Below are 72089 nucleotides of genomic sequence, written 5' to 3' on the forward strand. Positions count from 1 at the left end.
AAAGGTAAACTTCAGCTCAAGAGAATCTGACTCCGCAAGGGGACAAAAAGTCATAATATGGAGCAGGGAGGAAGGAACACCAGGGATACCGGTTACTGGGCATATAATAGGTGACCAACCAAAGCGTGAATTGGGGAATATTCCCAAGACACTCATCATCCAAAAGAGGGCTAAAAGCAAAACTCGATTATAGGATGGACATTCGATTCCAATAAAAGGGGATACAAATCTTACTCGACTGGGGAAGAACAAAAGGCTTCGACCAGAGAGTGCATGAGATATATTATCTATTACCGTCAAAACGTAGATAATATACTCGCATGAAAGATTATCCACAACCAGTTACTGGGTTAATAAAGGATAAGTCGACCGAACAAAGAGGTCATCGGGACACCGAAACTAAGTATATAATGATGGTCGATCCAGGGGAGAAATAACCATCACCCACAAGGGTAAATGAGAGATGACTCACTGGGGATAAATTGCTTGATCAAAGCAATTATCCAAGAGATATATCACTGGTTACTGGGTGATATACTCAAAAGGTGAAGGAATATCAATACTGAATATTGGATAAAGATAACCGCCAAGGAGGGGATTACATCTACCGGATACTGGGTAGAAAACCACGGAAAAGTAACCGTCATCGATTAGGATGAACAAAAGGTTAACTTTGCAAAGGGATGAAATAGGGTTTACAACTACCGGTATAAAGGTAGAAAACCACAGACTCTGCCGGGGCAAAGATGGATAACTACTGGTTACTGAGCAACTATTCATCTATACCACAGGGGAGTGCAGGAAACAGACGCAAGAAGTCAATCTAGGATCAAACTAGATAGGCGCAATGAAACAAAGCTTGTCCCATATGAGGATATAACTCAATGGGGAATTCCATCCCAATATATGTGTTGGGAGGAAACAGAAACAACCATTATCCACGAGGATATAACTCGATGGGAAATATGGAAGGAAGGATAAACACTTTCTGCTTAAGGGGCTGACTCTTTATGGAGGGATCAGACACAGACATCTGCTTGGGGAAATGTATTACCCACTAGCCGGGGATAACAAACAAAGATATATGGCAAAGAATGCAACATGAATATCTGAATGTTTGAAAATTATATGCATACATGCGTGGTTTATGTATGATGAATGCTGACAAACAGACATTTTTAACACAAACAAGTCCAACGATAGAGGAACAAATATCCGGTATTACATCTCAAGAGAGAAAACCAGGCTCAGTGGAAGAAATCCAATCTGATGAGGGGCAAGAGATACCAGGAAACAAAGATCTCTGCAGGGGAATGAGCATCAGTCATTTCAACTGGGGGCAAAGTCGTTGCACGGATGAACTCTAACATAGAAGCAGCTCTACCGGGGAAGTTATCTAAAAAAAGAGGATGGATCTCTGGAAGATAGGAACCATAAACCAGAAGCTTCCGAGGGTCATCAAATATTGTCCTCCCAATGAGACCATATCTGTTGAGGAGGGAGAGATGAACTACTCTGCTGAAGGATGGAGAGATGAATATTCTTACCAAACTCTCTGCTCGAGAAAAAAGAAACACAACAGGCTCCGGAGGAAGAGGACGCAAGCATGCCAGGAATATGAACAAACGCCTTACCCTGTCGAGAATCTTACCATCCTTGGGAGAGCACTGCAGGCATTCCTAGTATCCCTATGTCATTGTGAATGTTCACTTTGTTTAAAAACAAATTATGAAAAATTTGATTATTTAAAACAATGATATTTTTCAATTAAAACATGCAAAACATTTGTTGAATAGAAACATTTGTAGATCTTTTCAAGACAATCAAAATGGACTTAAAATTTGCATCATTTGGATTTTTGATGAAGAAGTTATGGGCACTTGAAGTTGTACTTTTTTGCCTTTCAATGCATTTGGTGTAAGGTGACCTATAATGTTTTGCATTATCACATGTATTTATTTTGAGATTTTGAAAATTTGTTCAACATAGCATTTGAATTAGACACAATAAGCTTTCCAATACATTTGATCCCACCTCAAAATCATAAAAAATGAATGAGTTATGTTCTTGGGAAATTGACCCAAAATTAGGGTTTCAATCAAAATGACCTATAATGTCTTGGAATGGGAGATGACCTTCCAAGCTTCAAATCAATTTTTGATGAACATGAAAGTTTTTCCTATTGTCCTTAAGAACATGTTTGCTCTTGGGGTCATCTCCATTTGACCAACACACAAAAAGTTAGGTCTCATTGCATTTCAAAATAGTGAGATGAATTGACTGATCAACTTCTCAAGTCCACAACTCTTATCTTGATGAATTGATGAATTGATGATTGAGGACACTCAAATAAGCTCAAATATGCATGAAATGATGAATTAGAGAACTTCCCTTGATTGTATTTGACCATGAGCTGAGGTTGCATCATGAGGAAGGCACACTTGGTACACAGATGTATTAGGGTTTCCTTGGAACACAAACCTCAAACCCTTTGACTTGCTTTGATCAAAATGATGAATTGAGATACTAGGGAGGCATATTTGATGGATGAGAGCTTTGGGAACCATTGTCATGCTTGCCTTCATCTTCTCTTGGCCATATCATTGCACAAAGATCACCTAGAAGCTTTTTGACCTTGTGATTGCTCAAGCTACAAACAACAAATGTTAGTGACATATTTTTGTGCTTTTGGTTAGTAAACAAAATGAGAAAAGCAATGATATACAATTCAAGCATGCTTGGTGATCTCAAATCACTCACAAGAGGTCCCACCCAAAGGTAAGGGGAACCAAGATGCTCATGATCCTTAAGGCTATGCAAATGAAATGTTATGATGCCATGAGGGATCTTAGGCTCAAATTTGGGGTCTTACAGATGCCCCTATTTAAGGTCATTCTAGCCGGAGAAGTGAAGGTTAAAATTTTCGTCTCGACGAGGTAGAATGGGCTTAAATAATAACAAAGAGACGAATTTTGGTCCCTAAGAGACCTCATGATGCAGATGTATGTATGCAAATGGTAACACTTGTGGGGATATGTGTCCACAAAGAAAGAAACAGAACAGGAACAACTGAAAATCCACTAGAGTAACACATCCATAATGGGATAGAGATTCTAGGGACTTTATTGGGGAGTAAAGGGATAAAAATGCGTGAGCAGGTCACGACTTGAAACTTGCTGAGAGACACGAAGGAAATCCATGAAATAAAGCCATGGAAAGACTCGAGCTGACTCAAAGATGCATGTATTGGGGAATATGCCAATACAGCAAAAACCTATCCGTGACGGATACTTCAGATAAAAATCCGATCTCAGGCTGAGGGAACCCACTAAGGGACCTCGCTGGGGAAACAACCAAACAAAATTCCTCTGGGGAAGCAATGGGATGAGGTATTACCGGTTACTGGGTAATAAGCTCAAAGAGACATGTGATCCGAACACCGGTATAAGGGTGAGAGAACAACATGTTCTGGGAGAATGAATATCTAAGACCGGTATAAAGGTGAAAGATATCAAACATCCGAAAATCATCTGAGGAATACCTAAAAAGGTAAACTTCAGCTCAAGAGAATCTGACTCCGCAAGGGGACAAAAAGTCATAATATGGAGCAGGGAGGAAGGAACACCAGGGATACCGGTTACTGGGCATATAATAGGTGACCAACCAAAGCGTGAATTGGGGAATATTCCCAAGACACTCATCATCCAAAAGAGGGCTAAAAGCAAAACTCGATTATAGGATGGACATTCGATTCCAATAAAAGGGGATACAAATCTTACTCGACTGGGGAAGAACAAAAGGCTTCGACCAGAGAGTGCATGAGATATATTATCTATTACCGTCAAAACGTAGATAATATACTCGCATGGAAGATTATCCACAACCAGTTACTGGGTTAATAAAGGATAAGTCGACCGAACAAAGAGGTCATCGGGACACCGAAACTAAGTATATAATGATGGTCGATCCAGGGGAGAAATAACCATCACCCACAAGGGTAAATGAGAGATGACTCACTGGGGATAAATTGCTTGATCAAAGCAATTATCCAAGAGATATATCACTGGTTACTGGGTGATATACTCAAAAGGTGAAGGAATATCAATACTGAATATTGGATAAAGATAACCGCCAAGGAGGGGATTACATCTACCGGATACTGGGTAGAAAACCACGGAAAAGTAACCGTCATCGATTAGGATGAACAAAAGGTTAACTTTGCAAAGGGATGAAATAGGGTTTACAACTACCGGTATAAAGGTAGAAAACCACAGACTCTGCCGGGGCAAAGATGGATAACTACTGGTTACTGAGCAACTATTCATCTATACCACAGGGGAGTGCAGGAAACAGACGCAAGAAGTCAATCTAGGATCAAACTAGATAGGCGCAATGAAACAAAGCTTGTCCCATATGAGGATATAACTCAATGGGGAATTCCATCCCAATATATGTGTTGGGAGGAAACAGAAACAACCATTATCCACGAGGATATAACTCGATGGGAAATATGGAAGGAAGGATAAACACTTTCTGCTTAAGGGGCTGACTCTTTATGGAGGGATCAGACACAGACATCTGCTTGGGGAAATGTATTACCCACTAGCCGGGGATAACAAACAAAGATATATGGCAAAGAATGCAACATGAATATCTGAATGTTTGAAAATTATATGCATACATGCGTGGTTTATGTATGATGAATGCTGACAAACAGACATTTTTAACACAAACAAGTCCAACGATAGAGGAACAAATATCCGGTATTACATCTCAAGAGAGAAAACCAGGCTCAGTGGAAGAAATCCAATCTGATGAGGGGCAAGAGATACCAGGAAACAAAGATCTCTGCAGGGGAATGAGCATCAGTCATTTCAACTGGGGGCAAAGTCGTTGCACGGATGAACTCTAACATAGAAGCAGCTCTACCGGGGAAGTTATCTAAAAAAAGAGGATGGATCTCTGGAAGATAGGAACCATAAACCAGAAGCTTCCGAGGGTCATCAAATATTGTCCTCCCAATGAGACCATATCTGTTGAGGAGGGAGAGATGAACTACTCTGCTGAAGGATGGAGAGATGAATATTCTTACCAAACTCTCTGCTCGAGAAAAAAGAAACACAACAGGCTCCGGAGGAAGAGGACGCAAGCATGCCAGGAATATGAACAAACGCCTTACCCTGTCGAGAATCTTACCATCCTTGGGAGAGCACTGCAGGCATTCCTAGTATCCCTATGTCATTGTGAATGTTCACTTTGTTTAAAAACAAATTATGAAAAATTTGATTATTTAAAACAATGATATTTTTCAATTAAAACATGCAAAACATTTGTTGAATAGAAACATTTGTAGATCTTTTCAAGACAATCAAAATGGACTTAAAATTTGCATCATTTGGATTTTTGATGAAGAAGTTATGGGCACTTGAAGTTGTACTTTTTTGCCTTTCAATGCATTTGGTGTAAGGTGACCTATAATGTTTTGCATTATCACATGTATTTATTTTGAGATTTTGAAAATTTGTTCAACATAGCATTTGAATTAGACACAATAAGCTTTCCAATACATTTGATCCCACCTCAAAATCATAAAAAATGAATGAGTTATGTTCTTGGGAAATTGACCCAAAATTAGGGTTTCAATCAAAATGACCTATAATGTCTTGGAATGGGAGATGACCTTCCAAGCTTCAAATCAATTTTTGATGAACATGAAAGTTTTTCCTATTGTCCTTAAGAACATGTTTGCTCTTGGGGTCATCTCCATTTGACCAACACACAAAAAGTTAGGTCTCATTGCATTTCAAAATAGTGAGATGAATTGACTGATCAACTTCTCAAGTCCACAACTCTTATCTTGATGAATTGATGAATTGATGATTGAGGACACTCAAATAAGCTCAAATATGCATGAAATGATGAATTAGAGAACTTCCCTTGATTGTATTTGACCATGAGCTGAGGTTGCATCATGAGGAAGGCACACTTGGTACACAGATGTATTAGGGTTTCCTTGGAACACAAACCTCAAACCCTTTGACTTGCTTTGATCAAAATGATGAATTGAGATACTAGGGAGGCATATTTGATGGATGAGAGCTTTGGGAACCATTGTCATGCTTGCCTTCATCTTCTCTTGGCCATATCATTGCACAAAGGATCACCTAGAAGCTTTTTGACCTTGTGATTGCTCAAGCTACAAACAACAAATGTTAGTGACATATTTTTGTGCTTTTGGTTAGTAAACAAAATGAGAAAAGCAATGATATACAATTCAAGCATGCTTGGTGATCTCAAATCACTCACAAGAGGTCCCACCCAAAGGTAAGGGGAACCAAGATGCTCATGATCCTTAAGGCTATGCAAATGAAATGTTATGATGCCATGAGGGATCTTAGGCTCAAATTTGGGGTCTTACAGGTGCCCCTATTTAAGGTCATTCTAGCCGGAGAAGTGAAGGTTAAAATTTTCGTCTCGACGAGGTAGAATGGGCTTAAATAATAACAAAGAGACGAATTTTGGTCCCTAAGAGACCTCATGATGCAGATGTATGTATGCAAATGGTAACACTTGTGGGGATATGTGTCCATAAAGAAAGAAACAGAACAGGAACAACTGAAAATCCACTAGAGTAACACATCCATAAATGGGATAGAGATTCTAGGGACTTTATTGGGGAGTAAAGGGATAAAAATGCGTGAGCAGGTCACGACTTGAAACTTGCTGAGAGACACGAAGGAAATCCATGAAATAAAGCCATGGAAAGACTCGAGCTAACTCAAAGATGCATGTATTGGGGAATATGCCAATACAGCAAAAACCTATCCGTGACGGATACTTCAGATAAAAATCCGATCTCAGGCTGAGGGAACCCACTAAGGGACCTCGCTGGGGAAACAACCAAACAAAATTCCTCTGGGGAAGCAATGGGATGAGGTATTACCGGTTACTGGGTAATAAGCTCAAAGAGACATGTGATCCGAACACCGGTATAAGGGTGAGAGAACAACATGTTCTGGGAGAATGAATATCTAAGACCGGTATAAAGGTGAAAGATATCAAACATCCGAAAATCATCTGAGGAATACCTAAAAAGGTAAACTACAGCTCAAGAGAATCTGACTCCGCAAGGGGACAAAAAGTCATAATATGGAGCAGGGAGGAAGGAACACCAGGGATACCGGTTACTGGGCATATAATAGGTGACCAACCAAAGCGTGAATTGGGGAATATTCCCAAGACACTCATCATCCAAAAGAGGGCTAAAAGCAAAACTCGATTATAGGATGGACATTCGATTCCAATAAAAGGGGATACAAATCTTACTCGACTGGGGAAGAACAAAAGGCTTCGACCAGAGAGTGCATGAGATATATTATCTATTACCGTCAAAACGTAGATAATATACTCGCATGGAAGATTATCCACAACCAGTTACTGGGTTAATAAAGGATAAGTCGACCGAACAAAGAGGTCATCGGGACACCGAAACTAAGTATATAATGATGGTCGATCCAGGGGAGAAATAACCATCACCCACAAGGGTAAATGAGAGATGACTCACTGGGGATAAATTGCTTGATCAAAGCAATTATCCAAGAGATATATCACTGGTTACTGGGTGATATACTCAAAAGGTGAAGGAATATCAATACTGAATATTGGATAAAGATAACCGCCAAGGAGGGGATTACATCTACCGGATACTGGGTAGAAAACCACGGAAAAGTAACCGTCATCGATTAGGATGAACAAAAGGTTAACTTTGCAAAGGGATGAAATAGGGTTTACAACTACCGGTATAAAGGTAGAAAACCACAGACTCTGCCGGGGCAAAGATGGATAACTACTGGTTACTGAGCAACTATTCATCTATACCACAGGGGAGTGCAGGAAACAGACGCAAGAAGTCAATCTAGGATCAAACTAGATAGGCGCAATGAAACAAAGCTTGTCCCATATGAGGATATAACTCAATGGGGAATTCCATCCCAATATATGTGTTGGGAGGAAACAGAAACAACCATTATCCACGAGGATATAACTCGATGGGAAATATGGAAGGAAGGATAAACACTTTCTGCTTAAGGGGCTGACTCTTTATGGAGGGATCAGACACAGACATCTGCTTGGGGAAATGTATTACCCACTAGCCGGGGATAACAAACAAAGATATATGGCAAAGAATGCAACATGAATATCTGAATGTTTGAAAATTATATGCATACATGCGTGGTTTATGTATGATGAATGCTGACAAACAGACATTTTTAACACAAACAAGTCCAACGATAGAGGAACAAATATCCGGTATTACATCTCAAGAGAGAAAACCAGGCTCAGTGGAAGAAATCCAATCTGATGAGGGGCAAGAGATACCAGGAAACAAAGATCTCTGCAGGGGAATGAGCATCAGTCATTTCAACTGGGGGCAAAGTCGTTGCACGGATGAACTCTAACATAGAAGCAGCTCTACCGGGGAAGTTATCTAAAAAAAGAGGATGGATCTCTGGAAGATAGGAACCATAAACCAGAAGCTTCCGAGGGTCATCAAATATTGTCCTCCCAATGAGACCATATCTGTTGAGGAGGGAGAGATGAACTACTCTGCTGAAGGATGGAGAGATGAATATTCTTACCAAACTCTCTGCTCGAGAAAAAAGAAACACAACAGGCTCCGGAGGAAGAGGACGCAAGCATGCCAGGAATATGAACAAACGCCTTACCCTGTCGAGAATCTTACCATCCTTGGGAGAGCACTGCAGGCATTCCTAGTATCCCTATGTCATTGTGAATGTTCACTTTGTTTAAAAACAAATTATGAAAAATTTGATTATTTAAAACAATGATATTTTTCAATTAAAACATGCAAAACATTTGTTGAATAGAAACATTTGTAGATCTTTTCAAGACAATCAAAATGGACTTAAAATTTGCATCATTTGGATTTTTGATGAAGAAGTTATGGGCACTTGAAGTTGTACTTTTTTGCCTTTCAATGCATTTGGTGTAAGGTGACCTATAATGTTTTGCATTATCACATGTATTTATTTTGAGATTTTGAAAATTTGTTCAACATAGCATTTGAATTAGACACAATAAGCTTTCCAATACATTTGATCCCACCTCAAAATCATAAAAAATGAATGAGTTATGTTCTTGGGAAATTGACCTAAAATTAGGGTTTCAATCAAAATGACCTATAATGTCTTGGAATGGGAGATGACCTTCCAAGCTTCAAATCAATTTTTGATGAACATGAAAGTTTTTCCTATTGTCCTTAAGAACATGTTTGCTCTTGGGGTCATCTCCATTTGACCAACACACAAAAAGTTAGGTCTCATTGCATTTCAAAATAGTGAGATGAATTGACTGATCAACTTCTCAAGTCCACAACTCTTATCTTGATGAATTGATGAATTGATGATTGAGGACACTCAAATAAGCTCAAATATGCATGAAATGATGAATTAGAGAACTTCCCTTGATTGTATTTGACCATGAGCTGAGGTTGCATCATGAGGAAGGCACACTTGGTACACAGATGTATTAGGGTTTCCTTGGAACACAAACCTCAAACCCTTTGACTTGCTTTGATCAAAATGATGAATTGAGATACTAGGTAGGCATATTTGATGGATGAGAGCTTTGGGAACCATTGTCATGCTTGCCTTCATCTTCTCTTGGCCATATCATTGCACAAAGGATCACCTAGAAGCTTTTTGACCTTGTGATTGCTCAAGCTACAAACAACAAATGTTAGTGACATATTTTTGTGCTTTTGGTTAGTAAACAAAATGAGAAAAGCAATGATATACAATTCAAGCATGCTTGGTGATCTCAAATCACTCACAAGAGGTCCCACCCAAAGGTAAGGGGAACCAAGATGCTCATGATCCTTAAGGCTATGCAAATGAAATGTTATGATGCCATGAGGGATCTTAGGCTCAAATTTGGGGTCTTACAGGTGCCCCTATTTAAGGTCATTCTAGCCGGAGAAGTGAAGGTTAAAATTTTCGTCTCGACGAGGTAGAATGGGCTTAAATAATGACAAAGAGACGAATTTTGGTCCCTAAGAGACCTCATGATGCAGATGTATGTATGCAAATGGTAACACTTGTGGGGATATGTGTCCACAAAGAAAGAAACAGAACAGGAACAACTGAAAATCCACTAGAGTAACACATCCATAAATGGGATAGAGATTCTAGGGACTTTACTGGGGAGTAAAGGGATAAAAATGCGTGAGCAGGTCACGACTTGAAACTTGCTGAGAGACACGAAGGAAATCCATGAAATAAAGCCATGGAAAGACTCGAGCTAACTCAAAGATGCATGTATTGGGGAATATGCCAATACAGCAAAAACCTATCCGTGACGGATACTTCAGATAAAAATCCGATCTCGGGCTGAGGGAACCCACTAAGGGACCTCGCTGGGGAAACAACCAAACAAAATTCCTCTGGGGAAGCAATGGGATGAGGTATTACCGGTTACTGGGTAATAAGCTCAAAGAGACATGTGATCCGAACACCGGTATAAGGGTGAGAGAACAACATGTTCTGGGAGAATGAATATCTAAGACCGGTATAAAGGTGAAAGATATCAAACATCCGAAAATCATCTGAGGAATACCTAAAAAGGTAAACTACAGCTCAAGAGAATCTGACTCCGCAAGGGGACAAAAAGTCATAATATGGAGCAGGGAGGAAGGAACACCAGGGATACCGGTTACTGGGCATATAATAGGTGACCAACCAAAGCGTGAATTGGGGAATATTCCCAAGACACTCATCATCCAAAAGAGGGCTAAAAGCAAAACTCGATTATAGGATGGACATTCGATTCCAATAAAAGGGGATACAAATCTTACTCGACTGGGGAAGAACAAAAGGCTTCGACCAGAGAGTGCATGAGATATATTATCTATTACCGTCAAAACGTAGATAATATACTCGCATGGAAGATTATCCACAACCAGTTACTGGGTTAATAAAGGATAAGTCGACCGAACAAAGCGGTCATCGGGACACCGAAACTAAGTATATAATGATGGTCGATCCAGGGGAGAAATAATCATCACCCACAAGGGTAAATGAGAGATGACTCACTGGGGATAAATTGCTTGATCAAAGCAATTATCCAAGAGATATATCACTGGTTACTGGGTGATATACTCAAAAGGTGAAGGAATATCAATACTGAATATTGGATAAAGATAACCGCCAAGGAGGGGATTACATCTACCGGTTACTGGGTAGAAAACCACGGAAAAGTAACCGTCATCGATTAGGATGAACAAAAGGTTAACTTTGCAAAGGGATGAAATAGGGTTTACAACTACCGGTATAAAGGTAGAAAACCACAGACTCTGCCGGGGCAAAGATGGATAACTACTGGTTACTGAGCAACTATTCATCTATACCACAGGGGAGTGCAGGAAACAGACGCAAGAAGTCAATCTAGGATCAAACTAGATAGGCGCAATGAAACAAAGCTTGTCCCATATGAGGATATAACTCAATGGGGAATTCCATCCCAATATATGTGTTGGGAGGAAACAGAAACAACCATTATCCACGAGGATATAACTCGATGGGAAATATGGAAGGAAGGATAAACACTTTCTGCTTAAGGGGCTGACTCTTTATGGAGGGATCAGACACAGACATCTGCTTGGGGAAATGTATTACCCACTAGCTGGGGATAACAAACAAAGATATATGGCAAAGAATGCAACATGAATATCTGAATGTTTGAAAATTATATGCATACATGCGTGGTTTATGTATGATGAATGCTGACAAACAGACATTTTTAACACAAACAAGTCCAACGATAGAGGAACAAATATCCGGTATTACATCTCAAGAGAGAAAACCAGGCTCAGTGGAAGAAATCCAATCTGATGAGGGGCAAGAGATACCAGGAAACAAAGATCTCTGCAGGGGAATGAGCATCAGTCATTTCAACTGGGGGCAAAGTCGTTGCACGGATGAACTCTGACATAGAAGCAGCTCTACCGGGGAAGTTATCAAAAAAAAGAGGATGGATCTCTGGAAGGTAGCAACCATAAACCAGAAGCTTCCGAGGGTCATCAAATATTGTCCTACCAATGAGACCATATCTGTTGAGGAGGGAGAGATGAACTACTCTGCTGAAGGATGGAGAGATGAATATTCTTACCAAACACTCTACTCGAGAAAAAAGAAACACAACAGGCTCCGGAGGAAGAGGACGCAAGCATGCCAGGAATATGAACAAACGCCTTACCCTGTCGAGAATCTTACCATCCTTGGGAGAGCACTGCAGGCATTCCTAGTATCCCTATGTCATTGTGAATGTTCACTTTGTTTAAAAACAAATTATGAAAAATTTGATTATTTAAAACAATGATATTTTTCAATTAAAACATGCAAAACATTTGTTGAATAGAAACATTTGTAGATCTTTTCAAGACAATCAAAATGGACTTAAACTTTGCATCATTTGGATTTTTGATGAAGAAGTTATGGGCACTTGAAGTTGTACTTTTTTGCCTTTCAATGCATTTGGTGTAAGGTGACCTATAATGTTTTGCATTATCACATGTATTTATTTTGAGATTTTGAAAATTTGTTCAACATAGCATTTGAATTAGACATAATAAGCTTTCCAATACATTTGATCCCACCTCAAAATCATAAAAAATGAATGAGTTATGTTCTTGGGAAGTTGACCCAAAATTAGGGTTTCAATCAAAATGACCTATAATGTCTTGGAATGGGAGATGACCTTCCAAGCTTCAAATCAATTTTTGATGAACATGAAAGTTTTTCCTATTGTCCTTAAGAACATGTTGCTCTTGGGGTCATCTCCATTTGACCAACACACAAAAAGTTAGGTCTCATTGCATTTCAAAATAGTGAGATGAATTGACTGATCAACTTCTCAAGTCCATAACTCTTATCTTGATGGATTGATGAATTGATGATTGAAGACACTCAAATAAGCTCAAATATGCATGTATGATGAATTAGAGAACTTCCCTTTGATTGTATTTGACCATGAGCTGAGGTTGCATCATGAGGAAGGCACACTTGGTACACAGATGAATTAGGGTTTCCTTGGAACACAAACCTCAAACCCTTTGACTTGCTTTGATCAAAATGATGAATTTGGATACTAGGGAGGCATATTTGATGGATGAGAGCTTTGGGAACCATTGTCATGCTTGCCTTCATCTTCTCTTGGCCATATCATTGCACAAAGGATCACCTAGAAGCTTTTTGACCTTGTGATTGCTCAAGCTACAAACAACAAATGTTAGTGACATATTTTTGTGCTTTTGGTTAGTAAACAAAATGAGAAAAGCAATGATATACAATTCAAGCATGCTTGGTGATCTCAAATCACTCACAAGAGGTCCCACCCAAAGGTAAGGGGAACCAAGATGCTCATGATCCTTAAGGCTATGCAAATGAAATGTTATGATGCCATGAGGGATCTTAGGCTCAAATTTGGGGTCTTACAGATGCCCCTATTTAAGGTCATTCTAGTCGGAGAAGTGAAGGTTAAAATTTTCGTCTCGACGAGGTAGAATGGGCTTAAATAATAACAAAGAGACGAATTTTGGTCCCTAAGAGACCTCATGATGCAAATGTATGTATGCAAATGGTAACACTTGTGGGGATATGTGTCCACAAAGAAAGAAACAGAACAGGAACAACTGAAAATCCACTAGAGTAACACATCCATAATGGGATAGAGATTCTAGGGACTTTATTGGGGAGTAAAGGGATAAAAATGCGTGAGCAGGTCACGACTTGAAACTTGCTGAGAGACACGAAGGAAATCCATGAAATAAAGCCATGGAAAGACTCGAGCTGACTCAAAGATGCATGTATTGGGGAATATGCCAATACAACAAAAACCTATCCCTGACGGATACTTCGGATAAAAATCCGGTCTCAGACTGAAGGAACCCACTAAGGGACCTCGCTGGGGAAACAACCAAACAAAATTCCTCTGGGGAAGCAACGGGATGAGGTATTACCGGTTACTGGTTAATAAGCTCAAAGAGACATGTGATCCGAACACCGGTATAAGGGTGAGAGAACAACATGTTCTGAGAGAATGAATATCTAAGACCGGTATAAAGGTGAAAGATATCAAACATCCGAAAATCATCTGAGGAAGACCTAAAAAGGTAAACTTCAGCTTAGGAGAATCTGACTCCGCAAGGGGACAAAAAGTCATAATAGGGAGCAGGGAGGAAGGAACACCAGGGATACCGGTTATTGGGCATATAATAGGTGACCAACGAAAGCGTGAATTGGGGAATATTCCCAAGACACTCATCATCCAAAAGAGGGCTAAAAGCAAAACTCGATTATAGGATGGACATTCGATTCCAATAAAAGGGGATACAAATCTTACTCGACTGGGGAAGAACAAAAGGCTTCGACCAGAGAGTGCATGAGATATATTATCTATTACCGTCAAAACATAGATAATATACTCGCATGGAAGATTATCCACAACCAGTTACTGGGTTAATAAAGGATAAGTCGACCGAACAAAGAGGTCATCGGGATACCGAAACTAAGTATATAATGATGGTCGATCCAGGGGAGAAATAATCATCACCCACAAGGGTAAATGAGAGATGACTCAATGGGGATAAATTGCTTGATCAAAGCAATTATCCGAGATATATCACCGGTTACTGGGTGATATACTCAAAAGGTGAAGGAATATCAATACTGAATATTGGATAAAGATAACCGCCAAGGAGGGGATTACATCTACCGGATACTGGGTAGAAAACCACGGAAAAGTAACCGTCATCGATTAGGATGAACAAAAGGTTTACTTTGCAAAGGGATGAAATAGGGTTTACAACTACCGGTATAAAGGTAGAAAACCACAGACTCTGCCGGGGCAAAGATGGATAACTACTGGTTACTGAGCAACTATTCATCTATACCACAGGGGAGTGCAGGAAACCGACGCAAGAAGCCAATCTAAGATCAAACTAGATAGGCGCAATGAAACAAAGCTTGTCCCATATGAGGATATAACTCAATGGGGAATTCCATCCCAATATATGTGTTGGAAGGAAACAGAAACAACCATTATCCACGAGGATATAACTCGATGGGGAATATGGAAGGAAGGATAAACACTTTCTGCTTAAGGGGCTGACTCTTTATGGAGGGATCAGACACAATCATCTGCTTAAGGAAATGTATTACCCACTAGCAGGGGATAATAAACAAAGATATATGGCAAAGAATGCAACATGAATATCTGAATGTTTGAAAATTATATGCATACATGCGTGGTTTATGTATGATGAATGCTGACAAACAGACATTTTTAACAAAAACAAGTCCAACGATAGAGGAACAAATATCCGGTACTACATCTCAAGAGAGATAACCAGGCTCAGTGGAAGATATCCAATCTGATGAGGGGCAAGAGATACCAGGAAACAAAGATCTCTGTAGGGGAATGAGCATCAGTCATTTCAACTGGGGGCAAAGTCGTTGCACGGATGAACTCTGACATAGAAGCAGCTCTACCGGGGAAGTTATCAAAAAAAAGAGGATGGATCTCTGGGAGGTAGCAACCATAAACCAGAAGCTTCCAAGGGTCATCAAATATTGTCCTACCAATGAGACCATATCTGCTGAGGAGGGAGAGATGAACTAGTCTGCTGAAGGATGGAGAGATGAATATTCTTACCAAACACTCTGCTCGAGAAAAAAGAAACACAACAGGCTCCGGAGGAAGAGGACGCAAGCATGCCAGGAATATGAACAAACGCCTTACCCTGTCGAGAATCTTACCATCCTTGGGAGAGCACTGCAGGCATTCCTAGTATCCCTATGTCATTGTGAATGTTCACTTTGTTTAAAAACAAATTATGAAAAATTTGATTATTTAAAACAATGATATTTTTTCAATTAAAACATCAAAACATTTTTTGAATAGAAACATTTGTATATATTTTCAAGACAATCAAAATGGACTTAAATTTTGCATCATTTGGATTTTGATGAAGAAGTTATGGGCACTTGAAGTTGGACTTTTTTGCCTTTCAATGCATTTGGTCCAAGGTGACCTATAATGTTTTGCATTATCACATGTATTTATTTTGAGATTTTGAAATTTTGTTCAACATAGAATTTGAATTAGACACAATAAGCTTTCCAATACATTTGATCCCACCTCAAAATCATAAAAAATGAATGAGTTATGTTCTTGGGAAGTTGACCCAAAATTAGGGTTTCAATCAAAATGACCTATAATGTCTTGGAATGGGAGATGACCTTCCAAACTTCAAATCAATTTTTGATGAACATGAAAGTTTTTCATATTGTCCTTAAGAACATGTTTGCTCTTGGGGTAATCTCCATTTGACCAACACACAAAAAGTTAGGTGTCATTGCATTTCAAAATAGTGAGATGAATTGACTGATCAACTTCTCAAGTACACAACTCTTATCTTTATGAATTGATGATTGAGGACACTCAAATAAGCTCAAATATGCATGAAATGATGAATTAGAGAACTTAACTTTATTGTATTTTACCATGGGCTGAGGTTGCATCATGAGCAAGGCACACTTGGTACACAGATGAATTAGGGTTTCCTTGGAACACAAACCTCAAACACTTTGACTTGCTTTGATCAAAATGATGAATTGAGATACTAGGGAGGCATATTTGATGGATGAGAGCTTTGGGAACCATTGCCATGCTTGCCTTCATCTTCTCTTGGCCATATCATTGCCCAAAGGATCACCTAGAAGGTTTTTGACCTTGTGATTGCTCAAGCTACAAACAACAAATGTTAGTGACATATTTTTGTGCTTTTGGTTAGTAAATAAAATGAGAAAAGCAATGATATACAATTCAAGCATGCTTGGTGATCTCAAATCACTCACAAGAGGTCCCACCCAAAGGTAAGGGGAACCAAGATGCTCATGATCCTTAAGGCTATGCAAATGAAATGTTATGATGCCATGAGGGATCTTAGGGTCAAAATTGGGGTCTTACACTCTCCAACAAGGCTCATTTCAAATTCAGACTGCATTTGTTTAACAAAATGTTCGACCATCTGATCTGACATCCCACCAAACACAATATCATCCACCTATATTTGAGCCATCATGGGTTTTCCTCCTTCATTCTTAACAAATAGGGTCTTGTCAATGCCTCCTTTCCTGTATCCATTGTTAATGAGAAATATTGTGAGTCAATTATACCAATCCCTAGGAGCTTGTTTCAAACCATAGAGGGTTTTCCTCAGCTTATACACATGTTTTGGAAGATTTGGATCTGTAAATACTTTTGGTTGTTCAATATACACTTCCTCATTTAAGTAACCATTCAAGAAGGCACTTTTTACATCCATTTGGAACAGTTTAAACTTCAGAATACATGCCACTCCAAGCAATAGTCTAATGGACTCAAGGTGAGCTACAGGAGCAAATGTTTCATCAAAGTCAACTCCTTCAACTTGAGTCTATCCTTGTGATACTAATCTTGCCTTATTTTTAGTAACTACCCCTTGTTCATCAGATTTATTCATGTAAACCCACTTTGTTCCAATAACATTTATTCCTTCAGGTCTTGGAACCAGTTCCCATACTTCATTCCTCTTGAATTGGCCTAACTCTTCCTGCATGGCATTGATCTAGAATTCATCAGTCAAGGCTTCCTTGACATTCCTAGGCTCAATCTTGGACACAAAATAGCCATGTGAGATCACTTCCCTTGATCTAGTTGTGACCCCTTTATTTGGGTCAGGAGATCTTTAGGATGATCCTTCTGAATTCTGATAGAGGGTCCCTTATTAATTTTGTCAGCTTCAAGTTTAGCTTGAGTGAGTTCACTCTCATTACTTTTGTCTAGGAAATCAGCTGGGGGGTCATTTAGGGATGTCTCAACATCGTCTGTGACATCAGTATGTTGATCATCAACCACAACATTGATAGATTTCATCATTACTTTTGTTCTGGAATTAAAGACTCTAAATGCTCTGCTGTTTGTTGAGTAGCCCAGAAGTATTCCTTCATCACTCTTGGGATCCATCTTCCTTCTTTGTTCACGATCAGTCAAGATATAGCATTTACTACCAAACACATGGAAGTATTTGACTGTAGGTCTTCTCCCTTTCCATACTTCATATAAAGTAGTAGGAGTCCCTTTCTTCAAGGTTACTCTGTTGTGAACATAGCAGGCTGTGTTCATAGCTTCAGCCCAGAAGTGGTAGGGCAATTTCTTAGCATGAATCATAGCTCTGGCTGATTCTTGGAGAGTTCTATTTTTCCTTTCTACCACACCATTTTGTTGAGGAGTAATGGGAGATGAGAACTCATGACTAATTCCTTCTGATGCACAGAATCCAGCAAATTTGTTGTTCTCAAATTCTTTCCCCTGATCACTTCTGATTCTGATAACCTGACTTTCTTTTTCTCTTTGAAGTCTTAGACAAAGATATTTGAAGACTTCAAATACATCAGATTTTTCTCTTATAAAATTGACCCAGGTGTATCTCGAGAAGTCATCCACCACCACATAAGCATACTTTTCCCACCAAGACTTTCCACCTGCATGGATCCCATCAAGTCCATGTGGAGAAGTTCCAGCACTCTGGAAGTGGTGTCATGTCTAAGCTTCTGATGTGACATCTTTGTCTGTTTTCCAATCTGACATTCCCCACAAACTCTTCCTTCATCAATCTTCAAGTTTGGAATTCCTCTAATAGCTTCAACAAATATAATCCTCTTCATTCCTTTAAGATGCAGATGGCCCAATTTTTGATGCCATATCTTCACTTCTTCTTCTTTGGCTAGAGTACACATTGATGAATAACCAGTTTCTTGAGAACTCCACATATAGTAGTTGTCCTTAGACCTGACTCCTTTCATGATCACTTCATTTTCTTTATTAGTAATCAAACATTCAGTTTTTGTGAAGTTTACAGTTAGACCTTGGTCACATAGTTGACTGATGCTTATTAGGTTTGCAGACAGTCCTTTAAGAAGTAGGACATTGTCAAGGTTGGGGACTCCAGGACAGTTTAGCTTTCCAATCCCCTTGATTTCACCCTTTGCTCCATCACCAAAGGTTACATAGCTGGTAGCATGAGGATGAAGGTCAGTTAGCAGGTTTTTGTTTCCAGTCATGTGTCTGGAGCATTCACTGTCAAAATACCAGTCTTCTTTGGGTGAAACTCTGAAGGAAGTGTGAGCTATCAGGTTAGTAACACCAGTCCTAGGAACCCATTGCTTTCTGTTGACAGGGATGTGATGTTTGGGTCTAGGTTGATGATGAGAAGGGCTAGGATAGCCATACAACTTATAGCATAATGGATTTATATGGACAAATTTTCCACAGTAATGACATCTCCATCTTTGGTGTTTTCCTTTATGTTGTCTTTCCTTATGATGTTGTGACATATGATGTGACATCTTTGGTTTGCTACCAGTGTGACTACACTCAGGTTTGGATTCATTGAACCCAAGGCCAGACTTGTCTCCTGCCATTTTTCTAGTCTGGAGAATTTTGTCTAAGGTGTCAGATCCATTGTTCAGCATTCTGACATACTTTGTCATCTCATCCAGTTTAGAGTTCAAGAACACTGCTTCAGTTTCCAACTTAGAGATGGTTTCCAAGTGTTCTGCCTTCTCATTCTCCAGTTGTGTTATCACTTTCTTCTGACTTTCCACTTGTTGACACACTTTTTCACTTCTGTGACACAGCTTTCTGTAGGTAGTGGCTAACTCATCAAAGGTTACTTCATCTTCACTTGAGTCTTCATCAGAACCCCATCTTCCAGTCAAGGCAGTCACAAGATTTGCAGACTCTCCTTCAGTTTCACTTTCATCAGACCAAGTAGCAGCAAGACTCTTCTTCTGTTTCTTGAGGTAGGTCCCACATTCAGCTCTAATGTGTCCATACCCATCACATTCATGGCACTGAACTCCTTTTCCTTCTTTGGACTTTTCATCAAATCTTGTTCTTCTTCCAGCATCATTGGACCTACTGATGTCAGATGAGATGTTCTTGACATTAGACTTAGACCTTACATCCATCTTTTTCAGAAGTTTGTTAAATTGTCTTCCCAGCAATACTACATCATTTGCCAGATCTTCATCAGTATCTTGACCACTTTCTTCCTCTTTCTCTTCAGTGTTTGACATGAAGGTTATGCTTTTGAATTTCTTTTCAGATCCATCACACATTCCCAACTCAAATTTTTGGAGGGATCCAATTAGCTCATTCACTCTCATATTGAAAATTTCTTGAGACTCTTCTATGGTTGTCACTTTCATGGCAAATATCTTAGGAAGTGACCTGAGTATTTTCCTCACTAGTTTTTCATCTGACATCTTCTCACCCTGGGCTCCTGAGGCATTAGCAATTTCAAGGATATTCATGTGAAAGTCATGAATGTTTTCATCTTCTTTCATCCTTAAATTTTCAAACTTGGTAGTGAGCAGCTACAATCTAGACATCTTCACTCTAGAGGTGCCTTCATGAATGGTTTTGAGAATATTCCAAGCATCTTTAGCCACCTCAAAGTTGTTCACCAATCTGAAAATGTTCTTGTCAACCCCATTGAATATAGCATTCAATGCTTTAGAGTTTCCAAGGGCTAGATCATCCTCCTCCTTGGTCCATTGTTCCTCAGCCTTCTTCTCAATTGTAGCTTTTCCTTCCTTAGTAATAACTGGATGTTCCCAGCCTGTTAAAATAGTCTTCCAAGCCTTATTATCCAAAGATTTCAGGAAGGTTACCATTCAAGGTTTCTAGTAGTCATAGTTGGATCCATCCAGAATAGGTGGTCTGTGAACAGATCCTCCGTCTCTATCCATAGTACCAGAAAGTACCATCCCTAGATCTCACCCAGAACTAGAGCAGGATGCCTGCTCTAATACCAATTGAAATTCTGGTATCAGATATGAGATGTCGAAGGTAATGTCACGACACTAATATCTGAATAATATAAACAGGATAAAAGATAAAGAACAATAAAGCAAGTGACACAAGCAATTGTTAACCCAGTTCGGTGCAAACTCACCTACGTCTGGGGGCTACCAAGCCAGGAAGAAAATCCACTAAACCGAATTAGTTCAAAGACTCTCAGTAAACAACTTCAAGTTACAGTCTTTTCACCTAATCTCTACCTGTGTGACTTCTACCTAAGAAATCTTAGATATGAGATTCTACTCACTCCCTCTCAATCACAGCAGTGATATAAAACAAGAATTATAATGAAAAGAAGACACTCTTCAAGAACACATACTTGATCTTGCTTAAAAGCTTCAATCAAGTAAACACACACTCATGCTTCAAAGCTTAGAGTGGACAAATTACAACTAAAAAATAAGTCCAATTCAATCATCTATGGATGAATGAATGGCTCACAATACACACGACCACACAAGACTAAACCCCTTATTCTCTCTCAATATTTCGTTCGTTATTTCTTGTGTATAAAACCAGGTTTTCCATGCCCTATTTATAGAATCGTTTGGCTGGGCTTGGACATCATAAAACCCTAAAACTATTTTCCATTCATATCTTCTCATGACAGCTGATTATATCTCGTTGGAAAATAAGTCAATCTGGTTGTAATTACTGATTGAATGACGCGTTCAATCATCTCTTCAATCATACATAGATTAGCATAAAAAATGCAATCACACAATACATAACATTCAGACTGAATGTTCTGTATACATATGTCATGACATCGGGTCTGACATCTCAGTAAAATCCTGCATATTCATATTTTAAACACCCTGCAGGTACATGTTATCTTATGTCAAGCCAACAGTTGTGACAACTTGTGAACACTCTAGGTTTTACCAAAATTGCTGCCAACACATAGAATCAACAGAAGATATAATAAAAGATCAAGAAGAAAAGAGTGTTGAACCCCATCCGTAAAAAGCTGAGGAGAAGCCGAATCACATATCTGGAAAAAAAGAAGAGGATCATTCGATTAATAAAAATGATCTTCCTTTGGAATGGAAATCTTCTAAGGATCATCCCATCGATAATATTCTATGAGATATCTCAAATGGAGTTACCACACGGTCAAAGATAAGTAACTTTTGTTATCATTTCACTTTCGTCTCTCAAATTGAGCCTAAAAACTCTAAAGATGCATTACTCGATGAACATTGGTTTTTAGCAATGCAAGAGGAACTTAATCAGTTTAAAAGAAATGAGGTGTGGGATCTTGTCCCCACTCCGCGAGACCATCGAGTAATCGGCACTAAATGGGTGTTTAGGAACAAGTTAGACAAAAACGGAGTTATAACTCGCAACAAGGCTCGCCTTGTTGCTCAAGGGTATAACCAAGAGTAAGGCATTGACTATGATGAAACGTATGCTCCAGTTGCCCGACTTGAGGCTATACGCCTTTTGCTTGCCTATGCTTGTTCTCAAAATTTCAAATTATTTCAAATGGATGTTAAGAGTGCTTTAATGAAGAGGTCTATGTATCTCAACCTCCAAGTTTTGAAAACTTTGAGCATCCTAACTATGTGTATAAGCTTAAACGTGCTTTGTACGATCTCAAACAAGCCCTTAGGGCATGGTATGAGCGTCTTAGCAAATTTCTACTAGAATAAGGATTCTCAAGAGGGAAGGTTGATACAACCCTTTTTATTAAGCGTCAAGGAAAACACTCTATTTTAGTTCAAGTCTATGTAGATGATATTATTTTTGGATCTACTAACATAAATTTGGTCAAGGAATTCTCTAAGTTGATGCAGGGAGAATTTGATATGAGCATGATGGGGGAGCTAAATTACTTCCTCAGACTTCAAATCAAGCAACTTGAAGAAGGAACTTTTGTGAGCCAAATGAAGTATTGTAATAAGCTACTCAAGCGCTTCGATATGGAAAACTCCAAAGTAATCATCACTCCAATGCCTATTGCTGTTAATATGGATCGGGATGAAAATGGTAAGATATTAGATATAAAAAGGTATAGAGGTATGATCGGATCTCTCCTCTATCTTACCGCATCTCAACCAGACATTATGTTTAGTGTATGTCTGTGTTCTAGGTATCAATCATGTCCCAAAGAATCACATTTAAAGATCGTCAAACGCATACTTAGATATCTCTGTGGTACTTCGAAGTATGGGCTTTGGTTTTCTAAGGGAAGTGATTGCTCTTTGGTTGGCACTCCGATTTCGACTTTTCCGGTTTCATATCGGATAGGAAAAGCACTAGTGACATTTGTCATTTTTATTCAAATTCCTTAGTGAGTTGGAATAGCAAAAAGCAAGTTTTAGTTGCTTTGTCAACAACCGAGGCGGAATACGTTGTTGCGGGTAATTGTTGCGCTCAAATTTTGTGGCTCAAGCAACAATTACTCGACTTCAATGTTCAACTTGAACGTATTCCCATTTTTTGTGACAACACAAGCGCCATCTATTTAACCAAAAATCCTATACTACATTCACGCACTAAACATATTGAAATTCAACATCACTTCCTTAGGGATCATGTTGAGAAAGGTGATGTTGTCTTCGAGCATGTTGATAGCAAAAATCAACTTCCCGATATTTTCACAAAACCACTTGTGGTAGAGCCTTTCTTCCACAACCGTAGGGAACTTAGTGTTCTAAGATATCTCAGATCGCGTTTAAATATATATATTATACCTGTCTATTCCTTGATTTATAAGTGCGGGCTATGTGAGGGCACTCGTCGTCTATCACCATTGGAGGTAATATCGTTCCTATCCATTTGACCTATATTGATCAACTATGTATGTATACACTTGTTCTATGTAATTATTGATGTTCATTTTCTGGTTTGATCTAAATGTGATCCATTTCTATGCTTAAATTATGCTTGAACTTTCTTATGTATCATATTTAACATGCATTAATCGTTAGGAGCATTTTTGAATCACATGTCTTCTAACAACTAACATGGTTCCCAACTGGTCGACCTATGAGTCGACTCATCACTGAGAACTCAATCCCCGTATTTCCTTCGGGTCCCAACTGGTCGACCCATGAGTCAACTCATCAATGAGAACCCAATCCTTGTATTTCCTTTGGGTCCCAACAGGTCGACCCATGTGTCGACTCATCGCTACCCAAAGTCTATTCTTTAGGGATTTCAAACATTAATGTGTCGACTCATTATACGTGTGAGTCGACTCTTCTCTGCCCATTGTAGAGGTTGCATTAAATTCGGGTCCCACTAGGTCGACCCATGCGTCGACTCTTCGATGCCAGAAACTGCTCATCCGAGTCTTAATTAGGTTGACTCATTTTTCAAGAAATTTTTTCTACATAATCAATTCATTTGTTCATTTGGTCTTCTCCCTCTCTCTCACTCTCTTCCACACAAAAACCCTAAAATATCCTTACAAACAATACTCAAATGGCGTCAAGAGCATCTGGAAAAAGAACAGCAAGAGGATCCTCCTCTCACACTAGAACTACACCATCTCGATTAAATATTCCGGTAACTACTTCATCCGTACTCTCTGATGATCTTGCTGAAACCTTTGAAACAAAGTTTAAAAACAGAACAGTAATAAAGTAGTACGTATACTTACCGTTAGTGGTTAGGCGCATGGACATTCCAGAAATTGTTGAACGGGTAAATTTTCAAGGAATTGATTTGTTCTTAAACTATACCACTGAGTATAATGAGGATTTAGTCAAACTGTTTTATACTGGCGTTGATGGAAAGTTCGAGGGTTTTAAGTTTGCATGCAATATTGATAATAAGGTTATTGAAGTGAATGATGACGTTTGGAAGTCTCTGTTTGAGATCTCTCCACTATCGTCTCCTAATGATCTCAAGATTACCGACATTGTGTTTGCTCCATACTATGAGTTTAGGAATGCCTTAAACTCAATGTTGAAGAGACGGTTTTCTGCAAATATTATTACGAGCAATCTATTCCCCATCTATGTGACAACGGGTCTTTTGAAGCCTCTTGACAGGATCTTACACTGGCTCGTGACGCATATTTTACGTCCTAAACAAGGAGGTTACTCCAGAATGGACAAGGCCGAAGTACACCTAGTTTATGTGCTGAAACACAATCTGAAAGTAAATTGGTTGCACTACGTTGCAAGTCGGATCTTTACTCTAAAGGAGTCATGTCGAGGCACTGCTCTCTGATACCCTTCATTTATTCAAATTATCCTAAACAAAGCTAAAGTTTCAGTTCAAGGAATTCCATATAAATCTGTGACTACAAATCAAGAGTTTTGTCAGAAAACATTAAGTTTGATGGGCTACACTTGGGATCGTACAACGTGATTATACAAGACCCGTAAACCAGTTCTAGGTTCTAATAATCGGCATTTGGAAGACGGTGATGATGATGAGGAGGAGGAGGAGGAAGAGGATGAAGATGATGAAGACGAGGAAGAAAATAATGATGACAACTCTCAACCTATGGAGCATGATCAACAAGTCATTGACCATGGTGATTGGCTAGGTACTACTCCTAGACAACATCCATCCGATAACCTAGGATAGGGAGAATGGCAACACACCATCTGGACCAGCAACCGTTCATCCTATATGCCTACACCCTTTTCTCAACCTGAAAATTCTGAAGTGATAGAAATATTGAGAAACATGCAAATACATCAGCAAAATTTTGCTACACTTCAAAGGAGAGATTCACGGCCTTGCGGGATCAGCTTCAGATTCAAGGTGACAACTTTGCATCTTTTGCTTCCCTCCAAGAGGAACGGTATTCGGACCTAAGGAGTCAAATCTAAACCCACAGTGATAACTTCAATTCATTTACCTCCACCATCATGCAAAGGATTGATAGCACTCATCGCGCTCTCAAAGGATCCGTCAATACGCTTAACCGGAACGTCATTGACTTAACCAACCTATATGAAGAAGAGAGACCTTCGCGTCCACCTTACGGCTATAGAGGCAGAAATGACCCATCACGAGGGAGACGACCTTAGATGATTGTTTAAATTCAATGCATTTCCATTTCCATATGTTTTCATGTTATTGTACTTACTTATTTGTCTTAAAGTTTATGTTGAATAATTATGGCAATCTTATTTACTTATTTTCTTTTGCGCCGTGTAATATTTATGCATATACTTCTTCCATTGACTTTATGTTATGTGCATGGTTGTTGATGTCTATATGTTGCAAAGTTGTTGACTAAGTGCTTATGAATATCTTTATTTTCATGTTGACCGTTTCATTGTTTCTTTTTGATGTTGTCAAAGGGGGAGAAGCAATGGAAGCAATGGAAACACAATAGCTGATCAGGGGGAGGATGTCTGTCTAAGTACGCGATTATGTCTATCACAGTACGCGATTGTGCCACGGTTTTCCATCATCAAAAAGTGGGAGTATGTGAGGGCAAATATGCCTAGTTCTTATTTTAATGATGTCAAACCTTTCTAGTCGCCCATAACGTGTACTTTGGACGGTGTCATCATATCATAGAATGCATTCATCCTCTAACATGTTCAAAATATAAGTTCAACGTGTCCAGACATATAGGAGCCGTTAATACCCTAGGTTCATAAGAGATTGGTTTAAATTGATCAAAATACATCTCAAAACTCATTTTTTAGAGTTTAAGAACTATGAGTCGACTCATGACACGGAGTGTAATTCTCGGGTATGAACAGGTCGAGTCACAGGTCGACTCAATCCTAGGAAAACTGAATGAGTCGAATCATCCACATGTTGCGTCGACTCATTACCTATTTCCATTTGAACCATGTAGCCACGGGTCTGAACAGGTCAAGTCGTAGGTCGACTCAACCCTGGAAAAACTTTGTTTGAGTCAACTCATCCCCTGTTTGAGTCGACTCATCGCCTATTTTACTTGAATAATTTTGCCTCGGGTCCATGCAGGTCGAGTGACCTGTATGAACAGGTCGAGTGGTAGCTGCTTGGACTCAATTTTCTGTTGTGTAATTTTGCAAAATAATTATGTTATGTCTTTTATTTGGTCCATGCATCATATAAATATTCTAGAGTCTCTTCTTCAACATCTAACAAGAAAAGTGAAAGATATACATCAAAGTGCTCTTCATCTTCATTCTCCATTGCATTTCTCAACAAATACACATAACAATTTTTGTTGATCATTGTGCATTGTTGTGGTGATAACGTCCAAATAGGATTGTGTAATCTTAGTTTTGGTTGAGGCTTTGTGTGGGTTTTTCTTGAATAAAACCATTGGGGTTTTGTCCTCCAAGAATTGGGGGGTTTTGCACTAACCTTTGCTTCACAGATTCAGCCGAGTGAAAAGTTTGAAGAACAGTGGGTTCGGTCAAACAAGTAACGGTAACCGGAGGATTATGAAGAAAGCTTAGGGTTCAAGCGACTTGCGATCGAAATCAGTCGAGCTAAAGTCTTGGAGAACGTGGAGTTCTTGCAATAAGGTAGTTGTAACCGAAGGTTTGTTCGAAGCGCTTGAAGGACTTGGTTCAACTCGAATTAAGGGGAGAGAAGCGAATAGGATCTGCAACAACACTAGGGGTTGATTGGTGGTGATCATTTGTTCTCTTGTATCAACTTTGCAACTTAATAATAAAGATATCTCAATTCTAGATTTAGAATTGAGGGCAAACGCACCCTAAGCGAGGACGGTAGGGGAACTGCCTAAACAAATTCGGTGTTGTTCTCTCTTTCTCTTAACTCTTTAAATTCTGAATTAATTATGTTTTGTGTGAAATTAATAGTAAAATCAATCTTGCTTGATTGTTGTGCATAGTAGTTGTTCGATAAATTAGTGCAATCACTTAGATTGCAACTGAGTAAAATTATGCACATTCAATTTGAGTGAAATTGATACTTGGTGTGGAGTGCTCACCAAGTGTTCGATAAAATTAATCTCTAACAAATCTATTAATATTTTACTTGCTCTCTTATTGTGTTAACGCATTATTAGAGGTAACGATATCAAGGATTGTGGTAGTTAATTGATTGATTTAGATAGTGGTTGATTATCTCTATTGTAGTTATTCCATTCGGTTTCATGCATATCCGATCTTTCCATTAACGAATCGTTTAGACGATTATAATCTAGGGTGCTTCTGCAACCGTTGAAAACATTTTTAAAAAAGCGCTAAATTTCAAAAATTGATCTATTCAACCCCCCTTCTAGATCGGTACTATCGTCTAACAGATTTTTCTCGCGCAAAGGGCGGAGGGGGCTTGCAAGTATAGGATGAAGTAATTTTTTCTCTGCAAAAGGCAGAGGAGACTTGCAAAATACAATCAAGGGAGACATATGTTTTTCTCATGCAAAAGACGGAGAATACTTACAAAAGGTAAGCGAAGGTAGAAATATATTTTCCTATGCAAAAGGCAGAGGATACTTACAAAAGGTAAGCAAAAAGAAGTAAACTATAGAATTTTCCCATGCAAAAGGAAAGGGGTACTTACAAGAGGTAAGTGTAAACAAAAGAATCTGTCGTGCAAAAGACAAGGGGAGCTTCCAAAAGGCCAGTAGGTTGGAAATAGAATGTATCGTTCAAAAGGTCTAGGGAACTTGCAAAAGGCAAGCATAAAGCAAAAGGGTCTTCCCACGTAAAAAGGCAAAGGGAACTTACAAAAGGTAAGCATAAATGACATAATTTTTCTCCATGCAAAAGGCAATGTGTACTTACAAAAGGTAAGCGGGTTGGAAACATAATTCCTCGTGCAAAAGACCGAGGAAATTTACAAAAGGCAAGCGTAAAACAAAGGGATCTTCCCATGCAAAAGGCAGTGGGTACTTACAAAAGGTAAGCAGAAAGATAAATTTCTCATGAAAAAGGCAAGGGGGACTTGCAAAAGACAAGTGTAAAGGAGATGATAATCCTTATGCAAAAGACATAGGGAACTTGCAAAAGGCAAGAGAACGACATGATATCTCTCAGGCCGAGGAGGAGATGTAGTTTCTGAAGTGTGGTGATCACTTGGACTGCCAAACACATATCGGGTGTCCAAAAAATCGGGAAGGGAGTAAGTCATACGTCTAGTCTCTTATTTTGTACTCAAAACGCAAAGTTCTTAACAAAGATAATTTTCTCGTTCAAAAGGCAGTGAGGACTTACAAAAGGTAAGTGAAGAGACATGATTTCGTGCAAAAGGCAGCGAAAGAACTTACAAAAGGTAAGTAAAAACAACAGGATTTCCCTATGCAGAAGGCAAGGGAGGACTTGCAAAAGGCATAGGAACTGACGTATCCCTCGTGAAAAAGGCCGATGGGACTTACAAAAGATAAATGCAAAGGGGAGACGATTCTCTTGTGCAAAAGGCAATGAGAATTTACAAAAGGCAAGACGCTTGGTATATAAATTTCTTATGCAAAAGGCATAGAATACTGACAAAAGGCAATAATATTTGCAAAAGGCAAATAAAGAAAAAATGCTTTGGGAGAATCCATTTGGGATGTGAAATGGCAAGCAAACTCGGTGGGGATGAAATGAGGTAAGATATTGTGAATTCCCAGAGATTTTCTTAAAAAGATTTACGACGAGCAAACACGATGGTAAATAGGTAGATACTTGTAACGCGGAAATAGTGCCAATACAAGATATATAATCTTTTTAAGAGAGAGATCATCTTCAACTCAGCGGTTAGTAAAAATGTATGTTGGGGGAGAAATGGTTTACATCAGTACGATGACTGGACTATCATTAATTCAGGATTGGAAAGCAAACATCAATACAGACAAGTATTAGAGGGTAGGAAAGATAAGGTCGACACAAACGAACGTTGAAAATCAATACAAACGAGTATTGAAAGATGAGATCTACATAGACAAATGGGGCATGTACATATAGCGCAACTTCCCTTGGTCCTGATGTAGTTGAAATTTTTCAAAATGGTTGTTAACTACTTCACCAAGTGAACTGAAGCTCAAACCTTAGCAAATATATTGGCCACTAATATCCATTAGTTATTTAAGAATGTCCTAACTTGGTACAGGATCTCGCAATGTATGGTCACTGACAATGAAGCTCAATTCACCGACAAGAATTTGAGAAAACACTTCAAAGATTTGGAGATTAAGCACTACTACTACACATCATTGAGACACCCTTAAATCAATGGTCAAGTAGAAGCTGCCAATATAGTCATGTTGAGAGGATTGAGAAGAAGACTAGAGGGTCCAAGAAAAACTGGACAGAAAAGCTTCCAAACATCCTATGAAAATCTTGGATCTTCAATATTCAAGAAATATTGAGTGTTTGTATTTTCAACCATATATAAATTAAAATATGGTGTTCAAAAAATAATCTAAAAACACCTAATCTGAGGTTCCAAGAATCCAAAGAACAACATACTCAACAAAAATCTTCAATAGAAAAAAAGAAATATATGTAAAACTAACAATAGGTGTGAGAGATCAAGTATATAGAACCTTTCATAAATGACTAAGTTTGTTGTGCAAGGTATCGTAAGAAATAAATGTTGTACAACTTTCAAGAAAGATTGTATATTCTTGAGAAATCTTTAGAGCAACATCACGTTTAAAGTAAAGTGTAGTTGCTTTAGTCAAGGGAGCATCGTGTGGATTATTCAAAACCTTTTTTGAAGGTTTTCTTTAGTTGCGGTCTATGAAGCTCCGACACACCATTCATACAGCGTGTCACCGTGTCGGACACGTGTCGGACACCGACACACATACGACACGTATCAGACACGTTTTTGAAGTGTCCAACAGAAGAAAAAAATCAAATTGCTATGGACACGGATACGACACTTTATTTCAAATAAAGGAGACGTCACAATTCAGAAAATTCCAGAATTTTTTAAAAAAATAGAAACTCAGCTTAAAAATTTTAAAAATTTAAATAAAAAAAAAGTTTTTTAGCTTTCATATTTCACTTCTTTACTATAAAAATAACACAATTATGACTCCTTGTTTTTTTTTATATTTCAATGTTTTTGTCTCCACAATTTTTTTATCTTCTCCGATTATTTTCCTCTTTGCACACCATTGCTTCGGTTTTCACAAGGTATATATGAATATCAATTATCATGTTCAAAATTTGTTTGAAAGTGTTGAAAGAATTTTTGATTATTTTTTATCTTAAATAAACATAAATTTTGCTTCTCATTTTAAATTTTTTATAAATTTTGTCTATAAATTGTATTATTATATTAATATATAAAATATATTTAACTGTGTCTGTGTCCTATGATTTTTACATTATCGGGGTCCTCGTGTCCGTGTCCGTGCTTCATAGGTTGCAGAAATCTCAACGAAGTCACTGCAGGAGTAGATTGGAGAACCGTGTCAATAGACTAAGGCAATACAATAGCAGGTCGCAAGCAAACATAACCATGATTACGATTGAATAGCAACAAATCACAACAGCCTTGGGCCATGGCAAAACAATAAGTTATATGGTGTCACTAAAAAACAAAAGGGGGACGGGTTTCTACAATTATGCACACTGCCGAGAAACAAAATTTAACAGAAAAGAAAAACTGGTCTTGAAAAAAAGACCCAAAGAAATTCAAGATGTTAAAGGATGAATTGAAAGAGGACACTCATGTTGAACAATGTAAAGGCTTCCCAAGAAACTCAAACAGCTTATGGACAAACAATATATCAAAAGATGCAAGACTACATGAGCAACAACATTTTTCCTTTAAAGATATTAATGTTGCTACATTCTCATACTTCAAACTTGAAGTCTCTAACTCTGACTATATCATAAAGATAAATTCCAAATACATTGCAAATAAACTTGGGAATACATAAAAACTAGAATAGTATACCATAGTAATTGGTACCGTTACAATTGGATGCAGTCAAGTCAACGGAAGGGGCGAAAGAAGCTGATAAATTCGGAAATTTTCAGGTTTCCAATTTGTCAATGATGGTCTCAGTATGTTCATGGCTTTTGTTTTGGTCTTTGCCATACGCAGCAATTAATAAAGCCTCTGCCCTTCCTACAAGACAATTTTTAAAAAAATCAGAGCATATAAAATCTCTGTAGTAATTAACAAGAATCAATCAGCATATATATTCAAAAGTAGAAGGTTTATTTAGAAGATAAACTACAAATACAACACATGGATGCTTGAAGCTTGATAAGCCATTAACCATGACTCTTCTGAAGATAGCATGTTGATCATAGTCATAATTAGAATTATCATCTTTAGATTAATACTTTTCTTATTTTGAGATATTCTTTCACTCTCTTTGACACATCAACTAGGTGATAGTATTTTATTCCAGGTACACCATTGTCACGTAGTATTGTGTTAAAAATATGTTACTAGTAACGTATATAATTAATTAAAATTGATATTGTATTGATTATGTTGCTTTATTGTGTACATCTCACACACCAGTGTGTGCCTCAGTTCTATGTCATCCTACATCCAATCACTACTGTGCCACCATCATCTGGTGTGCTTCTCTCCGACAAATCCCTCCACAAAATCTTCTCTATGTTCGCATGCACTCTCATGTGCGGCCAGTCTCCCGGCGCGTGAAACTGTAAGATAATGAAAATCGTGTCCTTCTCATTGATCTGAATAGAATATATATACATCAATATGTAATATTTGGTCAACTATCTAATTATGATACAACATAATTATAGAAAATTAATTATGACTAATTATAACAAAATATTATATTCTATCATACCCCCGCAGTCGAAGCGGGAGGTTCACGGACGCTTAGACTAGTCCGAAAATCATCAAAGAGAATGAAGAAGTCCTTTGGTAAAGATCTTTGCGATCTGATGTCTTGAGTGAACATGAAGAACGCGAGTCTGACCACGAGCTACCTTTTCCCGAAAAAATGAATGTCCATCTCAATATGCTTAGTGCGTTGATACTGCACAGGATTACCAGATAGATAGATGGCACTAACATTGTCAGAATACACCAAAGTGGCCTGAGGAATAGTAAAATGGAGTTCCAGGAGAAGATCGTGAATCCAACACGATTCGGAGACAACATTGGCAACCCCCTTATTATCGGCTTCAACACTGGAACGGGAGAGAGTTTGTTGCTTTTTGGAAGACCAAGAAATAAGGTTGTCACCTAGAAAAACACAATAACCAGATGTAGAACGTCTAGTGTCAGGACATCCACCCCAATCAGCTTCAGTGTAGGAGATAAGTTTTGTAATGGGAGATGGAGATAAGTGTAGTCTAAAATGTAAGGTGTCCTAAATATAGCGCAAAATGCGCTTAAGAGCAAGCATGTGTTTCGTGCGAGGGGCATGCATGTGAAGACAAACTTGTTGAACATCATATGATAAGGTCGAGTGAAGGTGAGATACTGTAGGGGCCCTGCAAGACTCCGATACAATGAGGGATCCTCATAAGAAGTGTCGGAGAAGGTGCTGAGTTTTTGCTTGGTGTCAACAGGAGTGGCTGATGGTTTACAGGACGCCATGCCAGCACGTTCAATGATCTTTGATGCATAAGTGTTTTGACTGAGAAATATGTCATCAGGATGACGAGATACTGCAATACCTAGAAAGTAACTCAAATGGCCCAAATCCTTCATTGCAAACTCAGATGCTAAGAGTGATATAATTGATTGGCGGAAGACCTGAGTGGAGGTGATGAGGATGATGTCGTCTACATACAGCAGAATGTAGGCCATGTGTAAACCTTGTCGATATATGAAGAGGGAGTGGTCTGATGTGCTATGGCGAAAGCCAATGGTGGCGACATAGTCAGCAAAACGTTGGTATCATGTCCTAGGCGCTTGCTTGAGACCATACAATGACTTCTTCAACCGACATACATAATCTGGATGACGGAGGTAGCGGAAACCCAATGGCTGATGCATGTAAACAGTCTCATAAAGATCACCATGTAAAAAGGCATTCTGGACATCCAGTTGATGAATGGGCCAGGATTTGGAGAGAGCAATGGTAAGCATTGTTCGAATGGTAGCGGGTTTCACCACGGGGCTAAAAGTCTCATCACAATCCACACCTGCAACCTGTGACCTGCCATCACCTACAAGACGAGCCTACAACGCTCAAAGGAGCCATCAGAATTTTTCTTATGCCTAAAAATCCACATACATCGAATAAGATTAGCATCATAAGGACGAGGAACTAAATCCCACGTCTTATTTCGAATAAGAGCATCAAATTCAGATTGCATTGCGGATTTTCAATTCGGGTCTGATAAGGCTAGTTTGGGGTTTTTAGGTATGGGTGAGATGGTGTGGTCAGAGTGAGAGATTGATAAGTTAAATATCGTGAGGGGTTTGACAATGCCTTTCATACTTCGGGTGGTGATGGTTCGTGTAGGTGGAGGTGGATGCGGTTGAATTGATGGTGGTGATGGAGAGTTTATTGTAATGGGTGTGTTGATCGAAGAGGTAGGAGATGATGATTGTTGGTTTATTGAGGGTAGTGGTTGGTCAATTGGGATTGTGGGTGTTGGTTGGTTATGTGCAACAGGTGGTGAAATTTGATTTTGCCACTGATGTATAAGGTAGGGGTGAAGGTCATCATCTAGGAATTGATAAGAGTGAGGTGAACGGGGTGTATCTTGGTGAAGGAAAATTGAGTTTCATCAAAGATAACATGCCTCGAAATTATTAATTTTCTATTAGACAAATCAAAACACTTATAACCTCTATGATTCGGCGGATAACCCAAGAAGACACACGGAGTAGAGCGGGGTTGTAACTTATGAATGGTAGATGACGGGAATAATGGATAACATAGACAACCAAAGACTCTGAGATGTGTGTAGGTGGGATCACGACGATACATGAGTTGTGTTGGTGACTGATTTTGAAGTGTTTTACAGAGAATAATATTTAACAGATAAGTTGCCATGTGGAGAGCATGATATCAAAACGATGGGGAAACAGAAGAATGAGCTAACATAGTGCGTATCATATTATTAATGGTTCTTATTTTGCGTTCCGCTTTCCCATTTTGTGAGGACGTGTAAGGACAAAAGAAACGAAAAACTAGACCGTGATCAGTGCAATATTTTTGAAAAAGCTCATTATTATATTCACCGCCATTGTCACATTGAAATGTTTCGACTTTTTGCAAAAATTGAGTTTGAATGAGTTGAATAAGTGACTTGAACGTTTCAAACACATGAGATTTTCTGCTAATAGGAAAAGTCCACAAGAAGTTTGTAAAATCATCTAAGAATAAGACATAATATTTATGACCAGTAGAACTTAAAATTGGAGATGTCCATAAATCACTATGTAAAATGTCAAAATGCATCAAAGTCGTAGTTTGAGACTCAAAAAATGGCAATTTAACTTGTTTGCCTAAAACACAATAGTCACAAACGACAGAAGAATTAAAAGGTTCACAACATATGAACCTATTTTTGTGAAGGGAATTCAAAACAGACATGCCAGGATGACCAAGACGATTATGCCAAAGACTGGATGTGAGACCGGCAAAACTGGGAGGAGTGGTAACTGGATAAAGATCTCCACGACTGTCACATCTAAGAAGGGTGATCCCCGTCTGAAAATCAGAGACAGTAAAACCAAAAGGATCAAAGGAAACATAGACATTGTTGTCAGTGGTGAGTCGTCTCACAGAAATTAAATTTTCAATCATTTTCAGGGCATGCAGGACATGGTTAAGGTGAAGTGGTTGGTGAGATGTGGTTATTTGTGTGTTCGGTGCCGTGAATTGGAATTCTATGGTCACTGCCTACAATGACTTTTTGATTTGAATTACTTATTGAAAAATAAGACGAGAGATTACCTTGTGATGCGGCTGTGTGAGATGTTGCGCCCGTGTCCATGTACCACTGATTGTCAGGAGTGTGGAGTGACATGGTATGCATTGCGGTCTCAATGTCTGTCGGTATCTGAAATGAGGTAGAGGTTGCATACACCTGAGGACGTTGTCTTAGAATGTTTGGCTGCTTAGGAGGACCGGCAGGGCGTGTCCACTGAGAGGTGGGATACGGACACAGTGGCATAGCCCATGGTGGTGGAGTCCAACCCTATGGTTGCCAGGTTGGGTACTGCTGTTGCTGTTGCCAAGGAGGAGCGGATCAAGGTGAGGGAGCGTTGGGAGCTCCAGACTAAGGTGCACTGCGGTTACCACGTCCCCCTCCGCGACCCTGGTTGCCACGGGAGCGAGAACAGTTGTCGGGGCGGCGGTTGCCACCCTGAGAGGTGTCTTCAGTAGATTTCGGCTGAGTGGTGTGCATAGGAGCATGAGAGCCTGTGTTTGCCATCTTAGTCATACCGGCTTCTTCCAAAGTAAGCATGAAACGAGCCTGATAAAATACCGGAAGAGGGTTGCTCTGGCGAATCAAAGTAGCAACACTACGGTAAGCTTCTGGGAGACCAGAGATCAGCTGAAGGACCAGACGATGATTGTTGACAGGGGAGCCGACATTTCTCAATTTATCAGAAAGCATCTTAAGACGCGGACAGTAAGCTGAGACATTGGAAAAATCCTCCATACGAGTGTTAGAAAACTCTGGCTCAAGAGTGACAGCTCGAGCATTTTGGTTGTCCTGAAAATTATCTTCCAAGCGATTTCATGCTTCCATTGCATTGGAGTTGGGTTCTAGAATAGTGGTCAGCAAATCAGTAGAAATAGTGGATTAAATCCACTGAAGAACGGCGGCATCAAGAGTGGATCATTGTTCATGGTTGGCGTCGGTAATGACAGGTGGCTCTTTTCCGATAGATGGAACGATGTGATGCAGGACTCGATGTGAGCGAGCATGGATGCGGAAAAGCTCGGCCCAGGTGCCATATTGATCTTTTTCCATCTCAAGAATAATAGGAATGTGGTTCCTAATATTGGAGACGGCAAGAGCGGGATGAAACTCCGATTTGGAACCTCGAAACGTGGTGTTCTTGGGCTGGCCGGAATCACCAGTATCGGCGGATTTGTGGGTATCGGCGGATTTATGGGTATCGGCGTCACTGTGTTCTGAATGGTCTGATTCAGACATGGTTGCAGGTGTGACGGCTGCGGCGCGAACAGAGCCGAAAGGCAAGAGAATAGGGTGTTTTTCGTGTTCGACGGCGGCGGTACAGAGTACGGTAGTCCTGTTGCGGCGGCAGACTTCAAGGAGGGAGAAGAAGCATGTGGCGGCGGACTATAATGAGGGAGAAGAAGAAACGCGTTTCTGCGTTTGTTTGTTTTTTTCTTTTTTTTTTAGAGAGAGGGATCGGTTAGGATTGATACCATGTAAGATAATGGAAATTGTGTCCTTCTCATTGATCTGAATAGAGTATATATACATCAATGTGTAACATTTGATCAACTATCTAATTATGATACAACATAATTATAGGAAGCTAATTATGACTAATTATAACAAAATATTCTATTCTATCAAAAACCCATGCATTCTTCCACCAGATCTAATTTTTCAGCATTTTTCGGAGCTCACCGTCTTTTCCACCACCAGGCGCACCTGTTTGCACATTTTTCACCTACCAACACTCGTGTGATAACTCCGACTTTAATTTTGCCATGTTTACTAAAATTCTGCTCATCAAATGTGAAAAGTTGACTGCGACAGCCAACTACAGCATTTGGGCCGCTTCCGCCAAGCTTTGATTTCAAGGTCAAAGGTGAGAATACAACTTGACCAAACAATCCAAGGATATTGCCACCGTTCACCGCATAAAATGGAAACAAGTTGACGCATTCTTATGTTTAAGAATACCAAGGATATTGCCACCGTTCACGGCTCCCTGGTTTTCCAATATGCCCAATCTCCAGCACAATACCAAGCTTTCACCACTCAATGATGTTTCAGAAAAGGCCAAGAAAGTCTACTCCAATAATGTCCACTATGTCTATAGTGTGACAGTGTCATTCTTAGTCTCAACTCTCTAGAGCTGGAGAATATGGACAGGCAGGCTTATCTCGGTAAGCTTTATCATTAAATGGTTGATTTTCAATCCCTAACGCCTTTGACTAGTGACTCGATAGCGCCATGCCGAACAACTCAGAAGTTTTTCATGATAATGGCACTTGTCGAACTGCCACCACGAGAGCTTGATTTTGTACGTAACTAGATCTTATGGGGATCCATTATTACGGTTAGCAAACAACAACTCTGTCTTCTCATCATAAAATGTTCAACATCCATTTCTCCATACAATAGAGGACTCTTACTCACACTTTATATCATCTCAAAATTGTGGTTGAGTCTAACTCAACCTTATAAAACAGACTTGTAAGGTGGGAGTTATCTCTATTAATAAAGCATATGTTCATGTTATATATTATATGTTGTGGGACTCTTAGAAGTGAATAAGAGATACACGTTAGTTTCTATAATCTGGCGTATCCTAATATTTTAAATGAATACATTTTCATGTTAAATCAAACTCATTTGATGAAATATCAATAAGTTTTTCAATTTTAGAAAAAATTATTGATTTGATATGTTTTTTTTTTAATTTAACAATCGAAAAATAAAATCAATGTCTAGGAAGTCATTAATGATTAAGTATAGAAGCGTTATTTCTTAAGCAAGTGGAGTATGGGTTATTCCAACATAAAATTTTGGATGAAGTGGGAATTTTCTTGTAGCCATAACTGGAAGAGACTCTGATCAAGGGTAAAATCATTGAAAATTACATGGCAGATTTTATAATGGATTAAAAGCTAAATATAAATTATAGGATTTGAGCAAGTTCCATAAGCATTCCCCTTGAAATAGGCTTTGAAGATAGTTTATGTTCATCAAGCGGCAGATTAGTTGAATAATGGACTAAGCAATAGAAATATGTACCATGATCTTTTTTCCTGCTTAACAGGGAACTCAGTGATGGAAATAATGTGGATGCAAGTTTCCTGCTATCATCCTGCAGTATAATAAAAAATCAAAAACAGCTGTAGCTAGCAAATGAAATGAGTATCCTTGGTGAACAATGTCATTTAGTGAATGGAAACTGCATATGATAATTTGATAACACACACATTAATCTGTAGTGTCAGGACCAAACCAACCTTTGCAGTCTTGCTTCCAGAGAGTTCAAACTTAGCTTTCCAAGTAAAAGATGGCACTGGAACAACAGTAAATCCTGAGGAAACTAAGATCCCAATCCACAGCCCGTACCCAAATCCTCCACTCCACCAGCCCTTGAATGCAAAAGATGGGGAAAATATTAGGTTTGAGCTAAAATCATACTTTGATACATGTTTTTCTAAATGTTAATTGGAGTTAATTAAAATATTATTTAAAAAAGAAACTGAAAATATAAAGTAGCACATTGAACGTTCGTAACAAAAATATGTTTAGTCCCTCTAAACATAGCATGTTTTAATATCAGTTGGTCACTTAAAAAAATTCTCCTTTTGATCCTTCATTTTTTTATTGTCTGGACTGCCGTTAGTTGCCGTCTCTCAGATGATGATGTGGATAACAGAAGGCCATATAAGCACGGTCGCATGTTAAAAAAAAATGGGTGGCACGTCACCTCCTCATCCCTTTCGTCTTCTTCGCTTCCTTTCCCTAACCTAACAATCTTTCCCTCTCCTTTCTGTTAGGTTCTCTAAAAAAATACTGAGAATAATATAAAGAATAGAATGAGGAATAATAAGAAGAGGCTGCTCTATTGAATGATTGGAAGAGATTTACAGAGATCAAGGAATCTACTGCCACAGAGCTAAGCTCCTATGGAGTGCTTAGTAGCTCTCCATTCTCATGATTAAACAATGATTCTCCAAAAGTGTCCTCTTATGATCCATTCCTAATCCTTTATGCAAACAGCCTAACAGAATTGGTTAAGACCAATTCTCTCTCTACTGCCACCTCATATCCACTCACGTGATATTTGATGCTCTTTTCCTTCTAGAATAAACCAGCCAAGCCTTGGCTCCACTAGGCCCACTGTGATTTGACACTTCCACCCCTGGCCCATCTTCATTCATATGGTTCCTAACAACACTCCCTCCTAGAACAGCTACCTTGTCCTCAAGGTTGAATTCTGGAAATTGGCTCTTGATGGTCAAGATATCCTCCCAAGTAGCTTCATCCACTGTTCTGTCAGCCCATTGAATTAAAACTTGATGTACCTTTTGTCCCTCTGGACCACTCATATGCGTTGCTAAGACATCTTCAGGTATGAATTGATCAGCACAGTCCCCTTCTATTCCCTGAGGTAGTTCACTCTCCACTTGGTACTCTCCAATGGCCTTTTTTAACAGTGATACATGGAACACCGGATGTACCCTTGATCCTTCGGGTAACCACCGCCCCTATTCTTTCCACAATTTGAAACGGCCCATAATACCTTGCAGCCAGCTTAGCATTAATACGAGACACCACAGACTTCTGTCTATGCGGACGAAGCTTTAAGAACACCCACTCCCCTACTCGAAAGCTACGATCTGTTCTTTTCTCATCAGCATAGTGCTTCATACGGTCTTGAGATCTTTGTAAATGAACTTTGAGTTGTCTGATAGCTTCATCGCGTTCTTCTAACTCCTTCTGCACTGCCTCTACCCGTGTTTCTCCCTGCAACAATCTGGTAATCATTGGAGGTTTTCGCCCATACACCAGCTCAAAAGGTGTGCTCCCTGCTGACGCATGGAATGTGGTGTTAAACCAGAATTCCGCCCACGGTATCCATAACACCCAAGACTTTGGCTGGTCAGCAATGAAACATCTCAGATATGTTTCTAGACATCAATTCACAACTTCGGTTTGTCCGTCAGTTTCCGGATGATATGCTGAACTCATTTTCAGCGTTGTTCCTTGCAACCGAAACAATTCAGTCCAAAAATTACTGACAAACACAGGGTCACGATCACTGACAATTGTTGTAGGTAAGCCATGAAGTCTTATCACTTCGCGTGCAAATGCTTCAGCCACTGTCCTCGCATTACACGGTCTTTTTAGAGGGATGAAATGACAGTACTTAGAGAGTCTGTCCACTACCACAAATATTGCTTCAAATCCTCTTGACTTGGGCAGTCCTGTAATAAAATCCATCGAAACTTCTTCCCACACTGCTGTAGGAATCGGTAATGGCTGCAGTAGGCCTCCGAGAGAAATGGCTAAATACTTCTGCCTTTGACACACATCGCATGCTTTTACATATTCTTGCACCTTTTCCTTCATCCCTATCCAATACACATTTGCGGCCAATCGTCTATAAGTGCGGTAAAATCCGGAGTGACCTCCTACTGGAGTACTATGAAACTCTGCTAACATTTTAGGAATCAAACTGGATTGTGCTGACAGAACTAACCGATCCTCATACAATAGCGCCTCCTGTTTATACTTGAATCCAGGCCTTGCATTTGGATTCTCTTCCAATTCCTCTATGATCTTGAGTAACACCTTATCACTGTGGACTTCCTCTTGAATCACATTACCTTCGTCCCAAACTGGATATGAAACTGCCGCCATCAATTCTCCATTCTCAGGTAAACGCGAAAGTGCATCTACTCCTCTATTTTCCACCCCCGGCTTATACACGATATCAAACTGGTAACCAAGTAATTTGGTAGCCCAATTTTGCTGGTCAGGTGTTGTAATTTTCTGCTGCCAAAGTTGTTTCAAACTCTTTTGATCCGTTGTAACTGTGAAATATCGCCCCATTAAATATGGCCGCCAGTGTTGAACCGCTAATGCCACCGCCATTAATTCTCTTTCATATGCAGATTTGGCCAGATTCTTTCCTCCTAGGGCTTTACTAAAGAACGCAATGGGTCTCTTCTCTTGCATCAAGATGGCGCCTAACCCCACACCAGACGCGTCACACTCCACCACAAACTCTTTTTCAAAATCTGGTAATGCAAGAACTGGGGCTGTTGTTAGCTTCTGTTTCAAAGTTTCAAAAGCCTTTTGAGCTTGAGGACCCCATTTGAAACCATCTTTCTTTGTTAAATCAGTCAGGGGCTTTGCAATTTTTCCATAGTCTCTAATAAACTTCCGATAATAACCTGTGAGGCCTAAGAATCCTCTCACTCCCTTAACACTTTTCGGTATTGGCCATGTAATCACACTTTCCACCTTCATGGGATCTACAACTACACCAGTCCCACTAATTAAATGACCTAAGTACTCAACTGTATTCTGGCCAAATTAACACTTTTTCCGATTAGCAACTAACTTGTGCCTCCTCAAAATCTGCAGCACTTCTGTTACGTCTCGAATATGTCTCTGCCACGTCTGACTATAAATGAGTATGTCGTCAAAGAAAACCAAAACAAACTTCCGTAATAACGGCCGAAATACTTCATTCATCAAGGATTGAAAGGTAGAGGGCGCGCGTTCATCAGTCTGAACGGCATTACAAGGTATTCGTAATGCCCTTCATGCGTACGGAAGGCAGTCTTTTGAACATCTTCAGGTTTCACCCTCACTTGGTGATACCCGGATTTCAAATCAAACTTAGTGAAATATTAGGCACCATGCAATTCGTCAAGCAGCTCATCGATCACTGGAATTGGGAATTTATCTGGTACTGTCACTTTATTAATGGCACGGTAGTCGACACACATCCGCCACGACCCATCCTTCTTCTTCACCAATATTACTGGGCTAGAAAACACACCGCTACTCTGCTGAATAATTCCTGCCTCCAACATCTCTTTGACTTGCTTCTCTATTTCATTTTTTTGATGATGGGGGTACCTATAGGGCCTCACACTCACTGGGCCTTGACCTGGCAGTAAGTTAATGAAGTGGTCACGTGAGCGTCGTGGTGGCAGCCCCTTGGGCTCATGAAACACATCATCAAATTGCTTCAACCTTTCTTTCATTTTTGGGTGATTTGTCTCTTGTAAAACCTGGGTTTCTGTGTTGTTCAAAGTGGCATCTAAGGACCACCACTTCCTTCCATATCCCTTACTAGCTTTACCTACTATACTCTGTAGTGCTGAAATGGCTTCAGGTGTTCCTTCTATGCCCTTTAACATCACCCATTTTCCCTCATGCCGAAATTCCATTGTTTGCTTCTTCCAATTAATTATCATATCCCCCAACGATTTCAGCCACGCCATGCCTAACACTACATCAACTCCTTCTAAATCAAACAGATAAGCTTCGATTTCACTAGTCACCTCCCCTGTTTTGAATAAGACATGATTACACTTTCCTCGCGTGGTGGTTTGAAACCCATCACCCAACTTGATTCTGAAATCTGGAGTAGTTTCGACGCTCCAACCCAGTTTTTGCACTAACGGCTTCGCAATGAAATTGTGTGTCGCTCCACTGTCAATCAGAGCCACCACCGGAACACCATTAATGGTTGCTCGCAACTTGAGCGTTTGTAGACGTTTACGTCTCGGAACCTCCATCTCATATAAGTTCATCACACTCATCTCCCCATCTCGCTCTTCTTCAGATTCGTCCACCTCTACTGCCAACAATTTGGCCTCCTCCTCTCCTCCATCTTCATCATCCAAAATCATGACACGTAGTTGTTTGTCTGGACACTGATGGAAGGGGTGAAAGGGACCCCCACATTTATAACAAAGACCTTTTTGTTTTCTATTCATGAGCTCTTGATAGGATAAGTGAGTAAAGCCTTTGTCACGTGCACCCCCTTTTTTTCTCTCTCCAGTTACTGGCTTGTCATCACGTGGTGGGTTATTGGGCCCTTTAGGCCCATTTCCATAATTTAACCCACTGTTCTGGCCTCCTTTCACAAAAACCCAATATGTTCCTCCATTTCGCCCCGGGTTAGCCTTGTTTGAACCGCTTGGTTTCAGGTTTTGGATCCAACCTGATCCACCACTCGTTTCCCTTTCCACTGCTCTCGTGACGTGGAACAACTTCGTTCTCGCTATCGGCCCCATAGCTATGAAACTCCGTACCCTACCTCTGATCTCACCTCTTAATTCGTGCAGAAAATACCCTAAAAATTGTTTGTCAGGTAACCTCGGAATTTGAGAAGTCAGACGTTCAAATTCCTGAATATATTCTTCCACCGTTCCTCTCTGACGAATTTCAGTGAGCTTTTCATAAACATCACCCTCTCCTAAACCTCCGTACCTTTCCATCAACTCTGATCAAAGCTCCTCCCATGTCAGATCTGGGTTTTCTTCCAACAGAGAGTTAAAGAAGTGAATTGTTGGTCCTTCCATGCTCAATTGTGCCAGCCCCACCTTCACGGTAGCACTCGTGTCTTGAACACGAAAATAGACCTCTGCTCTAGAGATCCATCCGGCCGGATCGTCGCCGGAGAACGCTGGTAGCTCCACCTTCTTAACCGACCTTCTAAATTCATCCAAAGCTTCACCTTTCAACTTTGTGGTTGTCGTAACCTTTTTCGATGACGCATCATCTTCAGCTTCAACCACCTTCTTTTCCAGAACCTTCTCCATCATCTGTATCAACGCTCTTTGATTCTCCCTCGCTGTTTGTTGAACCTCAGCGATGGAATCAGAGAAAGCAACCTTCATCAACGATAACTCTTGCTACAGATCTGCAATCTTCGCCTCCATGTTTGCTACGGTTTTCTTCTTAGACATCAACCAAGCTTTCCTTCACTGGCCTCCTCTACGGATCTGGTAGGTCGGACCACTGTTAGGTTCTCTAAAAAATACTGAGAATAATATAAAGAATAGAATGAGGAATAATAAGAAGAGGCTGCTTTATTGAATGATTGGAAGAGATTTACAGAGATCAAGGAATCTACTGCCACAGAGTTGAGCTCCTATGGAGTGCTTAGTAGCTCTCCATTCTCATGATTACACAATGATTCTCCAAAAGTGTCCTCTTGTGATCTATTCCTAATCCTTTATGCAAACAGCCTAACAGAATTGGTTAAGACCAATTCTCTCTCTACTGCCACCTCATATCCACTCACGTGATATTTGATGCTCTTCTCCTTCTAGAATAAACCAGCCAAGCCTTGGCTCCACTAGGCCCACTGTGATTTGACACTTCCACCCCTGACCCATCTTCATTCATATGGTCCCAAACACTTTCCCTTCTCCCTCCCATCCACTTCACGGTCACACACAACACTAGCTACTTTTCATCAAAAACACCATCACCATAACCATAACAACCACTTGACACTGCAAACCATTTCCTCCTTCAACCACTATCTCCAACTAGTAGTGGGGAATCTCCAACAAGTAAAACCAATCATGGTGGTAAGATTCAACATCAAAGGCTCAAAGTCCAGACTAAGAAAATAAAGGGGGTTTAAGAGGAGGGAAAATATACAGGAACTAAACCAAAAACAATGTATACTTAAGAGGAACGAAAAACACATCTTAGTCAACGTTCACCTTTGCCAATTTCCGCACTCCAATTTCAATCATAAATAGCACATAAATTGGGCATAAAATTGATTAAGCACCAATAATAAGCAGTAATAAATATAGTATTTCACAAACTAATTTGAGTGAGCATACTAACCTGCTTCCCGTCTTTTGGAAAAGGGATTGACTGCTCTATATATGCAGTGGTTCCTAATCAAATCAAGAATCAGTTTGCAAATATCCAACCACAAACAGTATCAACCTTCAACACGAAAAAGCCAGAATGATTTAAAAAGTACTAGTGTAGAAAAACTTAGACCAATACACAGTCCATTAACATTTTGCACAGAAACACACGAATTAGATTACTAATCTTTCTATCTACCCAACCTATAATGTAAATGGCACTATCAATCTAACTTTTAAAATGTAAGTAACAAATATTAACTAGATCTTATCAAATCAAGTCAGTATGAATGTCTCGCCTCTCAACATATTATAGTCACGGTATTAATACATGGTAATATCGCAATCACATTCTTAACATATCATAGTAGTCTTGACTAGAAAGAAAAAAATGAAAGACTATAAGTAAAGAACTTTAGAATACCAGGTGGAGCATCAAAACTACGGACCAATTGAACGATAGAATTGGCATTTAATCGTCTCCGTGTTCTTTTACCAACAAGTAATTGCACATGAGGAGAATCAAATACCTGCATATGTTGGGCTGATATACTCACATCTTTTGTCAATATATGGAGACAAAATTCTGAACAAAATCTAACCATTTGACCCAAAAAACAAAAAGGAAAGAAATTTATCCCAAAGAAGTGTGGTACCTGAGCGGAACAAACAGAATCATGGATTTTCAGCAACGCAACAGCGCCAGAAACATCTGGGTCGATTCCAAGGAACCATCTGGAGCTCTCAAGTTTGTCTTCATTCAAAAGATGGGTATTTCCTGGAGTAGAGTAAGAGATTGAAGCCAGCCAGTTCTCCTTGAGTTGGTCATTGGAAGAAGCCAAAGACCTACGCTTTCTGACAGGAACTATGGTTTCAGGGTTCTTCAGATTCTGGGTTTGGGAAAGAGAAGAGGCGCAGAAGGATCTGATATCAATAGTGGGTTTGAGTTTGGAAGAAAATTTGTTCATGAAATGCAATTGGGTTTGGTGAAATTCTGGCGTTAATTGCATTTTCAGGGACTCCAGGGTTATTATTTTATTATATGTTGATGGAAAAAGGAAGATGGGTGTTTAGAGAAAGATAAAGGAGGGAAGAAAATTGATGAAAACCAAATCAAATTCAATTTATTTCGTCTCTTCAATTCTTGGTTTTCTTAATAGGTAAATTAAACATTTTTACTATACTTAAATTTATGCATAAAATATTATAGTATGAAAAACTCGAAAGAAGCACACTTTTAGTCTCAAGTTTTCATCAATACACCAATTTAAGAGGGTTTTGTATATTATCTTAGTGGTTGAGATCTTGATGCTCGAAGCTTCTCTTGTGACTGAAATTGATATTATTTTTAAGTGTAATAAATTGTTATTTAAAGGGACAAGATGTGGTAGAGATGGTTTGAAAATCCAACATAAATTAGATCTATCGTGGGGAGAAGATTTAGTTGTGGCAAAAGATGTATTATATGCAATCACTATGGTTGTTAACTTATGACTTGAAGGAAGATGATCAACGAGTTTAGAGAGTTTGTAACTTTTGCACCTTTGACATCATTGTTAAGGTCTGATGGTGGATTACACCCTATGGTCGTAGGTGTCTGGTATTTGTGGTTTCTATGAAAGGAGTTGGTAAAGATGTGGTGCCACAGTATCAAAATGACTTCCAAATTGGATTGGGATATCGGGTGGTGCAGGGGCCATTTTGCATAGTGCAAACGGGATGTTGAGCAAGCAATATGGAGATTGTTATTTGGATATGCTCACAATAGATTTCTTAAATGTTTTTAAAAAGTTAGATCGTTCGGCATTACTGCTCAAGTTGACAGTGTGATGCACATCTATTTCTTTATGGGTTGAGTTTCTTTATGGCCAGGTAGTGAGGTTGTACCACGATGGATGGGCATATTATGTTAGTCACTGGAGTGCAACAAGGATACCTCTTAAGACCACTCCTTTTTGTTCTTGTGTTAAACTCTCATATTCATAAGATCATAGATAGCTACATGTTTCTCCTTCATGTCTAATATTTTAATGATGAGATCATCATAATGGATTCATAAGAGGTTGTTAAAGCCCTTAAATCATTCGGGAGAAAGGTCTGGGATTGGGTTTTGAATTAAATATTCATAAGAATGAGATAGTTTGGCATTCGTGTGATGTTGTTAGTAAAATTTGTAGGAGAGTTGTTCCCTTCAGACATTATGAGATTGGTCTTGGGTATGAAATTACTTGGAGGGCCTGTTAGTTGAGATGGATTTTTTATGGAAGGGTTTTCCATGAAGAGCGTTATCAGGGTTGTTAAATTAATGCATCTTCTCCCATAGTTAATGGATCCATAAAGTGAGCTTTTCTTCTCCGATCATGCATGGGTGTCACAAAAATATTTTTACCTAAGAATGTATCAATTGATTCACATAGAGGGGTAGCTATTTGGTTTGATAAATAGTTGTGTATGTGGTTGAAGACATCGTGGTTGGTAAAGGTTCTTTCTTCGAGGACCTTTAACGGATGGTGGCTTTTTTACTTGTTAGAGTTGGGAGATTGGGTTTATACTTGACAATTAAGGTTGACACGTACACTTTTGTGGTAGAGTTCAATATTGGGTGTTGTAAGACCATAGATTGAGAGATAGTGGGATATATAGTATAGATTTTAATTTTGACATAGCTTTTAGCTTCTAATTTTACTTAAATAATGTAGTCCTCCCCCCCCCCCTAAATCCAACATGTTTTTGTGAATGCCTTTTTAAATAAAAGTGTTCAAAACATGGAACTAAAGTTTACATGAGCACAAGACAGAAATCAATTTTTAGGTATTTGCAAGAAGCACATGCCAAGGATTTTCTCCTACATATTCATGTTAATTGGTTAGATAGATATATGTCATTGGTAAAGTATTGTACTACCTTAGATATCGGCTTATGATTCCTTTATTTCCTATTCATGAGGTTTATAATGTTTGTCATAAGGTGTGCTTGGATACTTTTAGGGAGCATGCAACTTATTGTAGGGAGCTTACAGGCTTCAAATACCAGCATGATCTTGTTAGTGATGTCCTTTTTTATTTATTTTGATAGACAAAAAAATCTATGAAGAAATAGTAGGATAATAAATTTGAAAGTTAGGCTAGGTTGGCGCCCCTCAACAAATATAGAGAGGATGCGAATGGGTTTAAGACTCATAACTAAGGGCTAAGAAGGGTTGCCAATGCACCTTTTATATTGGGCATACCATTCAAGAAAATTACCATAACAAAAATTGATGTTTATGCAAGGACACCCTTAATTGATGTTGGGAGTAACATTGTTTAATTTAATCTCTTTGATGTTGTGAAACACCCCATGAAAGAAAATTATCTATTTGCAATTGAGTTAGTTGTTAATTTACTTGATGATGAACTCACGCGTGAGTTTACTGCAGGTTATCCTTCATTGTCTAACTATACTGACACTAATACTTGTGATGATTACATTCATATTCGATTAGCTTTCCTTCATTGTTATTCTTCATGAAAGTTGTAGCTCTTTCTCTTAGCTTTCCAACGACTGGTAGCACGCCTCGATCCGATACTCCTAGCTCCAGTTATGAATTTATTCGTGCAGGCTGCTAATGCTGAAAATAAACTGCGAAAAACAAATAAGTGTAAAAATAAGATAAATTATAAAAACACATTAAAAGGGAAAAATAACCAAATTAAAACATGGAAATGCATAAGTATAAATATAGAAGAATGTGTATCAAAATGCACTGATCAAATTCCCCCACACTTGAACTTTTGCACTCCGATCAAAACTTAAAATAAAACAAAGAAAACACAAACACATCATTAGTTACTCATCCTAGGCTACAAGTCTTCTTCGGTTAAGTTTGCATCGATAGGTACTAATCTTGCACACTAAGGATATCGTAGGAACACTAATCCATAATTGTGCAGTCATAAACCTCCTGAATACACAAATCAACTCGAATCATGTTATTATGTTAAAGCCTAACTTACCCATCCTTCATCCAGGCGCAATCACATTAAGCCTGTTATCTCCACACACCCATAGCAAGGTGACCGGTTAGTGACTCTGATCCTTTTTGCACAGGATTCTAGTACTTACGTGGCATAACCCTTTGCTTACTCAGTTGTAGTTGCGGGTGATCAGACCGTAATCCGCCCTACCAAGTTCAGCACCAGAAACCGCTGAACCAACTGACAACGAGTCTTATTTTCAACAAAAAAAATGGAAGGTTCTACATCCGTTGGGTTAAGTGACCGGGTGAGGGTCACCAAACTTAGAAGGTGCATTCCCTTTTCTTTTCTTTTTTTCTTTTTTGGAACACTCACTTATATCCATCGGCTTCCCTGCGTAGAGTGTGCGTGAGATGGTGCTGACTGCTGAAATAAACTACTCAAGAGCTGTCAGAGAATGAGAATTTAAGGCTAAAACATAATAAGAATTCGAATCAATTTCCATATGCAGGAGACTTACGGTGTTAAGACGATACCGATCTTGTGAATTTTTCCCAAGTCTCCGCAAACTAATCTCAAATTAGTCAGTCTATAGCCTAAAACTTTCAAGAAGATGCATTTTTTTATTTTTTTATGACTGAAAACAAACAAAACACTAACAAAAACAAGGAAGACAAACGAAACAAACGATTTCCCTCCCCCACACATAAAATAAGCATTGCCCTCAATGAAAAGACATTACTAATAAAGTAGAGAGAAGGAAAGAAAGACTCCCTGATCAAGTTGCAGGGTAGTTAGGTGCTTCCAAACAAAGTTCCTCTATGCTGACATCTTCAGTCATTGAACTTTCATGGAATAGCTTCAAGCGCTGCCCATTGACTTTGAAAGTCTTGTTAGTACCTGCACTTTTTATTTCTACTGCACCATAAGGGAAAACATTAGTAATAACAAAAGGGTCAATCCATTTGGATCGAAGTTTCCCAGCCATAAGCTTAAGGCGGGAGTTAAACAATAAAACCTGTTGGCCCACAGAAAATTCCTTCCTAGAAATCATTTTATCATGGAAGTGCTTAGGTTTCTCTTTATAAATCCCAGAGCTTTCATAAGCCTCTAGTCTAAGCTCTTCCAGCTGTTGTAATTGGAGTTTTCTTTCAATACCTGCTTGTTGCATCTCCAAATTACAACATTTCACCACCCAATAAGCACGGTGTTCTATCTCAACAGGAAGATGACATGCCTTACCAAAAACAAGTCGATAAGGAGACATCCCAATGGGTGTCTTGAAAGCTATTCTTTGGGCCCAAAGTGCGTCTTCTAGACGACGGCTTCAGTCCTTCCTGTTTGGCTGCACCATTTTCTCTAAAACCTGTTTGATCTCCCTGTTTGAGATCTCAGCTTGCCCATTAGTTTGTGGGTGATATGCGGTAGAGACTCTGTGCACAACTCCATACTTCCGGAGCAAAACTTCCATGGCGTGGTTACAGAAATGAGTGCATATGGTAGCTCGCGGTATTCCAAACCTGCAAAAGATATTAGACCTGACAAAATCTGCAACAACCCTAAAATCATTAGTCCTAGTGGGGATAGCTTCCACCCACTTTGAAACATAATCAACAGCAGGCAAAATGTAAAGGAAACCAAATGATACAGGAAAGGGACCCATGCAGTCGATTCCCCATACATCAAATACCTCACAGAAAAGCATAGGCTGTTGAGGCATTTCACTCTTGCGAGTGATGTTTGTACCTGCTATCTGGCACTCTTTACAAGTGCGGTAAGTCTCATAAGCATCCTTAAAAACAGTTGGCCAATAGAAACCTGAATCAATGACTTTTCTTGCAGTCCTTTACGGACCAAAGTGTCTGCCGACTTAAGATGCATGAGAAAATTTCAAAATGGATTCAATCTCATAGTCGGGGACACATCTCCTAATTACCTGATCACTACCAAACTTCCAAAGATATGGATCATCCCAAACATAATATTTGGCATCACTCTTGACTTTGTGAATCTGTGATCTAGATGCACTTGTAGGAAAAACACCAACAACAAGAAAATTAACAATGTCAGCAAACCAAGGTGTAATCCCATGCAAAAGAAAAAGCTACTCATCAGGAAAGTCATCCTGAATAGGAAAAGGATCTGCATCTCTCTCTATCCTGCTCAAGTGGTCAACCATTAAGTTCTCAGCTCCACTTTTGTCTTTAATCTCTACATTAAATTCTTGGAGCAACAACATCCACCGAATCAATCTCGGTTTTGCATCTGGCTTCTTCAACAAGTACTTTAATGCTGCATGTTCAGTAAAAACAACAACCTTGGAACCTAGCAAATATGATCTGAATTTATCAAGAGCAAAAATAATAGCTAGCAGTTCTTTTTCAGTGGTAATGTAATTTGACTGTGCAGAATCTAAAGTTCTAGAAGCATAGTAAATAACATGGGTAGCCCTGTCAACCCTTTGTGCAAGGACAGCCCCAACAACATAATTAGACGCATCACACATAATCTCAAAAGGGAGGGTCTAGTCCGGTGGCTGGATTATGGGAGCGGAGGTCAATGATTTCTTCAAGAATTCAAACACTTGTTTGCATTTGTCATCAAAGTTGAAAGTGACATCATTCTTCAACAAGTTTGACAGCGAAAGATCTATCTTGATGAAACGCCTATAAAAACCTGCATGACCAAGAAAAGAACGAATCTCGCGAACGCAAGAAGGGTAAGGCAGTGTAGAAATCACATTTATTTTAGCAGGGTCAATAGAAATTCCTTTTTCTGAAATTATGTGACCCAATACAATTCCCTGATCAACCATAAAGTGGCATTTTTCATAATTTAAAATGAGACCAGTTTCGATGCATATTTCTAAAATCAAGCTTAAACTTCTCAAGCATGCATCAAAAGAGGAACCATAGACAGTGAAATCGTCCATAAAGACTTCCATGCAATTTTCAATGAAATCAGAAAAAAAAATGCTAATCATGCATCGCTAGAAAGTGCCAGGAGCAAAAGTACCGAAGGGACAAGTAAAAGTGGTCTTCTCTTGATCTTCTGGTGCAATATGAATCTGAAAGTAACCTGAAAAACCATCAAGAAAATAGTAATGTGATTTACCAGCAAGTCGTTCAAGCATTTGGTCAATGAACGGTAAAGGAAAGTGATCCTTTCTCGTAGCCTGGTTCAATCTCCTGTAATCAATACAAACTATCCAGCTGTTCTGAACTCTAGTGGGAACAAGTTCATTCTTTTCCATTTTTACCACTGTGAGTCCTGATTGCTTAGGTACAACCTGCACCGGGCTTACCCATTTACTGTCAGAGATAGGATAAATGACACCTGCTTGCAAGATTTTGATTACCTCCTTCTTCACAACATCAAGAATGAAAGGATTAAGCCTCCTTTGGGGTTGCCTTAATGTTTTTGCTTCGTCCTCAAGTAATATCCTGTGCATGCACATCGACGGACTAATACCTGGGAGGTCGGCTAATGTCCACCCGATTGCCTTCTTGTGCTTCTTTAAAACCTGCAAAAGCTTATCTTCCTGGTCGAAATCAAGGTTAGAAGAAATAATAACAGGGAGTTTTTCATTAGTCTCCAAATAAGCGTATTTCAGGTTTTTAGGGAGATGTTTCAGCTCTAAAGATGGGGGTTGCTCGATGGATGGAATGCTTGGGGAAGCCGGGATGTCAAGAGCATCAACTGCAAAAACAACTTCATCGGCAACAACTTCACCTATAGGAAATGTATCAGGCTACAAGGCAGCATCAATCTCAGCACACACAACATAAAGGTTAGTGTCAGTACAATCAACACATGAGTAAATATCATTGAAACCAGATAAAGATGGAAAATTAAGTGAAAATAAACCAGAACAAGTGTCCTCAACCAACTCAGATATCAATTTCATATGAAAAATGGAATGCTCTTCCAAGGGGTGTTTCATGGCATTGAAAATGTTAAATTTTGCGACAATGTCACCAAATTCCATGGACATGGTTCCGTCGTCAACATCAATTTTTGTCTTTGCCGTTTTCATGAACGGTCTGCCTAAAATGATGGGAGCTCTGCTTGTCTTAGTCTCTCCTTCCATGTCTAGAATGTAAAAATCTGCAGGAAAAATTAAATCATTAACTTGGACAAGGACATCTTCCACTACGCCAGTCAGGCGTGCATTGCTCATGTTCGTCAGTTGGACGATCAAACTTGTATGCTGCAAAGGACCAAGATTAAGGTTATTATAAATAGAAGTAGTCATAACATTTATGCCCTCTCCCAAATCAAGCATGCAATTCTCGAATTTACTATCCCTGATGGTACAAGGGACATTAAAAGTTCCCGGATCCTTCTGCTTTTGTGGCAAGAGCTGAGTGATGGCTGAAACATTTTTCTCGCCTGTAACTTTTTCAGATGAAGGCTTGGGCTGAATAAAAGCAGAAATATTTCTTCCCAAGTTAACTCTCTCACTTCCTTTAATCCTCCTCTTGTTTGTACACAAATCCTTCAGAAACTTTGCATACTTAGGAACCTGTTTAATTACATCAAGCAGAATATTTACCGCAACTTTTCTAAAAACATCCAATATCTCTCTTTCCTTGTCTCCCTCCTCAATTCTTTTATTTTTCAGAACTCTATGTGGGAAGGGGACTGGTGGCACATACTCCTTTTCTTTAATTTTTTCAGATGAAACAAGTTCAGATGGAGTAGGTTCAGGTTCAGATGTTACCTCAATAATTTTTTTTTATTTTTTTCAGGGGTTGTTTCTATAACCTTTCCAGATCTTAACGAAATTGCACTCACATTAGCATTAGAATCCTTTGGATTGATAACTGTTTGGGCTGGAAGCTGGTTCGACCCTTGGGCTTGCATGTTATTTATTTGAGTAGCAAGTTGGCCCCTTTGCGTGTTCAAGGTCTGAATGCTAGAATCGGTCCTTTGTTGGAATTGGAGATTGTTGGCGGCCATTTGTTTGACAAGATCTTCTAAGGATGGTCCGGAAGGTGCAGGGGCAACCACTTGAGGTGGGTTCTGTTGTAGGTTTCCATATTGAAGGTTGGGATGGTTCCTCCAATTGGGATGGTATTTGTTGGTGGACAGGTCATGAGTATTATTGTACCTATTTTGATTGTAAAGGTTGGCTGCATAAGCTTGAGGAAGCTCAGTAATGGACTCGTCTCTCAGAATAGGACAAGTATCGGTCGGGTGCTCATGAGAAGTACAAATACCACACACTGTTGTTGTTTGAGGTTTTGCTACTTCCAGCTGTTTGACTAAGGAAGTGAGCTCGTCAATTCTGGTCTCTAAAGCTTTGTTGGAAGAAACCTGAATTTGATTCACGCCTTTGCTTTGCACAGAATTGTCTCTAGTAGTGAACTGTTGGGAACTAAGGAACATATTTTCGATAAGGGCTTTGGCAGCAGCTGGAGTCTTATCAACAAGTGCTCCACCACTGGCAGCATCAAGAATGTTCATATCCATCGATATCAAACCCTCATAAAAGTACTGGATGAGTAGTTGCTCGATGATCTGGTGCTGAGGGCAGCTGGATACCAAGTGTTTGAATCTCTACCAATACTCGGTCAATGACTCATTACTCTATTTAATACCATAAATCTCCTTTCTTATCGAGGCAGCTCTGGAGGCAGGAAAATATGTCTCTAAGAACACTTTTTTCAGGGCATTCCAGCTTGCAATTGAATTTGGCTCGAGATAATATATTCAATCCTTTGCTGCACCCTGCAATGAAAAAGGAAAAGCTCAAAGTTTGATGTGATCTTCAGTGATCCCTTCAGGCTTCAACGGTGTAGAACACACCACCTGGAATTCTTTCAAATGTTTGTGCGGATCCTCACCTACAAGACCATTAAACTTGGACAACAAGTGTATTAAACCCGATTTTAATTCAAAAGGAACAACAACAACATCATATTCAATACACAAGCCATTATAATTCACATCAGGTGCATCCAATTTCCTTAAGGTTCTATTGTTAGCCATTTCGAAAACAAGTTCAGAATCAGAAGCAAACAAGTTATGCAAATAGTCGGACTCAGAATCAGACTCAATTGTGGGTGATGAACTAACATGGACTGCTCTACGTTGTGTATGCAAAGTTCTCTCTACTTCAGGATCAAAAGCAACAAGTTCAGAACAGCGAGACCTAGTGGCCAGGACTAACGCGCAGCAATGCAACAACAATATTCAAAATGCCGACAATGTCCCTAAAAGTCAAAAACAAACACAAAGAAGGGAATTGGTCAAAATAAATTCAGAAAAATAAAGTGACATCGAATTTAATCTAATGACTTAAAAATATGATTTTGAGAATTTTTTCGATTTTTTTCGACTCTATGAAAACAATAAAAAAATCATAAAAAATAGAAAAAAGAGGAATTTGGGAAGACTGTCGGAACAAATTTTCAATCGGACGCAATTTTCCCCAAAACTGATTTTTTTCACTTTTTGGACTCTAAAACGCGAGTTGGGCAAAACCGTGAGGAAACTAGGACCTAGACGCATACACACTAAACCTATGACTCTAAAAACGATTAATATAATCAAGAGTCCCCGACAACAGCGCCAATTTGATCCGCTGTCGCGCGCGGGTCAAAACGAGTGTTTTTCAAAAACGTAGTACGACGACAATTTTAACTCGGATATCGTTCTCTCAAGGATTCTTGATTATTACTATCCAAAGGTAAATCGAATTAGGGGGGTTGTTTGGTTTGGTGTTCGATTAAGAAAAAGTGATTATTAAAAGCAATTCTTGAAATAAGTTGTTATGAAATAAGTGATTATGAAATAGTTCAATCTACCGATTCAGTTCCTACTATCATCGATTAATATAATTTTAATACCCTAAGCGGATTGTCTATTCCTATTTGGATACAAACTCAATGACAAGCGCGGTGAAGTTTGTGAGATGTATGATCCTATTGTCCGAATTAAGCAAACGGGATAAGTTTTCATGGATTAAGCAAACATGATTGATCACACATAAAAACTAATTAAGCAAATGTGACGTGCCTATGTTAGGATCATACAATCAACCAAAATTGAATCAATATATTTCATGCAATCGAATTAAGCATACAAGTACACAAAATATCATTGAAAGAAATTACACTAAAATTAACATTATAATAATCTCAAGTTTTGGAACCTGAATTACGGCAGATTGAATCAGAGGGATTAGTTCTACATGGAATTCGTAAAAGCTTTCAAATTTTCGTGAATAATGATCCCCTCTACTATTTTTGGCTGCTTAGGTTATAGGAAAAGTAGAATAAACCTAATTTGGTCAAAACATAACCCAAGCCCAAACTAAATAACCTAACACAAAATATAAATCTAGTGCTGAAGGCTTCAACGGATTTTTCAACCATTCTACAGTCCGAATTAGCTTCTGACTTCTTCACGAAAACCGTAGCTCTTTCTCTTAGCTTTCCAACGACTGGTAGCACGCCTCGATCCGATACTCCTAGCTCCAGTTATGAATTTATTCGTACATACTGCTAATGCTGAAAATAAACTGCGAAAAACAAATAAGTGTAAAAATAAGATAAATTATAAAAACACATTAAAAGGGAAAAATAACCAAACTAAAACATGGAAATGCATAAGTATAAATATAGAAGAATATGCATCAAAATGCATTGATCACATGTCAGTCCATTCGACCAGGTTTTTGTAACGTTGTTTGTTTCCTAGTATGTGACATGTGTGTGAAACACAGTCGATACTTGCATGTTTTCTTTACCACTTTTTAGAAGGAGAAGGATTGAAACAAGTGGGGGAGAAGCTTATGTTTCTCTACTTTGCTACAAGCGTGAAGAGTTGGTTTAGTAAGTTGTTGATTGCAAGAATTCAGGTGATATTGAAGCTGTGTGGTTTTTCTGAAACCGAAGTGGATGTGTATTCGAGATTCTTGCCTACCGGTCAAGTTGAGATGTCCTTGAGGGAGAACGATCAAGTATTATTGATGTTTGCTTCTCGGAGAATGGAGAACAAATGTGACGGCTAGTGAAGTATGAGTGATATATGATTTCTAATATTTTTCTTGAAGATATTTATGACTTGCCTCTATAGTATGAACCTGAGTTCGACAAAGGTGAAAGGTTGTCTATTATGCTAAGCAAGTGGATGAGTCTGTGAAAGAGGGTGCACAAGTGTTTATGATGTTGGTTTCTTTGGAGGCAAATGGGAATACTGTAATTAGTGATCTACCTATAATATCTCACGTAAATTTTAATGGTGGTAGAATCTTCTAAAGTAGATGAAGTACTACAGTGGGAAGCTCTTAAGTCAGTTACTAATGATCAGAAGTTTCCTTGGACTTGATGGTTATTACCGAAGATTCATCAAGGGTTTTTCAAAGTTATCTCTACCTTTGACTCATTCAACTCGAAAGGGTCAGGCTTTTGTATGGGAAATCCAGTGCAATGGGAGTTTTTGAGAACCGAAGAAAAGGTATACGATGGTGCCAGTTCTAATATTACTAGATGCAGAAGAACCTTTTATGGTGTATTGTGATGCGTCTAAGATGGGTCTAGGTGGTGTACTTATGCAGGATGGAAAGGTAGTAGCTTATGTTTTGTGAGAACATAAGGTCATGAGAAGAATTATCATACCCATGAGTTAGAGTTGGCAGTAGTGGTGTTGTGTTAAAGGGTGGAAACACTATTTGTATGGCTCCCGATTTGAGGTATTCAATGATCATAAGAGCTTAAGATATTTGTTTGATTATAAGGAACTGAATATGCGTTATAGGAGGTGGTTAGAATTCTTAAAAGACTATGACTTTGGTTTGAATTACCATCCTGGTAAAGTCAATGTTATAGCCGATGCTTTGAGTCAAAAATCTTTACATATTTCAGCTTTGATGGCCAGGGAGTAGTAATTGATCGAACAATTCAGAGACTTGAGTTTAGTATGCGAAGTGACAACTACTAGTGTGAGATTGGATATGCTGAAGTTGACCAGTGGATTTCTTGATGAGATCAGAGAGGGTCAAACGAAGGATGTAACTTTAGTTGATTGATTGTCTTCAGATAACCAAATTATGGATGCAAATTTCAGATGTGGTGATAATGGTGTCTTGAGATTTTAGAATAGGGTTTGTGTACCTGATGTGCTAGAGCTCAAGCAGATGATTTTGGAGGAAAGCCATAAAAGCAGTTTGAGTATTCATCCAGGTGCTACTAAGATGTACCAAGATTTGAAAAAAATTTTTTGGTGGCCTGGAATAAAGAGAGAAATTACTCAGTTTATGTACTCTTGCTTGACTTGTCAAAAGTCAAAGGTGGAGCACCAGAGACCATGTGGACTAATGCAATCGTTGGATGTTCCTGAGTGGAAGTGGGATAATATATCGATGGACTTTATGACAGGTTTACCAAACACTGCAAATGAAATGATGTTATATGGGTCTTTGTGGATAGACTGACTAAATAGGCTCATTTCATTCCGATTAAGATTAGCTTGTCGTTGTAGAAGCTAACAGAGATTTATATCAGCATAATTGTGAAGCTTCATGGTATTCCATCTAGTATTGTTTTTGATAGAGACCTGAGGTTCACGTCTAGATTTGGGGGGAGCTTATAGGATGCTTTGGGTTCTAAGTTGAGGTTGAGTTATACGTATCATCCACACACTAATGGCCAAACTGAGAAGACGATTCAGTTTCTAGAGGATTTGTTGCGAGCTTATGTACTAGAGCAGAGAGGTGCTTAGAATGACTACCTTCCATTGATAGAGTTCACGTATAATAATAGTTATCATTCCAGTATTAGGATGACACATTTTAAGTCTCTCTATGGTATAAGGTGTAGAACTCCTCTATGTTGGTATGAGATTGGAGAGAATGGTGTGATTGGGCCTGAGATTGTTCAACAGACCACCAAGAAGGTGAAGATGATCCAAGAGAAGATGAAGGCATCTCAAAGCAGGCAGAAAAGTTACCATGACAAGAGGAGGAAGGCTCTTGAGTTCAGTGAGGGTGATCATGTTTTTTTGAGAGTTACTTCGGTGACCGGTGTTAGGCGTGCGTTGAAGTCGAAGAAGCTTACACCTCGTTTCATTGGTCCATACCAGATCACTCAGCGGGTTGGAGTTGTTGCTTACAAAATAGCTTTACCTCCGTCGCTGGAAAATTTGCATGATGTATTCCATGTGTCCCAACTCTATAAGTATATTCATGATCCTTCTCATGTGATTCAAATGGATGATGTGCATGTGAGGGATAATCTAACTATGGAGGCTTTACCTTTGAGGATTGTGGATCGGGAAGTGAAGTAACTCAGAGGTAAGGAGATTGCTCTTGTGAAGGTCATCTGGGGAGGACCTGCTGGAGGGAGCATGACCTGGGAGTCAGAAAGTCAGATAAAGGAGTCTCATTTGGATCAATTTTTATCAGGTGATTTTTTAGGGCAAAAATCTTCTAAGTGGGGGAGAGTTGTAACGCATCGACTTAGAAATTTTGCTATTTTTAATTATTTTTGTATTTGGTGTGTGATTTGATTGATGTTATCAACTATTTATGAGGATTGAGGGTATTTTGGTAATTTTATAATTACTAGGGTTGATTGGTTTTGAGAAAGGGGAGTGTAGAAATATTTATTTAATTAATTATTTTAAATAATTATTTAGATATGTATTTAATTAATTTAAATAATTATTTAAGGTGTGACATTATTTATTATTAAAGTTAAATAATTATTTGGTTTGGATAACTAATTGGAATATTCAATTTTGGGAATTTGTTGAGTTAATATAAAATCAAGACGGAAAGAAAGTGAAAAGTCAGAAATTAATATGATTTATTATTATTATTATTATTATTATTATTATTATTATTGTTATTATTACCGTTATTATTACTATAATTATTATGGTCATTATCATTATTATTATTATTATATTATGAGAAAGGAGAGAAAAAAGAGGATATGTTGTATCGTAAAATAAAACAAAAAGATACATAGAAAAGAAAATTGAAAAAAAAAACCTTCTCGTGAATATTGAAGAAACGTGAAGAATTGAGATACACAAAGGGTTTTGAAAGAAGATCTATTTCGAGTTAAGGAGGGATAATTTATTTACTAATGAGTGCTTATGGATAGTCAAGATAGTGAGGGGTCATTACCCTCCTATCTCTGTATTTTTATTTTTACTATATATGGTTTTTGGCCTTGTTTGTAACCAAAGAGGTTTTGACTCAAACCTTTGAGGTCACTGATCATACGAATATGCTTACACGTAAATTATGTCATTTTGGGATTTTGAATAAATTGTTATGGTCATTGTTATTGTAAATCCAATTTTTAATTTGATCACATAGAAGTAAATTATGCAATCAAAGAAATAGATTTTTTGAATCCTCAATTGGGTAATGCATGGCACTTGCATTATGTTTTAAAAGTACTGTGTGTTTTGCTAATTGTGTTTGAAATGCTTATGAGATAATATTATATTCTTTACACTATTTTGGTTTTACTGATTGTTATAAGGAATTTGATTTCCCATTACCACAATTCGAGTGTGATAACTCATTGTTACCGTATTCATGTGTATGCTTGGAATATGTTCATTTTATTATTATTGTAAACTATAATGGATTAAATTAATTAATATATAATAATAATAATAATAATAATAATAATAATAATAATAATAATAATAATAATAATAATAATAATAATAATAATAATGTATTTCATGCCAGAGAAGTTGACGCGATTGCTAGTCCAAAAATTGTTTTGCATTAAAATTATTATTGTATACTATTGTTAAGCATCATTAGCTATAATATTGTATTAAATAATAATAATAATAATAATGATTATAATTATAATATTATTAATTATGATATTTTAGAATTTGTTAAAAATATTTAATTATTTAGAATTTCATAGAGTTATCAGTCGCAAGTTACTGATAGAGCACTTTTGAGCATTTTAAAGTATTTTTGGATACTCTAGAGTTATTTTTTAGATATAAGGATTATTAAAGAGTTGTTTAGAGTTCCCTTAATAACTCTGTTGAATTAATATAAAAGTGAAAATTATTTTAAGAAATTATATAATTATTGAATTTAATTATATAAATAATTTTTGGGTTGGTTCAAGAGTGAAACCTATATTTTGGAGTACTGTGGCATGATTATGCATAATAATTATTTATATGTATATATGATGTTTGAGTTGTGTTGATGTGTTTTCATGTTCATGCATCATACTTGTATGGAGATTAGGTAGGACTTCAGTCCAGTGACGTGGGACCTCAGCCCAGTGATGTGGGACTTTTGTCTCGAAGTGACGTAAGACTTCGGTCCAATGGTGATAGGGTTGTTGTCTAGTGATATGGGATAATATCAGTAACACACCTCTGATACCCAAAAACTTGGTACCACATACATTTTGATGGGGTGTTAGTGCATTAATATTGCATATAATTTCTATTACTGAAGTTGTTGTGTGATAATAATTTAAATTTTTATTTTTACTTATCCAACTGTTTATTTTCACCGTTAACATTTGTAAGGACTATTCTCACCCCTTTCTGGTTTATTTTGTATGTTTCGATACTTGTTGTATAGATAATCAGCAACAGTAATTGCTTGTGAGTGGGAGATGGCTATCCATCTTACCTTTTCATATTATATTTATTTTCCGCTGTATTAGAGGGATATTGCTCTGATTACGTAACATCATGGGATGAGAGTTTGATTTTTAATGTTTATTGAACTTTATTTGCATTTTCCTTATCTTTGGATTATATGGTGGTGTAATAATTTTAATTCCACTGCGAGTATGATTTTTTATATATATGAGAAATATCTAATGTGTTGAAGTAACATCCTATAATGTATTTTATCCTTTATAATTATGATTTGGGGAATAGGGTGTTACATAACCAAATTTCTACAAGTTAACATCTTGTACCCATCTATGATGGACAATGGGTGACTTTTGGTGTAAGGAGTCCCTAAGAAATCTAGACATATAATGGTCAAGAATGAGAATAGTGAGCTTATCCCCACTAGAGTGAAAAATAGTTGGTGAGTGTGCATTGATTATATGATGCTTGGCCAAGCGTCTCGCAAATATCATTTTTCTTTATTGTTCATTGACCATATGCTTGAATGTTTGGCTGGTAAAACTAATTGTAATTTTCTTGATGGTTTTCAAGTTACTTTCAAGTCCATATAGCACTAGAGGATCAAGAGAATACTAGTTGTAAGACCCCAATTTTAACCATAAGTTCTCTCATGTTATCTCATCATATGCATTGGCATTGGGATTACATCTTGGCATCCTCCTCACCCCTCATTCATTGGGTTTGCATTGGGAGAGATCACCAAGCACCATTTGATTGTATCATACTTTGTGTTTTATCATTTTTACTAACCAAAATACCCAAAATATGTCTTTGTATAAACTAATTCTCTTGTAGGTAGGGCACATGCTCACCTTTGATCTATCAAGCTCACATATAGGGTGTAAGACCCTCAATGCAAGGAGCTCAATCAATAATTGGTTTAATATAGATCTAAGCATAATATATGGATCCCCATGGTCTTCACATGTTATTTTGATCAAGAAATCATCAAGAGTTTGGAGTTGGTTTGCCTTGGAAACCCTAATTCATCTGGGTATCTTGTGTAACTTCTTCAACAAGTTTCTTCACCAATTGATAAAATATTTCAATGGATACTTGAAATTTCATAATATTATGCATATATGATCCCAATGAGTCCCAAAAGTCAAGAGAATGGCAAGCTAGCAAGTTGGTTCGTGGTGGTTGACTAGAGGAATTCATCTGATCAAAACTGGGGTTCCCTAGACCCTATCTCCTACAATTTTTGTCATATGGAAATTATTCCAAGATAAAAGTTACTGTAAATTACATTCCAAAAAAGTTTAATGTTGAGGTATACAGCTAGTTTTGCTTGGAAAGTCATTTTTTATGGTGAAAGATTATAGGTCATTTTGTCTAAACCCTAATTTGGAGGTCAACTTCCCAAGGCCATAACTTGCTCAATGTTTATGAGATGAAAGATTTCCAAGTTGCAAAATAAAATTCAATATTTATAATTCAACTTTGATGTTTAGAGGATGAGCAAATTCAACTTTTATATGCATGTGATATGAGGATACATTATAGGTCATTTTGTATCAATGCCATTGAACAAGTGATTTTCCCCAACTTCAAAAATGCATAACTCCATCATATTAAATCCAAATGAGGTTAAATTTGTGACCATTTTGAAGTACTTTGAGATAGATACAACTTTAATGAAGAAACGTTTCTCATTTGAATCTCACAAAAAAAGTTAGCCAAGGTGGAATAAGTGAACATATGGCTTGACACTTAGAATTTTTTTTTGACATGTTTGATTTTTCCAACTTCCACCTCAAAATTCACAATGATACAAGCTTAAAATGAAAAAGTGTTCAACATGAAACTTGTTCCTCTTGATCTAAACTTTCTAAAAAGTCCAAATTCATCCAATTTGGAAAAGTATGAGTGACTTGCGCATGGCTTGAACATGGATGACCATTTGGCACAATTGAACTTGAAACTTTCATACACAATTGCATGGCTTACCAATATGACTTCAACAATGTTTGTACTCATTTGTGGACCTGAAGAGATGACTACATGGTCCTATCACACGGCCATGCATCCATGCAATGTACATTGTTATTTTTTGGAACTTTGATTTCAAGTGTGCATTTAGCAATCATATGGCTATAAATAAAGACCTTTGTGATCAGAATTAAGGACCCTGCGCGCCAGCTTTGAATCCCAATCTCCAAAACCCTCTCATTCAAAGGATGACCTTGATAATTTCCTTTGGAAATTGAGTTTGAATCTCACTATTTTGAGATTCAAATCTCCAAGAGTCCTGTACCTTATGCTGATTCATTTCCTATCCTTCAAGTGTCCTGAGTAAGATCAAGAGCAAATAAAAGCAAGACCGAGTCTATACAGACCTGCATTGAAGGTATTTTCCATAAATTTTCATCTCTTTGATTCTCACTCAATTCTCCATAATTCTTCTTGATCTTTGGTTGTTTGAAGCCCTACCAATGTAGGCAACAAGATTGAGTTGCTTTTAGGTCAAATCAAAGCAACTCTGATCATGATCCTCAAAATTCAACTCCCCGTATCTTTCAATATACTTGGAGTTATACAAAATTGAGGCCAGATTCGAGCTCCTAAGCATTTTTACTTAAAATTCATGTCCTTCTTTTTAATTTTGGTGATGGTTGTGAGTGAACCAGTCCGGTGAAGCTCACCGGAGAAGGAGACCGGAGCTTTGGCTCCGACGGTGTGCTGGCATTCATCTGAATCACAGGATCCATTTGAATTTTTTTAATCTCGTGCATTGGTTTTGCATACCATCCCTACAACGCTTTGACTCGTGTCCATCATGGAATGCACGTTGAGGACCACTTGATCTGCCACCTCAATTAATGAGGGAGACCAAGTGGTCCACGTTGTTTTCTATTTTTTTATTTTCATTTTATTTGGTTTATTTTCAATAATTCATATTAATTTTAATATTTATCCAAAAAATATGAGAGTTTTACCAAAAAAATTTAAATAAATTCCTCTTTCATTTTCTGAATTAAAATTGTTTTTTGGATAATTATTAATATTTTTTATGATTTAATTGTTTTTATGAATATTTTTAATTGTTTAAAAATAGTTTTAAATTTCAAAAATTAATGAATTTTTTTTCTCTAAGGTCCCTTGACCTTGTTTGACCTATGATAAATCTCATGGCAATTTATTTGATATTTTGATGAGGTTTTAGGATTTTAACAAACCATAATTTAATTCAATGCATTATTTGATTGATTTTAATTGTTTAAATGCAAAATAAATTATGTTGGGCTTTTGATATTGACTTGTTGAGTTTGACTTGTGTTGTTGGGCCTTGGTCAAGGTTGATTTGACTTTGTTGAGTTAAAGTCATTGGATTTAGGGGATTGATGAAATATACATTTCATCTCCCAAAATGAATGAATGATTTTAATTTGATAAAAGTCCTCCTTTGACCAATTTGTGTTGATTCCATTTCCCCTCCCTCTTCATCTCAATCCCATTCTCTTCTCATTCATTTCATGGATATATGATGTCTCTATATCCTAAGGCTAGTTGATTGCAAAATCAACATAAGTGTGGATGAGATTAGGTCCACCTCTTTTTGCATATTTTTTAAGTGTGGTATGTTTTAGGAGTATGGTTCATAATACCATATCTCTAACATGCATTAACACTAAAATTTCTATTGCCCGACCTCAAATAGTTGTGACTTCTACATAAGTCCAATTACGATTGCTTAACATATCGCTAGGCATAACATTCTAGTAACTGAGATTGTAAGTCTCCCCTCTTTCATGGTATTGTGTGGAAACGTAGCCTTTTCTTCCTTTAGAAGATGTTTTGGTTCAAGGATCCATGCTTGTGAATAGTGGGTTGTGTATTCTCAAAAGAATGACTTAAACAAAACAAAAGCAAACGCAATACTAACTTCTAAATAAATTAACAACTAACATTTAATTTCAAGCTCTCTACTTTTATGCACTTTAATTTTTAGCCTTTATTCATTTGCCATTATTCATACCATTTAACTTGTTTACTTTGATGCCATTTTCACTTTGCTCATTTGAGCCTTATCTTGTGATTATTTTGTGATTGTACATACTTGTTTGTGTTTGTGGTCTTTTGACCTTAATGTACATGATAATAATAAAAACCCTAAAAGACATTTGTGTGGACTGTTGGTTTTGCTCTGAGACATTGGACTTAGAATTAGGCAACACTCCCTATGCAAAAGGACTTGGCCAATGCCGACTTTCATGAAACCAAGTGCTTGTGATTTGAAACTTCATCTGAAGCAAGTATTGTGATCCCATATAAGTTCATCTGCTACATTGTCTTATTGAAGTTGTTACTTTGAACATGTGCCTAGTGCCTATCCTTGAGTTCATATGATACATGAGAGTCTGTGAAGAAGATCATGGAATTGCTAAGCTTGGATGTGGCTACCTTTATTTGATGTCTTGCTCTTCATCTTGCCATTTATGTGTTGATATTGCTTGTTTCTAAAGTCCAAGGGAAATTTGGGATTTCTATATGACATTCTTGTCTATTGGATTGCGGCCCACTGGTCAGATCTTTTCAACTCTTAACTTTTAATTTTTTGCTTAGGATTAGTCTCTTCATCTCTTCCTCACTTCTTTAATTTCAAATCTCGCCCTCCTTTTAAAACCTTCTTTGCTTGTGTTTTCTAAACTTAAACCATATTGCAAATTAGAAACTTTGGCCTTATGCCATTGAATTTTTAAATTCTTTTCTCAATCAAACTTGTAAATGAACCTAACTATACTTGACTTAAAATTTCAAAAGACAAAAATAACTAACACTCATTCAAACTTTTTTAGGCCTTTTGTGCCTTTGTTAAACCTAATTTTTTGTTAAAAGCAATACATCCACTTTGGAATTGTTACCGCGAACTACGAGATTTTGATCCCTCATTTTTATGTTGGTACGTAGGCACAAATCTGAAGGTCTTGTCAAAACACAAAAATATAATCAATGAATTCTTTTCTCATCTCTCCACTCTATTTATTGCAAACATCATTTTGTACAAAAATACATATGCATACAAAAAAGGGCTCCCTAGGAGTACCTAGGACACTTTGGGTGCTAACACCTTCCCTCTGTGTAACCAACCCCCTTACCTATAATCTATGGCATTTTATTAGTTTTGATTTGAAAACTTATTATTTTTGGGTTTTGTTCGTACTTTTCCCTTTTCCCTTTTCCCTTGGAAACAATAAAAGCGTGGTGGCGACTCTGGTTTAATTGACGTTAAGTTTATCCATAGCTTAATGATCATGAATTTACCGCTACAGAAATTAAGTGAAGACTCTGTTGTGGAGTAGTCTCCAGTGGGTTTAGCCTACTTTTTTGTGTGTATTTAATTTTATATTTGATGTATGTATATTTGTTTATATGATATAATCTGCTTGTTGTGCTTGGTGATCTCTGAGTGGTGAGATAAGTTCTAACCCGAACTTGAGTGCAATTAAGATAGGAAGATGGTATAGTCATGTTCGACTTGTATGAAGTAGTCCTTAACAAGTTGGCTTGAGACCCATCTACTCAGTGGAGACCCTTTTGGAGTTATGAATGTCACACAAGTTATTTGTGGTTAGGCATTACTATCTCTAATTTGGGGTCCGAGAAGTTGAGGACCGTAGAACATTTAACCCCTTTTGGCCTATTTAGGATGTATTGCGCAGACTGTTCAGCTGTTATGCGATACGACACTCAGACGAGTTTCTCTTGAGAATATTATGGGTTGATGAGTCAGTCATCCTAACCTGTAATATCTGATAGACATAATTAAGACTCTAGGAACTTTTTAGAACATGATCTACAGGTTATATCCTTAGGACACTACTTTGGGATGGTTCTTACCCAGACTCCATGCTCGTGACTCACAACAAACCCTTGATTCTTGGTTGATCCAATCAATTCTTGTCAATATCAATGGAACTTGGGTGTTGATAAGGTGAAAGCCATAATCCACCAAAATGGATGATTGATTTTGACAATGACTTGATTCATCCCTAGACATTTGTTTGTTTTCCTTATGTGTGATCCCTTATTTGTGATTGTTGCATTCATGCATTCATGCGCATCATAACATTCATCACACTAAAAATAATTTCAAGGAACTGAGGTCTTATTTGAAAATATTTTTAGACCATGGATTATGGACGAAGGAACATTAAGAAGTACAGTTTCAGATGTCTAGACTTGAAAGAGTTAAGGAAGTTGTCATCTTTTGTATTAGATCCCTTGGACTTCAAGCAACGTCATGAGAAGCTTATGTCTATCTTGTCTGCTTATGTGGTTGAAGGATTGTTGAGTGTTTTGGTTCAGTTTTATGATCCTCTCTACTATTGCTTCACTTTTCCCGATTATCAGCTTGTGCCTACGTTGGAGGAGTATGCCCATCTCTTGGGAATACCCGTTTCTAGCAAAGTGCCCTTTAGTGGATTGGAGGAGATTCCTAGATCTCATATTATAGCTGAAGCTCTTCACTTGAAGAAGTCTGAGATTGAGGCTCATTGGGTGAAGAAAGGAGGATTGTTTGGATTGACTTCTGAGTTCTTCATCTGGGAAGCTACTACCTTTGCTCAAGCCGGTAGTATGGATGCTTTTGAAGCTATCTTTGTGTTGCTCATCTATGGATTAACGTTGTTCCCTAACATTGACAGTTTCGTTGATGTTAACGCCATTAGAATTTTATTGATTGGGAATCATGTGCCTACTTTGTTGGGTGATACGTACTTCTCTTTACATCTAAGGAATTCTAAAGGTGGTGGAATGATTGTATGATGTGTTCCTCTTTTGTACAAGTGGTTTGTTTTTCACTTGCCTCAGACGCCTACTTTCGTGGAGAGAAAACAATGTCTAAGGTGGTCTCAGAGACTTATGTCTCTCACTAATGATGATATAGTTTGGTATGATTCTTGATTGAGTAGCTTGGAGATTATTGATTGTTGTGGTGAATTCTCTTATGTGCCTCTCATTGGTACACAAGGAGGAATCAACTACAATCCTGCTTTGGCTCGTCGTCAACTTGGGTTCCCCTTGAGAGACAAACCTAAGAACCACTTTGTTAAAAGGTCTTTTCTATCATGAGGGTAAAGATCCCCAAAATTTGAAGTAGAAGATGGTATATGCTTGGTGTAATGTGCATAGGAAAGGAAGATCTGAGCTTGGTCCGTGCAATTGTGTAGCTTTGGAAGCTTACACTCTTTGGGTGAAGAAGAGAGCTTTGGAATTGAAGATGCCTTATGCTTGTGAGAGACCTATGTCTATGGTTTTGGTTGAGCCATTAACTCTCCCTAACCAAGATGTAGAGAAGTTGGAACACGCACTCGCCAAGATGAAGCAAGAGAGGGATATATGGGAAGAGTGTTTCCATGCTTTGAGCAGAAGGCATGAGGAGTTGTAGCTTGAGTCTAAGGAAAAAGATGCACTTATCGAGCTTCTTGAAGATCGAATAGTGAAGAGGCAGAGAGATCCAGAGGTTTCATCTTCCTCTAGTATGCCTCAGCCTTCCATTGCTTGGAAGAAGATTATTGATCAGCTTGTCCTCGAGAAGACTCAGATGAAGACTTCTTTTGAGTCCGATATCCGACACATCCGAAGGAGGTACGTGCCTGCAGCTAGATCTTCTGACATTGTTGTTAGGGATCCTTAGGATGATTAGTCTCCTTTTCCCTTGTATTTTGGTTTCTGAAATTGTACTTAGTGCAATCCTTCCAATTATATAAATGAAAGAGATTTTATGGTCAATCAAACTTTGCAATTGTTATTATATATATATATATATATATATATATATATTTGCAAATAAAATGGTATGTTCCTTGAAAATAAAAACAATCAAGCATTGCGTTCCATACATCATTTGCATAGCAGTGTAAGACCCTAATTTCGACCCTCAGATCCCTCATGGCATCATATCATTGCTCAATGTATTGCCTCAAGGATCATAGCATGTTTGGCTCCTTAATCCTAGGGGTGGGATTTGTGTGTGTGTTTTGAAACCACCAAGCATGATTGTATTGTATATTATTGCTTTTATTATTTTGGTTACTAACCAAAAGCTCAAAAATATGTCACTAACTCTTTTTGTTTTGACGCTCAAGTGGTCATGTGCTCCCATGCTCCTAGGAGGCCCCTAAGCTCAATAATATGGCTAGATGAAGATGAGAACAAGCATGACAATGGTCCACAAAGCTCCTAATCATCATATATGTCTCCCAAGCATCTCAATTTTCCAATTTGATCAAGATAACCCAAAGGGCTTGAAGATTGTTTCCCAAAGAAACCCTAATTTCATTGTGTTTCAACTATGCCTTGCTCATGAAGCAACCTCAACCTATGATCAAATTTAATCAAGGGAAGTTCTTTAATTCATTATTTTATGCATATATGAGCCTATTTGAGGATCCTCAATCATTAATTCATCAATATTGGAAGTTTGGCCTTGAAAAGTTGACCAGTCAAGTCATTTAACTAAACTGTGGATCACTGAGATACAACTTGTGATGTGTTTGTCAAATGGAGATTACCCCAATATCAAAAATGTTCTTAAGAACCATATGAATAACTTTAATGATCACCAAAAATCCATTTGAAACTTGGAAGGTCATCATTCATTTCAAAACATTATAGGTCATTTTGACTGAAACCCTAGTTTTAGGTCAACTTCCCAAGGACCTAACTTCCTTAATTTTCATGATTTTTAGGTTAGACCAAATGAATTAGAAAGCTTAATATGTCTACTTAAAATGTTATGTTGGACAAAATTTCATAATCCTAAAAGAAATACATGTGATAATACAAAACATTATAGGTCACTTTGGACCTAAGTCATTGAATTTGAAAAATGCCCAACTTCAAATGCCCATAAATTTCTCATGAAAAATCCAAATGATGAAAAATATAAGTTTAAATTTATCACCTTGAAAAGATCTACAACTTTTATGTTATAGATGTTTCCATTTGAGGCATGCATCATTGAAACAGAAGGGCTTGAAGAGGCTTGCTTTTGGTGAAAATTTTCAAAGGGGAACTTAAACATGTTTTGTGCCCAAACTTTCACAGCCAGTTTTCACTAACTTCCAAATGCCAAATGAATTTTTGTCCAACATGACTTTTGCTACATATTTCAAGGTCTTTCCAACCATTACTCACATTACTTTTTTGGACTTTCCATGTGGGAGTTTCAAAGAGCTTTCTCTTTATGGTCATTTTTGGATTTCATGTTGTAACTTCACGTGCAAGCTATTTCCATCACAATTGCACGTCCAATTCAATTCCAGTTGATCTCAACATGGTGTATCACCCATCATTGGGCCTTACATGCGCCTGTACAGCCCCATGCAAGAAGAATTCAAATCCCTTGCACACGAGGGAACCATGCCTTGCAACCCTCTTGAGCCATAAATAAGAGCTCAATCTCATTCATTTGGCAACCAAGTGGAGACCTGAAGTGCTGCAGAATTGAAATCCCAACCCTCACTAAAGGAATTTTCAATTTTCTTTCTCTTTTTCAAGTTTGAAATTCAACATCATTAGTTGATTTTCAAAGCTCAATTCCTTAACCTATCATCTCCATCATACTTCCAGAGCAAAAGCAGATGAAAATCTTGAAGAATTCGTGGCATTTGAAGCTTCATTTCAGAGGTAGAACCTCAAACTTGTTTGATCTAGATTTTGCAATTCAATGTGATTTTCTTTGGTTTATGAGGTTTTCTGAAGTCCTCTCACTTGAGGCAGGCCAATGGTGGTCTTAATTGTTCAAATTGTGCCATTCTAGTTGACATACCACGATCTTCCATCTCACATTTCTCTCTAAATAGGAAGAGTAAGGATGATCCATGGTTACAGTAGTGATGTACATCACCTGAGCTTCATTTTGATGTCCTTACATTTCATTTTCATTAAAAACGTTTTCCCTGCGCGTGGTGGCCGGAACTTGTTGGATCGCCGGAGAAGATGGTGGTTTCCACCACCACCCACATGTGTTTGCTGTACAGTCCTTGGATCGTGTCTAAATGTTATAATCTTGACCATCCAATGTGATTACTTGTTTTAATGCCATGTGCTGCGCGCTTGACTTGAGTTCACCATCCATCCGCGCCGCTGAGCCTTTGATCCCTTGCCACGTC

The 72089-nt window shown here is 38.2% G+C and overlaps 2 protein-coding genes across 2 annotated transcripts; one reads left to right on the forward strand and one right to left on the reverse strand.

The window, feature by feature from the left end:
- Nucleotides 1–31796: 31796 nt before the first annotated feature.
- LOC127085196 (Holliday junction resolvase MOC1, chloroplastic) lies at nucleotides 31797–46431 on the reverse strand (the record flags this gene model as incomplete). Its single annotated transcript, XM_051025749.1, has 6 exons — nucleotides 31797–31944; nucleotides 38739–38811; nucleotides 38957–39088; nucleotides 45333–45385; nucleotides 45786–45891; nucleotides 46018–46431. Coding segments are annotated over 6 exons (873 nt in total), but the record flags the coding sequence as incomplete, so codon positions are not given.
- Nucleotides 46432–59241: 12810 nt separating this feature from the next.
- Nucleotides 59242–59610, forward strand: LOC127081128 (uncharacterized). Its single transcript, XM_051021410.1, has one exon. It carries the CDS (start codon nucleotides 59242–59244, stop codon nucleotides 59608–59610), a length of 369 nt encoding a protein of 122 aa, XP_050877367.1.
- The last annotated feature ends 12479 nt before the right edge of the window (nucleotides 59611–72089 follow it).

Source organism: Lathyrus oleraceus, chromosome 5 (assembly GCF_024323335.1).
Source record: "Lathyrus oleraceus cultivar Zhongwan6 chromosome 5, CAAS_Psat_ZW6_1.0, whole genome shotgun sequence".
NCBI lineage: Eukaryota > Viridiplantae > Streptophyta > Magnoliopsida > Fabales > Fabaceae > Lathyrus > Lathyrus oleraceus.

Excerpts from the sequence above, each read along its gene's own strand:
- LOC127081128 (XM_051021410.1), top strand. The coding sequence starts at position 59,242 with ATGAAGGCATCTCAAAGCAGGCAGAAAAGTTACCATGACAAGAGGAGG.